The sequence below is a fragment of the Peromyscus californicus genome, unplaced genomic scaffold (assembly GCF_007827085.1).
Source record: "Peromyscus californicus insignis strain IS unplaced genomic scaffold, ASM782708v3 Scaffold_14__1_contigs__length_90479793_seg_2, whole genome shotgun sequence".
NCBI lineage: Eukaryota > Metazoa > Chordata > Mammalia > Rodentia > Cricetidae > Peromyscus > Peromyscus californicus.
Window position 1 is genome coordinate 18,819,555 of NW_026294436.1, and position 71,302 is coordinate 18,890,856.

A 71,302-nucleotide genomic window follows, 5' to 3' on the forward strand; every position below is an offset into this window, starting at 1 on the left:
CTCATCCCCGCTCACTGCTACCTGACCTCCTCCAGACAGCTTCCTAATCACCCTGAGCCGTAATCAGGGGCGATTTGGCTCTCCGTCTAAGTGTATGTGAGCATGCACTCAGGGTGGAGCTGAGGACCTCAGAGAGGAAGCTTTTCCATCGAGCTATGTCCCCAGCCCATGAACTTTGACTTTTTACTTACATTTTTCCTTGTTTATTTGAACTAAAAAAAAGAAAGAAAGAAAGAAAGAAAGAAAGAAAGAAAGAAAGAAAGAAAGAAAGAAAGGAAGGAAGAAAGAAAGGAAGGAAGGAAGGAAGGAAGGAAGAAAGAAAGAAAGAAAGAAAGAAAGAAAGAAAGAAAGAAAGAGAAAGAAGGCCAGGCAGTGGTGGCGCACGCCTTTAATCCCAGCACATGGGAGGCAGAGCCAGGTGGATCTCTGTGAGTTCGAGGCCAGCCTGGGCTATAGAGCGAGATCCAGGACAGGCACCAAAGCTACACAGAGAAAAACAAAAACAAAACAAAACAAGAAGATCTAGAGTGTAATTTCTTTGGGGTCTAGAGCCCCATTGTAGATGGCCTTCTAATCACAGCTTCTCTAAAACGTCTTGCATGTGGCTTTGTGCCAAAAATCTCTGGCTGTGGGCTGTGAACCCCCAAGACAATCACTTATCAGCATTAGAGTCTTGTCTCATTTGACTTTCAACAGGCCAGGAGGCCAGAACCATTTCACTGTTAAGGAGTGGCTTGGAAAGCAGGGTAGATGGGTAGCTTCCTATCTCTCTGTGGCAGGGAAATCTTTCCTCAGAGTGCACTATTTTCAGAGTTTCCCATAAACTCTCCAAGCATAGGATATTGCCATTGCTCTTGGCTGTCCACTAAAACTTGATGGAAAGACCCTATTGCTGAAGACATCATCCACTGTGGTCACAGGATGTGAAGAAATCAAGCTGGTATTGTCTAGGATGCTTTCTCCCTTTGGGCTAGTTTCCGTAGTACTGGAAGGGGCTAGGCAGGTTGCTGGGAGGATGGTAATCATGAACCTTACTCAACTGTGCGTCCTGTGAGCTACAATAACAACAAGAAGCCTGGCAAGATAGGGCCGTGGGTGCAATAGTGGTGTGTTAGGGGAATAACCAGCTGCCTTCTGATTGGATTTGAGGGCCACTCCACAAGAGGACACTCACACTTGGTCCTGTAAACCTGACAGAGGATCAAGAGCTTGGGAGCGCGTTGGCCTCAGTTATTCTTTTCCTAAACGGACATGGTATCAAACTGCCCTCCACATTCCCCTCTCTCGACCCGTAGGTTAGTGCAGCCCTCAGACATCATCAGAGACGTTGCTTCTGTGTGCAGCGGAAGATGGTTAATGCAGAGACTCACAACGGAGCGAAGTGTAGAAGGTGTCTATGGAGTCCAAGGCCACAAGCGGGACATCCAAATCATGCTCCCTTCTCCCAAAGCTCAGGGTCCCTTGTGGAAGAGGGGACAGAAAGATCCTAAGAGAGGATGGGGAAGATCAGAAAAAAAACAAAACAACAAAATCAAACAAACAAAAAACAGTGTGTTCTAGACAGGATGGGACCGTTGTCCTCATGAACGCAGCAGCTGTATTGCCTGTATAAGACTAAGTGGATCAACATGGAGGTGGGAAAGGCTCACAAGCTCCACCCCTAGCTGAAGAGCTGTTGACACTGGATGACTTCTGGAGGAGGGGTCAGTGTTCTTTAAGAATGTGGCCCCTGATAGGTCAACCATGTCTAGTGGATGGCCCCACCCCATGAATATAAGGGCAGCATTCTTTAGACTCAGTGGGAGAGAGAGAGAGAGAGGAGAGAGAGGAGAGAGAGGAGAGAGAGGAGAGAGGGGAGAGAGAGGAGAGAGGGGAGAGGGGAGAGGGGAGAGGGGAGAGGGGAGAGGGGAGAGAGGAGAGAGGAGAGAGGAGAGCGGGGGGGGGGGGGGGGAGAGAGAGAGAGAGAGAGAGGATAGGAAGGAACGGGTGGATCTGGGAGGAGTTAGGGGAGCATGTGATCAAAATCCATTGTATGCTCATATGACATTCTCAAAGAATTAATGAAATACACCCAAAAGACACAATTTTTGTGGAGTCCAACAAGCAAAGCATTGACTGGAGTTGCTGGGGCTGGCTGCCTTTCTGTGTCCCGACTGCCGACTAATCAACTCTGAGGACTCCTTGCGTTAATGAACCCTTGTTTGAAAGCACTAGGAAAAAGCCGGGTGGTGGTGGCACACCCTTGTAATCCCAGCACTCTGGAGGCAGAAGCAGGCGGATCTCTGAGTTCCAGGACAGCCTGGTCTACAGAGTGAGATCCAGGACAGCCCGGGCTACACAGAAAAACTCCGTCTCAACAACAACAACAAAATATCTAAATAAGGAAGCTCACATGCTTAAAAAAAAAAGATTAATTTTTATTGTTATTTTATGTCTAATGTGTTTTGCCTGGTGCCCTCAGAGGTGAGAAGAGAATATCGAATCCTCTGGGACTGGAGTTACCGATGTTTGTAAGTCTCCATGTTGGTGCTGGGGGACAACCCGGTCCTCTGTAAGAGCAACAAGTGCTCTTTGCCGGTGAGCCGGCCCTGCAGCTCCAGCACATGCTTTGTTAAAAGCACCTTTGCTTTTGCGTTTATACAGCGGCCATGATGTGACTTTCTCTTTCGTTTCACATATATTTGTTGGGAATTTTCCCTCCTCTCTCCATGTCTCTTAACAGGAAGTCCTCTCCTGGCCCTCACCGTCCTGGTCAGCCATTTTTTTGTTCCCTTTCCCTGGTACAGGTAGCTCCCTGGGAGCAGACACTCCACCTTACTCCCCTTCTCCCCTTCAGCCACACCCTGATGCCAGACGCTTCGGCTGCCTGGGGGCAGGAGTCTGGAACCTTAGAGACCCCTGCCAGCACACAGTCCCCAGCAGGCCTCCTGGGTTGATCCAAGGTGAATTTCAGTGGCATCAATCTCACCTTCTGCCCTCCTCTGCCCCTCTCCCCTGCCCAGTTGGCAGGGGCTCCAAGACTATGAGTTAATTTTAATATTAGCCTAAGAAAGATTAATTAGGAAGGCAAATTTTTAAAAGGTGTAATTCATCCCAGAGCCAAACAAAAGGGAACGTGGATTATCTGCGCCGCTGCAGCCTTCAAGTAGGGTGTAGCCAAGGTTGAGTAGACTTATGCAGATTCACTTTGGAAGTGTATGACGGTGTAGACCACACTGGGTATGGTCTCTTCTGAGACAAGGGACAGGGACAGGTGGAGCCTCTCTGAGAGAGCAGAAGAGACGTCTACTCGGGTGTCCTGTCCAGGATCGTCCTTTCCAGGTGCCTGTGGTAGCCCCTCAAATAGCTTCCAGACTGTTTTACCCACGCGCCCTTCCTTCACTTACCGTCATCCTGCTTAATCTAAATAGGACTTCAGAGCCACATCCCACTTAGAAACTTCTAAATGCACCGAACGGCCAAGCCCCTTCACTGTAGCCCACGAGATCCCCCACAGTTGGACCCCACACGGCCTGACTGTTTTTCCTTCTCACTCACGCCCCTCCTGGCTGTCCTCCAGGCTCCTTGTCCCAGAGCACTCTGTGTCTGGAAGTCTCTGCCTGAATGACACTTTGGGGGCTCTCCTGTTGACGCTTATCTTATTTTCTTTTAATGGTCTGTATTCTTTTCTCTTAACAGAGATGCAGAGCTCTTCAATGATACTTTGATTTTTTTTTTTTTTTGTCTCCTTTCCCTTTCCTTGACTTAAGCCAAGCATCATGCGGGCTCTGCTATAAGAGAAGGTCGATACTTGTTGAGAGAAATTCGTCGGTTTCGTCGGTTCTGGCTTTCAAAGGGGATGGCAGTGGGCTTTGCTCCTGGAAACCCACGCTCACCCAGCCTTCCCGGAGGAGCGGCAAATTCAGTTTGGAATACCTGAGTCATGGCGGCTCTAGCCCTTTGCCTTGTAGCTGAGGCTCTGAGGCAGGTGGCTTCAGAACGGAGCTCAGAGCCGGTGAATGACTCAACCTGAGACTGACAGCTGCTGGTCTTCGCTTGGGCTGATTTCCCCCTTTGCAAACGGTTATTGGCCATTGAAACTGTGAATCTACTAGCTGCTCCCCTATGTAAATTTCATTTACATTTAAATTGTGTATTCTTCCGAAGGATGGGGTTAGTAAATAACTGGCAGATTAGGCTTGAGGAGAGGAAATTGTGCCCCGTATCAAATCTGAGACTGAAGAGACATCTGGCTTTTACTATTTCCATTATTTTGGTTTAATAACAGCATGTGGCATTAAGGGAAGAGAAAATTGGATCTACATTTTAATGAAAGGAGGAAACTCAGGATTTAGATACCTTATCATATTGAATACCTAGTCGATTGGCAATTAAACTCACCTCAAAAAAAAAAAAAATGGGATAAAATGTCTTCACAGCTATGGAGAGAATAAAAACAAAACAAGCCAGTGCCCAGAACCTCACGGGTAAGACTGACAGAAGGCTGTGCACACTGACGCCAACGATTTCAGGCTTTCACAGGGCACAGGAATTCTCCAATGGAACAGTGTCGACAATAGCAACATGCATATGCATGAGCCCGGTCTGTCTGAAGACGAACTACAGAACTGGAGCTCAACCCAGAGATGCTGCTTGAAGTCGGCGGAGTTTAACCCTACTGGCTTCAGATTCCAGGGGTTTGACCAAGAGAATAACTCAGAAATGCCTGTCTCATTCCAACAGTCTCACTGTTTAAAATGGAAGCGATTCCACCTGCTGGCTGATTTTTGCTGAAAGCAATTCTGGGCCATGTAAACAAAATGCTTCCGCATTCTAATAAGGCAAGCCTATCATTTATTTGCTTTGATTGAAACGAATGTGTCAATTTTCTAAGTCTTTGTCTGGCGAATTCAGTGTTTGGATGTTGATAAATGATCACATCCTGTGTTTGGAAACTGGTGCTCTATTCAAAACTTTGGAGTCACAGTCTGGGAGCACTGAGACAGCTTTCCTAGCCCTCCACCCCAAGATGCTCCACTCTTTCCCAGGGCCTGGAAAAGGCTGAAGTCGCAGGACTACATGAGAAGAGTAAAAGGATGGGCCCTCCAGGTGGAGGAGACTGGATATGGAAACTCTGAGGCCAGGGCTCACAAATAATTAAAATCATGGAAATACTTAGGCTTTACTGGGTGCCAAGTACTTCATGCGTTTTTTAATTCATGGAGGCCTCATGTCAGTCTCATGAGGAGAGTTCCAGCTGTCATCACCTCTGCAGATAAAGGGGGAACTCAGTCGTCTGCAGATGGTTAGGGATGGAGCTGGGGTTCGACTCTGGGCAGGCTGGCTCCTCTGTTTCCTCTAGACCCTCTCAGACGGTTTCCTTTTCCCTGGTGTTTAATGAACACACTGTGTTTTCTCACAGTTACATTTTGTCTTGCATAATTGTTTTGAAAACCACAGCAGTTTTTCTTGAAAGGCTCCAGCTACTAGTATGACGGCTCTTTCCCTAAAATAAAGCAACAAGAAGATCTCCGCTTTGCCATGTGATGGTGATATATGTCTCAGCTGTCTTGCGGGTATCCAGAGAATGGAATGAGACATGAACGTGTTTTAAAGAGGCGCAAACTATGAGACTTCGGTGTGGTCAGAACATGCCCTCCATCTCAATTCTTTTCTTTCTTTTAATTAAAAAGACAAATTTGAGGCCAGCCTGGTCTACAAAAACAAAAACAACAAAAAACCCAAACAATATCACATTTATCTATTGCATATGTATGTGTTGTGCATTTGGACACTTGCATGCCACTCTGTGTGTGTGTGTGTGTGTGTGTGTGTGTGTGTGTGTGTGTGTGTGTGTGTATAGGTTGGAGGACAGACAACTTTCAGGCATCAGTTCTTTCCATGTGAGTCCTAGGAATGGAACTCAAGCCATTCCTAGTGGCAAGGGTCTTTACCCAGTGAGCCAGCTTGCCAGCCCCTGATTCTTCTCTTCTTTTTCTGTTTTTTTTTTTAAATTTTATTTATGTATTTTTTATGTATGAGTGCTCTGTCTGCATGTACACCTGCATGCCAGAAGAGGGCACCAGATCTCATTACAGATGGTTGTGAGCCACCATGTGGTTGCTGGGAATTGAACTCAGGACCTCTGGAAGAGCAGTCATTGTTCTTAACCACTGAGCCATCTCTCCAGCCCTCCAGCCCCGCCCCCTCCTCCTCTTCCTCTTCCTTCTTTTTCATTTTTTTTTGGGGGGGGGGAGGTGGGGGTTCGAGACAGAGTTTTTCTATGTAATAGCCATGGCCTGGCTGTCCTGGAACTCACTTTGTAGACCCTCAAACTCACAGAGATCCACCTGCCTCTGCCTCCCCGGTGCTGGGATTAAAGGCGTGCGCCACCACACCTGGCTCTTAGTTTCTTAATTGAAAAATCCTTCACGTGGACCCGTGTCTCTTCCACTCTCCTATCTTCCTGCCAGTCTGCCGATGGCGGCCTGGCTGCTGGCATTCATTTGACTTCCCATTTCTCCTCCACATTTCTTGGCACCGTATAGCCGTGTGCTGCTCCTTACGCCCTGTGCACGATGGTGACTTGTAGCCTCTTCCAATTTTCGCCGCCGCACCCCACCCCTGAAGCTGGCCAGTGCCTCCTTCTGTTTGAACTTAGCTTAAGTTCGTCATCTAATTTCCCCATCAATGTTGCGGGGGTGGAGGTATGCTGCTGATGTCACACTGTCATTGTGATTACCACCATCTCTAACAGGCAAAGAAGGAACAGTTGTTCATGGCAACCCCTGGGTGAGACTCACCCAGCTTAGGAAACCAGCTTGACTGCATAGACTTCAGACAACCATGTGAAGGGGTGAGTGGATTAACCATCCAGTTGGATTCCATTTGAATATTTGTCTTCCATATGTGTGTTCCCTCTGGGCGATTGTCTAATGTCACTTGAAATTGATGAGAGCTCTTTGGAAGGTTATTTTTGGGAAGCCAGGGAAACAGCAGACAGCTGTTTTCTGGAACAAATGTCACCAGATCTGCCTAAGTGTGCCTCCAGTACCAAATAAATAAATAAATGATAAAAAAATAAATAAAAATCTGAGCTGCTGAGCCACAGTGCCCTTTTCCTTTCCAACATTAGAGTGATTTCTGGAAAGGTTCATCCAGCTTCCCAAACACACGGAGAAGGCAGAAACTAATGTTAACCAAGACCGTGTTTGCAAAAAGAAACATAGTTTGACGCACAAAATTACCCAAGCAAGCCTTCCTGAGCACTCTGTCATAGGTCACAAGTCCCCGGCTTTTTCTAGCTTGTTTACGATGTGCTTCCTAATTGGACATTGACTGAGCACCAATAAAAGCAAAGTCATTTCTTTTTTTTTTTTTTTTTTTTTTTTTTTTTTTTTTTTTTTGGTTTTTCGAGACAGGGTTTCTCTGTGTAGCTTTGCGCCTTTCCTGGAACTCACTTGGTAGTCCAGGCTGGCCTTGAACTCACCGAGATCCGCCTGGCTCTGCCTCCCGAGTGCTGGGATTAAAGGCGTGCGCCACCACCGCCCGGCTGCAAAGTCATTTCTTAAAATGGGACTCTATCTTCCCGTGCTGAGCGCTAAGCTTGCTATCACGGCAATATTAAAATCCTTGAGACCTGTTAGAAATGAGGTGCAATAAATAAGTCCTGCATGGCAAGCCTCTGAGAGGGCTCCACAGATGAGTGACTCTACCTTTCTCCACCTCATTCGGTGGGTGATGGGGTCAGTTTGGCGGTTGGAATCAAAAGATAAAGGGGATAAAACTAATTGACTTGAGGCTGTACAGGTTTAGACAGATCAAGACTTCACAAACTTATATAACTCAATCTGTACAAAGAACTAAGCGTTGACTTTTTCCAAATGCCAGTCCATCAACCACAGTGTTTTCTAGTGGCTAATTTAAAAACAAAAAACAGAAAACACCATTAGGCTGACAACGTAGGTCACTAGGTCACTAGGTCTTTGCCTGTCGATCCACGTGGTGGAGAAAGAGGTGATCCCCAAGTTGTCCTCTGACCTCCATATGTGCCCTGTGGTACCCACCCCTCTACACAAGTGCATGTGCACAAAATACATGTAAGTAAAAAATCTTAATCCTTTGAAAACTGCATCTCGTTGTGCTCAGTGTTAAACAGCACACACGAAAACCACCACAGCTTGCAATCCTGGACTTCTCTGAGCACCTGGTAGTCTCAGGAAAAGAAGGGCAGCGATAAATAACTTTTCTAGCTCACTGAAAACAAATCCCTCTCACCTCTTTCGTATTTAATTAAAGGCTTATCTTGGGGGGCGCTGGAGTCCTGAGCAGAATTCCAGAGCATCATGGAAATATTTTGCTCATTTTTACCCACGTAAATTTTCTTACATTAGTTGAGTAGTAAAGTCAGAAATCACTGATCCTTAAGAACCTTGGGTAGAGTAGAAGAAGCCTCCCAAGCTCTGCCTCAAGACTGCCAGTCCCAGCCGGACTCTCTGGGGGAGAGCAGAAGGGGTAAGGCGGTTCGCGCCTGTGCTGAAGTATTTATTTGTGAAATTGTCTCAATGAGTCTAATATTTTCCTGCTTCAAGGAGTCAGAGGCCACATTTCTGTCACCATGGTGGATGTGCAGTGTCTGAGTGACTATGAGTTACATAAGCAACTGAAGAAGCTTGGATTTTCATCTGGCCCAATACTACGTATGTCTACAGTTCCTATCGGGGGGATTCATTTGTGGCTTACAAACCACTTCCAAAGTTTAAATCGGAAGAGGAAAAGTAGGAGCAACATATGCAGTGAAATTCACTAAAAATACAAAAAGGAAAACAGCCATATGGAAGCAAGATGTCACAGACAGCCCCAGGTCCTTACAGATTGGGAAATACAAGGCCAGGGGCCAGGGCGGGGGGAGATTGTTTGTTTGTGTTGTTGTTGTTGTTGTTTTGTTTTTATTTTGTTTTGTTTCAATGCTGGAAATCCAATTATTCAATTAGTCGCCTTGGGTTTTTAGATGTGCCTTGTATTTTCATTATCTCTGTTCTCACAGACAACCATGTCCCTCCTGTTTGCCCTCAGATGTATCCAGTACCTGGTTATTGATAATCTGTAGACATTACCTGTTTGTATAATGGTAAAAGTGACTCTGAATGGCTGTGGGGGTTCATTTCACTGCTAAAAGCCATGATTAGCCAGTAATGTCCAGTCCTAGAAGAAAGGTCTGGGTTATAAGATAACTTCTGAACCCTGTGCATACAACACGGAACGGTTTAATTCTCCTTGTTGTTTCTCAGCTTCCACCAGAAAAATGTATGAAAAAAAGTTAGTACAATTGTTGGTCTCACCTCCCTGTGAATTACCTGTCATGAAGAGACCCCAAAAGCCTCCCTGTGAACTACCTGTCATGAAGAGACCCAAAAAGCCTCCCTGTGAACTACCTGTCATGAAGAGACCCAAAAAGCTGCATGGATTTGAGGACAGCGATGACAGTGAAGGTACCAATGTCTGTTGTGCTGCCAGATGGCAGCTTCCCATTTATTAATACCCTGTCCAGCATGACTTACACACTGTCGATGATGTGCATGCTGACCTGTGAAATAGCCGTGTGGCCTCTTTTTTCTCACAGAGCTTGCACAGAGCCTACAAAATAAGCCCTTGGGCGGCAGAAGAATCTGAACAGCAATGTTGTATTCACACAGAAGACAGGGCTGGATAAGAGGTTGGGGGAAGGACTGGCCAGTGTGCACGTCCTTTACCTAACTAGAATTGGCTTATGTGTGTACATTCCTTAAAATTAGCTCCTACAGGCAGGGTTCCAGCCTCCTGTGAGATCTCAAGACCTGCTTTGTCTTAAACTGATACATTTCACTGTGATTTTCTTTGGATTAGGTGATTTCACACCCAGAAAGAAGGATGAATCAGCTTGCACTTCTCTGAACTTCTTACATACAAATTGCTGACAGGAGTTTTGGAGATGAGTGAGTGGGTGGGAGGCTGTGGTCCCTGGTATCCCTTGGCTTTGCTTCCGGTGGCCTTGGCCCCAGCAGGCACACTGTGTAAAGCAACATAAATCATATGCCCACAGCAGTTTCTGTCCCCAGGGCTCTCAGGGGATGGCCTTGGAGGTCCTCACTGTATATCCCACATATATTTCCTAAGAGTCCCCGTTAGCCCAAGGAAACAGCACCTAGTGTGGGCCACCCACGTCTTCTGGACTGGATGTACATTAAGCCCTTTAACTCTCACAGTGCTTAGCTGAAGTCAGAAAGCTGGAGTGATGTGGTGGTTTGAAGGAAAATGGCCCCCAAAGGGAGTGGCACTATTAGAAGGTGTGGCCTTGTTGGAGGAAGTGTGTCACTGGGAGTGGGCTTTGAGGTCTTCTATGCTCAAGCTACACTCAGTGACACAGTTCACTTCCTGTTGCCTTTGGATCAAGATGTAGAACTCTCAGCTCCTTCTTCAGCACCGTGTCTGCCTGCAGGGCAGCATGTTCCACCATGATGATAATGAACTAAACCTCTGAACTGTAACCCAGCCCCAATGAAATGTTTTCCTTGATAAGAATTGCCATAGTCATGGTGTCTCTTCATAGCAATAGAAACGTTAACTAAGCCAAGGCAATGGTGATGCTCGCTTTTAATCCCAGCACTCATGAGGCAGAGGCAGGCAGATCTCTATGAGTCTGAGGCCAGCCTGGTCTACAGAGCCAGTTCCAGGATAGTTAGAACTGTTACACAGAGAAACCCTGTCTTGAAAAAGAAAAAGAAAAAAGAAAAGAAACCCTAACTAAGACAAGAGACTAGCTCCAAATCTTATCACTAAGAAGTGGCCCTAGGAGATGAGCACACATTGGGATATGACGTGAAGAGTCAGACCATTTAACTTCACTACCACTCTCTGTCCAGCCTCACATAGCAGGGATTCAATGTATGTTTGAGGGTAAAAGGCAGAACAGGCTGTGCTGGAGGTATAGCTCAATATAGGGCACTTGCCTAGTGTGCACAGGGCCTTGAGGACCACCCGGGCTCACAAGCACATGTACACACACACACACACACACACACACACACACATAGTGACAGAACTGAGACTTGAACTCAGGACTGCCTCTTAAAATTGTGCTTTCTACCTCATAGCCTATACTTGATGGACATATTGCATTTTGGAGCATGTGAGATTAATACAAAAGGACAATTTCCCACACTTATTAGCAGTTCAATTAAACAGTGCAAGTGCTTTCTGGGAAAAAAAAAATCTTGATATTGGATGGACACAGAGATTTCTCCAATGGGCACAGCCAGCTCGTTTGGAAAGGACAACAGGATTTAGGGATAGACCCCACAGGCCAGTAGGTAGACCAGTGTACAAGAAACTGTGGGACAAGTGACTGTCCCAGACAGGGGGGTCTTCTCTGTTTCCTGCCCTCCAAAGAAGCTTAGGGAACTAGTCCTTCCACAGAAACTGTCCAGGGCTGCCCATGAAGTCAAAGCTGTAGAACTAATCTGCGGCCAGCTCAAGCTACTTTGAGCCAAGGGTCCCCTACCCCTTGGCCCTGCAGTTCCCAGGACATAGCCTCCACAGACGGGTTTCTGCTGGGACCGAAGAAAATTGCTTTCCATTGGGGAGCTTGACTATTTTCGGCTGGGTCAACTTCCAGGTCAGAGGTGGAGACTCCACTTGTCATGAAGTCCTGGGTTATCAGCCACCAGTGCTTGCCCCAGTCACAAAACTGTCCTCCATGGGAAGCCTGAATTGGGTATTTCAGGTCACGTTTGTCACTAGAAGCCTTCTAGTGCCATTGGAATGATCCCGAGTTTATGCGGGATCATCCTGTCTCAGCCTGGACCCAGAAGGTCACAAAAGCCCCTGCTGGGGTTGGGGGTGGGACTGGGGAGGAGAGCAAGGATAGGAAGTTCATTAGGTCACACAAACAACCAGTGACTAGATTTTTCTCCTTATCATTCATTGTTTTGGGCAATGGGTGGATGTAGTTTTAATTGTCCAACCTCTTTTGTTTTTTGAGAGGGTGGGTGGGAGATAGGTTTTCACTATGTAGTACAAGGTCTGGAATTCACCATATAGACCAGGATGGTCTTGGACTTACAGTGATCCTCCTGCTTCAGTCTCAACTAGTGATGGAATCACAGGTGTGTGACAACACACCTGGCCACCAACCTCTTCTTGAAACTTCTCAGATATCTCACTTGAAATGCCCATATTAGCCTGACGTGGTGGAGCCCGTCTGTAATCCCATCACTGGAGAGGCTGAGACAGGAGGGCCTCAGCTGCGAGGTGGAGCCTGGAATAAGTAGTGAAACCTTGCCTCAAAAGAGCCAAAGAAAAAGAAAGTGCCTCTGTGAATAGCTAGGCTGAACTGCGCATCAGCACACGGCTTCCCTGCATCCCAAAGTGTCACTATGGGTTGCCTTCTGCTGCTGGCTGTCCCTCTATCAGAAAGCCACTGGCTTCCCCTTCTTCAGGGTGCTGTTCTAGAGAGGAGGCAGAAAGTCTTTCTGTCCTGACACACAGGGACACACAGGGCTCACAGTATGCAGGGACGATGCTGGGCTGAAGACAGCCGCCCAGAGAGCAGCCTGCTGGCTTCTGTCTCTCCGAGGCACACCAACATGACAGCCAGCCACGTCCCCAGGAGGCCTGGGCTCGTCCCACTCCGCTCCTGCAGCTCTGGAAGGGAGGCTCTTTTCTCAATAAAGGGCACTGTGAATTTTCTCCCCCTCGTGAAAGCGCCCCACAGCTGAGAAAAATAAAATAAAAAAAAAAAAATCACTTAGTGTTTATTTCTTCTGCTATCTTGAAGGTTCTCATGGCCTATTTTCCTTTGTTTCCCCAGATCCAGCGGTAAATATCGTTTTGAAAGGAAATATCAAATTCTCCAAAGACAAAGGCAAGGGATGTAAAAAAGTATGTACAATTCTAACGCACAAATACTTCTACACATATGTTAAACAGAGGAATTTGCATTTGCAGATCTATAAAGAAGCTCACTGCATTGTGTTAGAGTCCTGAAGTCCTTGTCTAAAGCCGATCTTTTAACGAAAAACTTCTGCCTTTCGAAATGATTTTTTTGTTCTAGCCAAGAACCCAGAGTATCAATGTTCCTCTTACCCCGTAGTGAAAGACTCACCACGGGCTCTGCCAGCCTCAGGCTTCACCTGCACGATGATTTCCTCAACATTTACATACTGAACGTGGGTCTGGGCCCACTGTGAACACAGGATAAATGTGAGTCTCTAGTCTCCTCTTCTTGCCAGCCAGACACTGAGGTGTGGCCGAACCCCCACCCCAGCGAGGCTGGAGGCCACGCATGTGAGGGGCTCCCTCAGGAGAGACCGGGCTGGTTCAGGGGCCCTGCCCACTGCTTGGCATGCCTTGGGGAAACCAGTTAGTTGCATCCAACAGACTCTGCCTGCTGGGGCTTGTCAAGCAAGCAGTGGGCAGGCCTGTGCTATCAGCACCTCACAGCGCGGCATTGGCACTGACTGAGGGGTTCTCACGCTCTGACTCTCCTGGCTTCTTTTTCTGCCCTCCGAGGGTTTCTCTGTGTAGTTTTGGTTCCTGTCCCGGAGCTCATTCTGTAGACCAGGCTGGTCTCGAACTCACAGAGATCTGCCTGGCTCTGCCTCTCAAGCGCTGGGATTAAAGGTGTGCACCACCACCGCCTGGCTGTCCCTTAGTATTTTGAGGTCTGCCTGGGGCCTCTGCTTTTTCGATTCTCAGTTTTGCCCCTCCAAGGGTTTCCTTCCTGACAATCGTGTTGCTCTCTAAATGCCCTTATGCCCGAGACCTCTGGCTCCAGCCCTCTCTTCTATCTTTATGGGCTTCCCTGTCACTTCCTGCCGTGATGACTCCACCAAGACCCTCCTCAGGCACTGGCCTGTGTCAGGTTGATTTATTTATTTATTTATTTTATTTATTCAGTCTCTAAACTTCCTTCCTCCCTGCATCCGCTCAACAAATGATCCCTCACAATCATGAGTATTTGCAGGTGGGAGGGATGTGTTGATACCTTGCCACATGGCCGTTCCCCTGCTATTGGACAGGATAGGCGCGAGGAGCAAACACATTCCCACTCCCATCCAGCCACACAGGAGGCCTCTGCTTACCGCTCACCATCACTGTCCAGGCTTAAGGCCCAGACCTCTGGTGGAATAGCCTCTCCTCATAGTTCCTTACATATAGCCGTTTCCAAATTCCAGAGATTGGAATCAGGGTTTTTTAAAAACCTTATTCCAGGCAGGGCCAGGTGGTTCATACCTTTAATCTCAGTACTCAGGAGGCTGAAGCAGGAGGATAGTAAGCTCCATGCTAGCCTGGGCTACACAGCAAGACCTTATCTCAAAAAAATACCAACTAACCAACCAACCAATTAACCAACCAAGAAACCCAGGGCTGCTGATGTAAGTCAGCTGTAACCACTGACATATACAAGCCCTGGGCTCCATCCCCAACCTCCGCCCTACAGAAACCTCTCTCCCTCTTCTTACCTCTTACTTCCCACCTCCCCTGGTATTGTTAGGTTTTTATTTGAACAAACCTCCCTAAAAGGTTCCTGCCCCTGACTTTCCCCAGTCCCAATCTACCCTCTGAGGCTCAGTCACAACACCACGCACTGGTTCAACCCCATGGAAACACTTGGGTGCTTCCTGTAGCTTTCATCCCTCCTCACCCAGCAGATGCACCTGGTGTACTTGCTACAGCAGCTCCTGGGCCTCCATGCCAGCTGGTCCTCGTGCCTGGAGTTCTTTTTCACTCTTCTCATGGCCTGCTCCTTTTCTCCCCTGTTAAAATCCTGTGATTTTGTAAGAGATGCTTCAAAGGCCACTCGTGTGGATCCCTTTGAAATGGCACTTTACCCCATTCATTAGCTGAGCCATCCCAGGGTCCTACACCTGCCAGGGGCCTAAAGTGTACTCGCTAAGCCTATCACACAGTCTTAGCAACAAATAGGTTAGTTGCGATTGGATTCTGGTATTTAAACTACCTGCTGAATTTGAATAAGTGAAAAGAAACCCCAGGTAAACAGGGCTGCAGCGGCAGCCTCCCATTCAGAAACTGTTCGGATTTGATGAAGGGATTTTGAGCGAGCACGGTATTTTCTAAAAGGGTTTTCAAAAGTCTACTAAATGGCTCTCTAAAGGAATCCTTCCTATTCACTAATCCCCAGTTCCTCAGAAAACCCTTTTGTCTAGATCTTACAAAGATGGAAACGGCACAAAAAGCAACCTTCTTACTTGAAACACCTAAAAGTGGAAGCAGCGGTCCGCGGTCTTCGCTTTACATAAACCCGAGACAAAGCCGCATCGATATTTTCAACTGGCAATAGAATCACAGAGAAAGCTGGTGATGCACAGAAGCTTTCACTGCGAAGGATTTATATAAGGCATTTTGATTGTTCAGAAGGCCCCCACGACATCTGTTCCACTTTATATCTGGAAGGAAATGTAAATAAGCATTTGGGTTTCCTCGAAAAGGTGATAGAAAGTGTGTTTATGTAGACACTTGTATACACTATTTGGAGCAGTGGTCTGCACCAAATAATCTTGTCAGCGCCTAAGAAGGGAGGCTTTGTGTTTGTTCAATACGCTCTTCTTTCATTTTCGTAGGTCCCTAGTGAAGAACAGCCATCTTGAGACTTGGACTTTGACAGTGGCAACACCCCACTTAGCAGAGTGAATATGTATTTTGTCAAACCACTTACACAGCCTGCAGATTTGGTCATTAAGACCACTCACAAAGCCAGCTCAGTAGTAAAGCACATGCCTAGCAAAGAAGACAAGCTAACCAGGTCTCCGTGTAGAAGTCCCTAGCACTTTTCATCAGACAGGGACTGGACACGGCTCATCTTTCCAGTGTTGGGGTGAGAGCTAGGTTTGCGTGTATAACTCAGCTGCCCCCCCCCCCCCCCCGCCACCGTCTCCTCCTTCAAAGGGATTTACAGTTCATTGTAACAGCGCTGACAGCCTCCACTGGCGACAGCCTCCACTGGCAGCTTGTATAAAGTGGGACTTGAGTAAGGTGCCTGTGTGATTTATCACCTCTAACAGGATGAAGAAAGAATATAGGTTCCTAGTCCGGGAGACTGGAACGAGAGGAAGGCAGGACTGTCTTGGTCAGAACAGGCACGTGGTCATCTGGGGTCAGTCCCAAGGATTGAAGTATTTGTGTGTGTACACCTCACCTTGAGAGGGGTGCTATAGCCAAAAGCCAGAGGGCAGCTGGCAAGCTGGTAGGGAGTGGGTCTGTTTGTCTGTCTGTCTGTCTCTCTCTCTCTCTAGTGTGTGTGTGTGTGTGTGAGAGAGAGAGAGAGAGACAGAGAGAGAGAGAGAGACAGAGAGAAGAGAGAGAGACAGAGACAGAGACAGAGACAGAGAGACAGAGAGAGAGACAGAGCTGTGCTGCCCCTTCAAAGACTTCCCTTCTTCTGTCCAGAGATAACCTGTCTTTGTGGCCAGAACCCCAGTGTCTCTGGCCTTCAGCCCGGGTGGTTTCCTCTCATTTGCCACTTTCCTACACATCCCACCCCAAGCTTCTCACACACACCCCGTGCCTAGGAATCCATTTTTCCCATCAGCCTCCCCCAACCCTTTGCCCAAGAGCTTTCTCTCTAGGTCATAAAATGTTGGAGGTAGAAAGGTTCGTCTTTGCTCTGAGTTCAGTTCAACTCCAGGAATATGAAGAGGGTCTTCCTGGTCCCTACTGGCCTCTTTGGAAGGAACCTTGGTCCTACACTGAAGTATGGCCTCTTTCTCTCATTTCCTATTCCACGCTGTTATTTTGCCCCTTAGACAGACAGTACAACTTTGAGAGACAGTGCTTATGTCTAGGGAATAGACAACATTTCAGAAGACAGACAGAGCTTCCGGCCAGGCTCAGCTTATCAGCTGAGGGTCACTTCTGGGCACAGGACATTATCTTAGATCTGCTTGAAGAAGAACATGGGCACAGAGAGAGGCATAGTTTCTATGCTGAAGAAACCTTTTTGTTTTTGAGACAGCATCTCACTATAACAGCCCTGGCTGGCCTGGAATTAACTGTGTGGATTAGGCTGGCCTTGAACTCACAGAGATCCCCTTGCCTTTGCCTCCTGGGTGCAGGGATTAAAGGTGTATGCCACCATGCCCAGCTATGAAAAAACTTTAAAATGTGCTCTAGATACAAAAAGACATATCAAAAAGTATGGGCGCTAGAGACAGACTGCCAGGGCTCAGTCCCAGCTCTGCCTCTCACTTGGCTAGGTCCCACCCTTGCTGTGTGTGAGCTCCCCACCTGTAAGAAGGCTAATAGCGGTTTCTGCCTTGTAGTGAGGTGTGGAGGTGGAGTTCAAACATGTAAGTCAGGCTGGGGATATAGCTCAGAGCAGAGTAGTTATGCCATCTAATAAAAGATACTTAGCTACAAATGAGGGCTATTGTTTTTGTTAGCGGGATTGTTCCATAAAAAGCACAGTATTTAATTAGCTACAATACACAGTAACACAGTGAAAAACTAAAGTAATGGAAACAAGATCTTCAGCGCTGAGCGCAGAGTGCTGCAGAATATGACTTACCAGAGCACCCAGAGGAATATTTATATAAGTAAATACTCAGGCATAATTAGAGACTGCTTTCTGTATGCAACGGAGGCAGGCCAAACTTTTAAAAGTCTAGTGTGTATAAGCAGGGCATGGTGGCACACATCTGTAAACCTACCACCCAGGAGGTTGAATCAGAAGCACTCCAAGTTCAAGGCCAGCCTGAGCTACATAATGAGATACTGACTCAAAAAAATTAGAACAACAAAAGAAAGCTTTTGTGCCCCCTCGTAATGAGGACTCCTCTTCAATCTTCTACCTATATCCTCTTCCATTTCTTTGAACATTTTAAAATTAAGTTACTTGGCAATAATTTTACAGCTACAGAGTGGCGAGAGTTGTAGAAAGTATTCTGCCTTCTTTCACCAGACTCCATTGTTACATTGTTACATTGTTACCATGTATCATTTTTGCTGTGTGGTGGCTTATGTCTCTGAACCCTCTTTCTTTTTTGTTTTTGTTTGTTTGTTTGTTTGTTTGTTTTTTGAGACAGGGTTTCTCTGTGTAGCTTTGCGCCTTTCCTGGAACTCACTCTGTAGTCCAGGCTGGCCTTGAACTCACAGAGATCCGCCTGCCTCTGCCTCCCGAGTGCTGGGATTAAAGGCGCGTGCGCCGCCACCACCACCCGGCTCTCTGAACCCTCTTGAGAACACACTGTAGACAAGAAGCCTCCAGCCCTGAACCCTCTTGAGAACACACTGTAGACAAGAAGCCTCCAGCCCTTGGGCAGGCACTCTGCTGATCTCAAGGGAAATCACCCTCTAACACTCCAGAGATCCACCTGGGGCCAAGCTCACCTCCAATGCACAGACCCTGCTGGGCTGCAACTACTGTCTCAGCAGCATCCTTTGCTTTCTGGTCTACTGTCCCATCCCAGAAACACCTCTCACATCTAGTTGTCTTGCTTCAGTGTCCTTCATCCTGGCACAACAATGCCTCAGTCTCTCCCTATAACTCATGCCCGGGCCAGTTTTGGAGATCAGTGCTTTCATTCCGCTGGGTTAGTATGCTCTACTTTAATTGCGGACTATTCCTGACACCAAATGTGTGTGTGTGTGTGTGTGTGTGTGTGTGTGAGAGAGAGAGAGAGAGAGAGAGAGAGAGAGAGAGAGAGAGAGAGAGAGAGAGAGACGAGACAGAGACAGAGAGATACAAGCCCATATTCCAATTCTTCTTACAGAAATGGACAATTCAGTTTGACAGCTACCTGGAGTTAGCATCAGGTCCCACAGGTTGAGAGCTCAGTCTCCCAAACTGCTTTCATTGAAGGTTCCAAATCCCACTCCTTGGCTCTCCTGTGCTTTTGATGAACCAACTTTAAGTCTGGGTTTCTATGACCCCTTTCTCGGGCCTGATAATTTGTGACAATGCCTCACAGAACCCAGGGATAGTGTGCTGGGTAGTTTTATGTCAACTTGGCACAAGCTAAAGTCATCTAGGGAGGTGAACCCCAAACAGGAAAAGGCCTCCGTAAGACTGAGCTGTAGGCAAAGCCTATGGGGCATTTTTTAAATTAGCGGTTGATCGATGAGGACCCAGTCCATTGCAGATGGCGCTGTCCCTGGGCTGGTGGTCCTGGGTTCTGTAAGAAAGCAGGCTGAGGGCTGGAGAGATGGCTCAGAGGTTAAGAGCACTGACTGCTCTTCCAGAGGTCCTGAGTTCAATTCCCAGCAACCACATGGTGGCTCACAACCATCTGTAACGAGATCTGGTGCCCTCTTCTGGCCTGCAGGCACACATGCTGTATACATAATAAATAAATCTTTAAAAAAAAAAAAAGAAAGCAGGCTGAGCAAGCCATGGGGAGCAAGCCAGCTGGCTGCCCCTCCATGGCCTCTGCATCAGCTCCTGCCTCCAGGCCCCTGCCCTGTGTGAGTTCCTGCCCTGACTTCCCTAGAAGTGTGAGCCAACTAAACCCTTTCCTTGCCAACTTGCTTTTGGTCATGATGTTTCATTGCAGTAACAGAAACCCTAAGACAGGTAGTTTACTTGCTGTGTGTGCAAATACACACAAGTCCCTGCTAGGGATCGACCCTCCAGCATGTTAAGCACACACCTCACCATGGAGCTGCATCTGAAACCTTCTTAGTAGCTTGTTTTTCAAGACAGGGTCTCTCTGTGTTGCCCTGGCTGTCTTAGAACTCTCTGTAGTCCAGGCTGGCATCAAACTCACAGATATCCACCTGCCTCTGCCATCTTAGTATCATTTTAATGCTTGACTTACCCCAGATTTGGCCAGAGGTAGCCTTGTGAAGATGGATGTGGTATGCTTTCTGACAAGTCTGTATCATTTCTTAGTTTCCAGCTCAGAAGACACTTCAGACTTACCTTGCTCTTCCCCTGTCCCAGAAATCCCTTTACCTCAGGCCTTGTAGGCCAGCAGGGTGGTACTTAGAAACCAAGACTGAGGTAGCATCCCTACTGGCCTGTTCAGAACGCACAAATGTATTGTCCTGGATATAATGCCTGTGTTTATGTACAGATGCATTGGTCTCTGACTATTTACGAAGGTGTGTCTGAAATTAACGTTGGTCTCCAACTGCAACCAACACTTCAGTGGTCTGTTCTTTCTAGCAATTTCTCTTTGTGGGTCACTTCTCTAACCTGAATTCCATTAGCCTCTGATTGTGGATTCTATTATCATCAATGTATTTATATTTTTGCTCAATTGTCCATTTTCCTCACGTGTAGATAACTGCCTCGTCGCAGTAGCTACCTCCTCTGCATCACTCCCTTGCCGCCTTCTTGGCCTCTGCATGTAGCAACACTTCTGTGTCCCTCCTCTCACTGCCCCCCTTTCTTGGCTCCAGAGCACATGCCACCCCAGTTCCTCTGCTCTGTTATCTCAACCTCTAGACAACTCAGAACCCCCTACAGCCTTGCTGTTCCATTCTTCTGCTCACACACCTGTGTCCCTGTCCCCTCTGTCCACTTCCTTGGTATACAGGGTACATTGGTACTCGGGAGAAAAACCTTCAAATTCTTAGGTTATTCCAAGATTAAAATGGAATAGGATCTTTAATAGGATTTTTATTCTCTGTGCCTTAATGTCTATTTAGCCTTGTAGATACCTAAGAGACCTTGTAGGCCTACAATTAGCATGTGTAGGGTTAAATGTTGCTATCAGAAGGCCTACTGAGACAAGGGAATGTAAATGGCTTCCGTTAAGTGTGTGGATCAAGTAGTGTGTTCTAGAAGGCCCGATGTTAAACATCACTATAATAGTTTGTTAATTAACTGAAAAACATTCTTATTCCCAATAGGAGCTGTATACTCCTCTAGCTGGGCTCAAGTGAAGTGTAAATTTGCACATTCTATAACTACTTAATAAGCCTTCTCTTCTCCCCTTTGACATACACTAATGGGAGCTAGCTGCCATCTTGGCAAGGAACGTTATTTCACCTCAACATCCTACCTTAAAAACGCTGGTCTCCCAGGAGAGGGGGTTTCATGGGACCGTGGTGTGTCGTGAGTTGCCTGCTAACCTGTGGATTTCTTTCTATGTAAAAAGAAACCGGTCAGTGAGACGACATGGCAGCAGGCAGACACAGGAAGGCCGAGCTCTGACTGTAAAAACTGGAAGATGCTAATCAAGGTAAATCCATCCATGCTCCTAAAACTGAACAAATCATGGGGTCTTCGGCCACTAGGCGCACACGGCCTAGTGTGTCTTTCCTGTCCCTTCCTTCCAGGAATATAGCCACACTGACTTTACTATCATTTCCCTTCTGAGAACATACATCTATCTTCATTTTATCGGAAGGAATTTCCTGCTGTCCCCCACATAGGGCACTCACGGGGACAGCTTCATGGGCACTAGACACCTTTCATCATAACTCGTGAGCCCAGATGTGATTTATTGAAGATAATTATTGATGGTGGAATTTCCTCCCTGGCAAGCTTCTTGGCTCTCTTTACAGATGAGGAAATGTACAGGAAGGAGATGATGTGCCCAAGAATACATAGAAAGCTAAAAGAAAAACTGGAAATAGAATTTCTAGTCCCTATTTCCACCCAGTTCTCTTTAAGTGACCAAGAGGGAAGAAAGGTGGCCTTAGTGATGAAATCGCGCCCCCTGGTGTCTGTTTTTAGGCATTGACAGAGGATTTGTGCCGGGGAGCAAAGGCCTTTTCCAGAGGATTGATTCCTTTGATTGGTACACCAATGGTACACCATGGTACACAGGTCCACACAGCTAATATATACAAATAAATGGATGGAATTTGCCTCAAAAAGCTGAATCTGAGTACCTTTTGATACTCGCTTATAAAATGTCTTATGATTTGAGAAGGGATCCTCCATCTGTGGTCCTAGTAGCCATGCATTAAATTCTGCTAAGCTGGGTGTGGTGGCACACACTTGAGACCCAGCTCTTAGGAGAGAGAGAAGGCCTGGTCCATGCAGGTTGTTTGAGGACAGCCCAGGGCTGCATAGTGAGGCCTTGTCTCAAAACAAATCAACAATACTATTCTAAATCTTCAAACTTCAGCATTGCTAGATTTTATTTTTAGGCTTTCGAGACAGGGTTTCTCTGTACAGCCCTGGCTGTCCTGGAACTGACTCAGTAGACCAGGCTGGCCTCGAATTCACAGAGATCTGCCTGCCTCTGCCTCCTGAGTGATGGGATTAAAGTTGTGCGCCACCACCTGACTGCTAGACTTAACTTTTATCAGATGTGGTGGTGGGGTGTGTTATTCATGATTGCAAATGTGATTTCTCTTATTACTAATATTTTCTCATATTAATTGGTCATTTGTATTTTCCCATTTATAAAATGCCTGTTCATGTTTTTTGCCCATTTTTATTAGATTGTTTACTTTATTGGTTTATAGGCATGATTCAGACATTGTGGATACTGGTCGTTTGTCAGTGATGGATGTAGCACTTACCTTCTACTTACTTTGGTCTGTCTTTTCGCTCTTTTAAAAATGTTTTTTGTGCTGTGCAGTGGTGGCACACGCCTTTAATCCCAGCACTCAGGAGGCAGAGGCAGGTGGATCTCTGTGAATTTGAGGCCAGCCTGGTCTACTGAGTCAGTTCCAGGAGAGCTAGGACTACACAGAGAAACCCTGTCTTGGAACCTGCCTCCCCCGCAAAAAGGTTTTGTTTTGAAATTACTTCAAATTTACAGAAAGTCCCCGAAAAGAAAGCCTATATGATTCTCATCCAGATTTATCCATTGTTTGTTTTTTTTATGGTGTGTGTGTGTGTGTGTGTGTGTGTGTGTGTGTGTGTGTATAATGGGTGGGGGTACCAGTTTTGGGGGGCAGTGAGCATGGGCCAGCCAGAAGTTGATGTTGAGTGTCTTCCTCAGTTGTTCTGGGCCCTGATTTTTTGAAACAGGGTCTCGCTGAACCTGGTGCTCACCATTTGTCTGCAGTAGCTGCCCCAGAGCTCCAGGGATCTGCTTGTCTCTCTGCTCGCTTCAAGTGTTGGGGTTAAAGATGGGCCATAGCTTTTTATATGAGTGCTGGGGATCTGAACTCAGGTCCTCATGCTTGTCTGGCAAGCGCTTTACCCACTGTGGTGGTCTGAATGAGGCTCCCCATAGGTTCATATATTTGAATACTTGTTCCCGGTTGGCAAACCTGCTTGGAAAGGATCAGGAGGTGTGGCCTCATTGAGGGGGAAGCCTGTCATTGGAGACAGGTTTTGGGGTTTCCAAAGCTCATGCCATTGCTGGTCTTTCTCTCTGCCTTGTGCTTGTAGATGAAGGGGTAGCCCTCAGCTGCTGCTCCACTTCCGTGCCTACCGGCCGCTGCCACGCTTCCCGCCATGATGGCCACGAGTTCTAACCTTTGAAACTGTGAGTCCCAAATAAAGGCTTCTATAAGCTGCCTCAGTCATGGTGCAATAGAAAAGCCACCAAGACACCCACTGAGCATCTCCCCAGCCCCCAACAGGAAGTGATTGATGGTGAGGGAACCCAAACACCATGGTGCACAGTCACAGGCAGTGAGTGTGTTCAAAGGTGGAACCACCACCTCGGTATGAAATAAAGCTCCCTTGTGCAGCAAAGCCTGCACTCCCCAGTCTCCCCTGCACTCCCCAGTCTCCCCTGCACTCCCCAGTCTCCCCTGCACTCCCCAGTCTCCCCTGCACTCCCCAGTCTTTTAACCTTACATGGGATTTCTGTAATCCATCCACACTGCTGCAAGCATTTCCCTTAGCACCTCCTTGCTTGGAATATTCTGTTCCGTGTCTAAGCCACAATTTACTATTCGGCACTTATGTGGGGACCTTTAGGTGACTTGGAGTTTGGGGTGTTGCAAATTGCGCTGCTGTGAACATTCTTGCCCACCCGTTTGAGCACCTGGCTGCAGTGCTTTGGGACCAGGCAGGGGCCTTGCTGGGTCACATGGTAGTTGGGTGTTTAAAGGAGTCACCAGGCTCCCTTCTCTGGCTGCTGCTCTAGTTACATTCCCAGCAGCTACAGGTGAGCTACCGACAACCCCATCGTCTTCGCTAACACTTGTTCTTTTCCCTGCTGTCGTTCATGTTGTAAAGACGTTATAATTGCCAGTGTATGTTAATTGTTCGCTTTCCTGGCTTTATTGCAGCATTTCCACACATGTGTACATCGTACGTTGACACTATCCATCTCCTTTTCTTCTGCCTTTTCCTCTCTTCCCCTTTGAGTGCCTTGTGGCTTTTGGTTTGGGTTGTTTTTTGGGGTTTTTTTTTGTTTTTTTTTTTTGAGACAGGGTCTCATACTGTAATCCAGGCTGGCCTTGAACTCATGAAAGCTTCCTGCCTCAGCCTTTCAAGTGTTGGTATTGCAGGTGTGTGCCACCACACCCAATTCCTCTTCTCTTCTTGTCTTGTTTTCAGTTTGTTTGCTTTTAAAGACAGAGTACACCCAATCCCTCTTCTCTTCTTGTCTTGTTTTCAGTTTGCTTTTAAAGACAGAGTCTCAAGTATCTAAGTCTGGCCTTTTACTGGCTGAGGATGGCCTTGAACTTCTGATCCTCCTATCTCCATTCCTGTGTGCTGGCAGATAGATGTGTGCCAATGTGCCTGGCTTTGGATTGAACCTGACTTTGTGTATGCTGGGTAAGCATTTTACACTCCTCCCCCATACACACACACACACACACACACACACACACACACACACACATGTATTCTGGTGGTGAGGTCATTTGGTTTGAATTTCCCTTATGACTAATGATACTGAGTGCATTTTCATGGGTTTATTATCTGTTTCAGTATCTTCCTCCAGAGAAAGAAAGTCTTTCCAAATCCTTTGCTCATCTTTTTTTTTTTTGTTTTGTTTTGTTTGTTTGTTTTTGTTTTTTCAAGACAGGGTTTCTCTGTGTAGCCCTGCCTGGCCTGCAACTTACTGTGTAGAACAGGCTGGCCATGAACTTAGGCTGCCTCTGCCTCCCAAGTGCTGGGATCAAAGGTATGCGCCGCCATCACCACCATCCAGCTTCCTTTGCTCATCTTTAAAAGGGGATTTTATTCTTGTGTTTGTTGGGATGTAAAAACTCTTCACATATTGTGAGTTTTTATCAGAATACGACTTAAGTATTCTTTCTTACCCTGCAGTCTTCCACCTCACCTTCTCCATGATGCCCTGTGCAGAAGTCTGCAGAAATCACATGATGGTTCTTGACTGGATTTCTCCAGGCATTTCCCCTCTGTGATTCCCTTGGCCTCTCAAATCTCAATGTCTTTTTATCGAGTTTGGGTCATGTTCAGCCGTTATTCACTTGACTCCCCCTTCCAGACTCACCCCGCCCTTCTCTCTCAGGGATTCTGTTGAGACGAGTGTTAGATATTTTCTTAAGGCCCCCCATGACTCTGAGACCCAGCTCATGAGTCTTGGTCTGTTCTGTCTGTTATTTGGTGATTTTTCTCTCTGTCTTGGAATTCATTGATTCATCTATCGAGGCTTTCTTTTCTTTTAATTCATTTCTAAAATTCACACTTGGCTATTTTCCATACATTCTGTTTCTCCGAAGAGAATCTTTTTCCATTTGTCTCAGATATGTTCAGCAAAGCATGTTATGGTGGCTGCTTTAAATCCCTAGGGAGATAATGGCAGTGTCTGTACCATCTCGTTGCTGATGGCTATTTAGTCCATGTTTACAGGCTTCTGGAGCCCAGGCCAGGAAATCTGAGTTCTCCCGCTGAGCCACCTGCCTGGCTGACTCAGAATCTCCTATAAACCTTCTGCTTGGTGGACCTTTCTGACTCTTGGAGGTGGCTGGGCTGGCAGATGTGGGTAAAAGTCCAGATTCACCTCTGGGGATCCCTGGTGTGTGTGTGTGTGTGTGTGTGTGTGTGTGTGTGTGTGTGTGTGTGTGTGTAGGAGGTCCCACACACAGGTTGAAGTTCCGTACTCTATTCGAATGACTGACGGACTGTTCTGTCTCAGTGGGGCAATTACTAGCAGAATGTTTTCTGTCTTACTAGACTGTCTCTTCAAGGCTTTTCTGGGGGTTCCTTGGGAGGATTGCATCAATTGCCATTTCTTTTTTTTTTTTTTTTGGTTTTTCGAGACAGGGTTTCTCTGTGTAGCTTTGCGCCTTTCCTGGAACTCGCTTTGGAGACCAGGCTGGCCTCGAACTCACAGAGATCCGCCTGGCTCTGCCTCCCGAGTGCTGGGATTAAAGGCGTGCGCCACCACTGCCCGGCCAATTGCCATTTCTAAGGCTACAACTTCTCCGGCACACTATCCTGAATATGTGAGGTAAAGAAGCCCACAGATCCGCCAGCGCTCTGCTCCTGCCATCTGCCTTCCAACAGCTTTTCTCCACAAAGACTTCTGCAGGCCTGTTTCATGTGTATCTGAGGGTGTGGCCTGGACCTGGCCCGGACATCCATCTACCCCACCATGGAACAGTCCATCCCTGTCCATCTGTAGTGTTGTGCCTGTCACATGTCAGTCTTCCATAGATATACTTGTTTGTTTGATTGCTTTTTTAAAAAGATTTATTTATTTATTATGTATACAATGTTCTGCCTGCATGTATGTCTGCACACCAGAAGAGGGCACCAGATCTCGTTACAGATGGTTGTGAGGCACCATGTGGGTGCTGGGAATGGAACTCAGGACCTCTAGAAGAGCAGCCAGTGCTCTTAACGGTTGAACCATCTCTTCAGCCCTGTTTGACGGCTTTGACAGATTTGTATTGACAGCCACTGTTCTCATTCACACTGATTACAGATTTTTTTTTAACCATGGTAGCAGGTTACCACAGTGTAGAGCTTTTGTGTTGAATCCTCATCCTCATGGTTTTTTTTGGACAAATAAACACAGATATGATACGATATGGGACATTCTTTGTTTCTTTGTCCCAGACAGCTTTGTTGAGCCTAGTATAAATGCACACATTTATATTTATTGGAAACCCTGTATGTTTCATGGAAAATTACTGGATTTCTTCTGTGCCTGAGGGGCACACTTCTGGAAGCTCACTCCATGGGATATTTCGGGTCACCATCTCCTTGATGGCAGAACGGCCCTATGTTCCTGGCTCAATCCTGACTTCAGCACAGATGAAATGACAGCCTTGTGTCACTAGGCCTTGCTGAGAAGAATGGTTTGGAAAAAGAGGATTTAAATTGCTCTGTGCTGATGCATAGAAGTGAAGCTTATTGCTCTTGTAAAGCTGAGTTGTAATTTTAATTTTTTTCAATTTTGTTTTATTGTTTTATGGGTACGAGTGTTTGGCTACATGCTGACTGGTTTTATGTCAACTTGACACAAGCTGAAAATGCCTCAGTGAGATCTGGCTGTAGGCAAGGCTATAGGGTATTTTCTTAGTTAGTGATTGGTGGGGGAGGGCCCAGACCATGGTGGGTGATGCCATCCATGGGCAGGTAGACCTAGGTTTGATAAGGAAGCAGGGTGAACAAACCATGAGGAGCAAGCCAGTAAGCAACACCCCTCCGTGGCCTCTGCATCAGCTCCCAACTCATAGGTTTCTGCCCTGTTTGAGTTCCTGCCCTGACTTCCTCAGCGAGGGACTGTTAACTGGCAGTGTAAACTGAGATGAATCCTTTCCCCCTCAAGTTGATTTTGGTCCTATTATTTTATCAGAGCAATGAAGACCCCTGACTAAAGCAGCCTGCGTGTGTGTGTGTGTGTGTGTGTGTGTGTGTGTGTGTGTGTGTGTGTGTTTGCACCATATAAGTTCTTGATACCTGCAGAGGCCAGAAGAGGCTTTGGATTCCCCCAACTGGGAGGTTTTGTGTGGGCACTGGGAATCGAACCCGGGTCCTCTGGAAGAACAGCCAGTGCTCTTAGCTGCTAAGCCACCTCTCTGACCTCCATACTTGTAATTTTTTTCTGTAGATTCTTCTGTAATCTAGTTCTGCACCTTGGATTTCTGTTTCTCTTTGTTGCACTGCACTGGCTAAGACCTCTTTATTACAATATTGACTAGAAATGAGAGCCATGAGCACTTTTCCCTTGGTCCTGATAATCGTGATAGTTCACCTTGGAGCATGAGTTCTCATGTAGGTTTTAGGAGACACCTTTGGTCAAGGTTAGGCAGTCCTCATCAAAATCACTTTGAATGGTGATGTCATCAGGATTTCATGCTGGGGCACTGCAGTTATTTTTAAAGCTTTTAAAGTCATTCAGAAACCACTGCTTGGGGGCTGGAGAGATGGCTCAGTGGTTAAGAGCACTGGCTGTCCTTCCAGAGGACCTGGGTTCAATTCCCAGCACCCACATGGCCACTCACAACTGTCTATAACTCTTGTTCTAGGGGATCTGACACCCTCACACAGACATACATTCAGGCAAAACACCAATGTACATAAAATACAAATAAATAATTTAAGACATCACTGTTTAAATTAAAAGAATACAGTATGGGTGTTTTATTTTGATTTTAATTTTTTAAATTTATGTGTTTGTGTATATGGATGCTCATGGAGGCCAGAGGAGAAATCCCCTGGAGCTGGAATTGCGGGTGGTTGTGAGCTGCCCAGCATGGGTGCTGAGACCTGAGCTTGTGTCCTGTGAAAGAGCACTACGTGCTCTTAACTGCTAAGTCATCTCTCCAGCCACGTTCTGCTTTTGTTTTTATTATGTGTATGGATGTTTTGTCTGCATGTATGTCTGTGTACCATGTGCATATACCTGGTGCCTGCAGAGGCCAGAAAAAGGTATCAGATCTCCTGAAACTGGAGTTTCACGACTGTAGATGGTTGTGAGCATCTACGTGGTTGCTGATGTGGGTGCTGGAATCAAACTGGGTGCTCTTAACCACTGAGCCTTTCTCCAGCCCCTGTCTTGGTTTTTTGATAGAAGAGTCTCATGTGGCCCTGAGTGATGTCATCCTTGCTGTGCAGCCCACCTTGGCTTTGAACTCCTGATCCTCTTGCCTCTACCTCCCAAATGCTGCCAGTACAAGCGTAGCTTTATCTTCTAAATGAAACTTGATTTTAAAAAGATTCAGGTAAAACCAGTAAAGTAAAAGTGGAATGTTATTATGAGAACTTTGGCTATAATCATTTTAGTGAATAAGGGATTTGGGATTAATCCAAATCTGTTTTTTGTTTTTTGTTTTTTTTTTTTTTGTTTTTTGAGACAGAGTCTCATGACGTAGTTCTCGCTGTGCCGCAACTCTCTGTGGGCCAGGCTGGCCTCAGACTCACAAAGATCCTCCTGCCTCTGCTCCTGGGTGCTAGGATTAAAGGTGTGGGCCACCAGCGCCTGGTTTGGGATTAACCCAACTTTAGGGTGCTCTAAGTCAGATGAATTTTTTGTTGTTGTTGTACTTCCTGAGAGCTGGTCATAACTTCAGATTTGCTACATCATCTATGTAAATGTCCAGTTCTACATATAAACCATGTACAGACATAGCATTAACAAACTAGGGTGGCTAGGGACTCTGTCATGTTGGAGAGACTGCCGTGTCCAAGCTCTAGAGCATCCTGACTCTACCAAGTGCAAGGGCAAGACGTCCCTAGAAGAACAGGAACAAGGAAGAGCAGAAATTTGTCCAGCCCCTTTCTTCACTTCTGTAACTGGAGGTGTCGGTCCACGAAATTTTGACTAGCTTTACATCCAAGGTATAAAAAGCATTTCAAAATGCAACCTTGTGCTTCCCTGTGGACAATTAGTGGTGGCTTTTGTCAAGTTAGGCCATTTTCAGGCAGATCTCTGTGAGTTCGAGGCCAGCCTGGTCTACAGAGCGAGTTTCAGGACAGCCAGGGCTACACAGAGAAACCCTGTCTCAACAAAACAAAACAAAGCAAGTGTACTTCTTAAGAGTTACTTTATTTTAATTATGTGCTCGGGGGTGAGGGGATTGTGTGTGTGGAGCCCATGGAGGCCAGAGACTTTGGCTCTGGAGTTACTGATAGCTGGGACATGGGTGCTGGAAGCCAAACTCCGGCCCTCTGGGAGAGCAGTTCCTACTCATAATCACTAAGCCATCTCTCAGCCCCAAACATGAGTCAGGGCAGAAGGCCTTAATGGGAATACAGGCTGATTATTGTTCACGCTGGCCCTAGACTGTAAGCCAGTGTTTTGTAGTTAATTAGAATATACCACAGGGTGATTCAGTATCTCATATACAATCCACTTTCAGAGTCAAAATGATGTGCTTAAGTAGGCCAGAATTAGTGTGAGATAGTCCACCCGAAAAGTCTTCAGAAAAAGGCTGTTTCTCAGAAATTCCAGAAATGCTCAGGAACAGAACGAATGGCTGCCAACATTGCTTCCACTGGGAAATAATGATTTGATAATTTATTAATTAATGGAAAGTTTAAAGAGATGTTTTGGTGTGTTTTCAATGACAAATTTTCTAATAGGGGAAAAAAATCTTCAAAGGTTTGAAGGCATAATATCTGAGTTTAAGATGTGAGTATCAGAGCAGCTGCTGAGTTCAGTCAGTTTTTCCCAGCATGCTTGAGGCTATGGCTTCTAGCCTTAGTGCTGCAGAAGGCAAAAACAAAAAAAAAGAAAGAACAAAACCAAGCTTTAAAATCTACCTATTCTTTTATTGATTGAGTTCGGGCAAATCATTGAACGTCTTGAGTTTCTATTTCTTCATCTACAAAATAGTGCCCATAATTACTTCCTGGGATCTTAGAGGGAGTAAGGGACTCCAAGGTACACCGAATCCCGAAGATAATAGATGTTCAGAACATACTGTTTCCAACTGCCTAATGGAGCCGCACTGTCACACTGTCTGGTCCGGTGACGCTGAGTGAGGACTCAGCTGTGCAGCTGGGGCGGCCTCCTGGCACCAGCCCCTCACCAGCCCCGGAGCCAGAGCGAGCTGCTGACATGCTCCCTTCTTCCCTTTGTCTCCTCATCTGTGGACGAGCTTCACAGAAGCCCCTTCCTCACAGGCTAGCTTTGAAATTGAGCTCATTTCCGTAGTAGCTAGTATTATAGAAAGAATGTACAGCTCATTGCATTGGCAAATCTCTGATGTCTTGTGTTTTTCATGACGGCCATGGCCAGCACTGGGCTTCTGATAAGCAAGATTCTCTGACTTGCTTTCAGGGGTGTAGTGAAGAGAGTCAAGGAGCAAAGGAGAACACACCTTCCCCCTGCTCTACAATTCTTTTATGCTTGCTTCACTCAATCTCCAGCAAGATAGATGATCACAATCACACCTTTAATCACAGCACTTCAGAGACAGAGGCAGGTGGATATCTGTGAGTTCTAGGCCAGCCTGGAATTCATAGAGCAAGTCCCAGGACAGCCAGGGCTATAAAAAGAGACCAAAAAAAAAAAAAAGTTCTCTGTCTGTAGTCCAGTATGGTCTTACACTTGAAGGGATCCTCCTGCCTCAGCCTCCCGTATACTACCATTCCAGGCATGTACCACCATGCCCAGGCCAGCACTGGGCTCTGAATGTTTTATAGATTCCAGCTCTGGACCCGGGTGTAGCTGGAGTTTTCTCCAGTCCTGCCCAGCACCACGGACCCCACAATCACTTACAAAATATTCACTCAGAAACTTAGATTAATTAAACTGCTGGGCCATTAGCTCAGGCCTACCACTGACTAGCTCTTACACTTAACTCAGCCCATTTCTGTTCATCTATATGTCGCCATGTGTTCCGTGGCTTTACCTGTTGCCTTTACATGTTGTTCCCTGGGCGGCAGGCTGGCGTCTCCCCTAGACTTCCACCTCCCAGCCTCTCTTCTCTGTTTGTCCCGCCTATCCTACACTTCCTGCCTGGCTACTGGCCAATCAGTGTTTTATTTATCAATCTATCATAGCAACATATATTCACAACATACAGGACATCCCACAGCACATGGGGAAAAAGAAGCATAGATATGCTGGGCAGGGTGGTGCATGCCTTTAACTGCAGCACTCTCTGAGTTTGAAGACAGCATAGTGTGTTCCAGACCAACCAAGGATATGTCTCAAATATGGGACCACATCTCTGCTTATCAGGATCCTGCTTATCAGGAGCCCAGTGCTGGCCATGGCTGTCGTGATAAATACAAGACGTCAGAGATGTGCTGATACAATAAGCCATGCATTCTCTTTGTAATACTAGCTATAGAAATAAGCTCAATCTCAAAGCTAGCTTATGAGGAAGGGGCTTCTATTAAGCTCGTCCACACATGTGGAAATGGAAGCAGAGACATATGGGACCTTGTCTCAAACAAAAATAAAAATTGCAAAGGAAGCAAGGACATTCCATCTTGCCAGGGTGTCTATCCTGGCTCAGTCATTATTATAATGAACTCCAGTATGTTTTTGTTCCATTGTAAATGGTGTTTATAGAGGAGATCAAATTATAACATTAAAGGAATTTTTAAAAAGATGAAATATAAAGCTGGGTGGTGGTGGTGCATGTCTTTAATCCCAGCACTCAGGAGGCAGAGGCAGGTGGATCTCTGAGTTCCAGGACAGTCTGGTCAACAGAGTAAGTTCCAGAACAGCCAGAGTTATACAAAGAAACCTTGTCTCAGGGAGAAAAGAAAAGATATAAATCATCCACAGATACCATTTGTTGCAAAACCTGGTTTGGCTTTGTTTTTGTTGTTCCTTCTAGATTTATTTGTGTGCAGATCCATTGTATGGACAGCTGATGTTGCTGTGTGTATAAGATTTTCTACTGTTTGCCAGTTGACATATTGGTAACCCTTTTCCTGAGATACAGTCTTTATAACATTATTGGTATTTTAGTAGTTCTGATGATACACATTCAAGTGGACAGGCCATAATTACTCTATATTGGAAAAAAAGTGTACCCTTTACATATTACACAAGAACTCTACATGTGAATGAGGTACATATATATACACACATGTATCTGTATAAACAATTTATTTAAAAATAGGGTAGACCAGTACTCAGGAGGCAGAGGCAGGAGGATCTCTGTGAATTCAAGGACATGGTGAGTTTCAGGATAGCCAGGGCTACATAAAGGGGCCCTGTCTCAAAACAAACAAAAACTAGGGTAGACAAGTGCATGTTCCACACCTGTGGCCCAGCTTGTCAGATATTAAGGCCCAAGAATGGCTCAAGTCCAGGGATTCAGCCATCCTGGCCAACATTGCAAGATGTCGTCTCAACAAAAAGGGGGGAAAAAAGGAATAAAGCAGCTAAAACTACTTAGGACAGGAAGAAAGAGGAGGGAGTATTTGATTGCCCGAGAGCCGTGAAATCCTGTAATTTTATTTTGCAATAGACTTCTATCTTAAGTGCTTTATTTAACATTCCTATTTCTATCTTCAAGAAAAAAAGCGGTGTGCGGCAGACGTGCGGCGGCTCGCTACGCTATTGTCTACTTTTGTGTATGTTTAAATTTTTCTCTAAGTCAAAGGCTTTTAAAAATGGAATTCGCTCAACAAAAAGATCTTCCAGCACCCTTGAGAACAGCACAAAATGCTCTTGCTGAGCAGACGTGGCTGTGGGGACCTTGGAGGAGGACTGTGCCTGAGAACCTATGTTTAGGAGCTGGCTGGGACCAGCAGGCCCGTGAGCAGAGAGGGGCACAGTTGCAGGCCCTGTTTGGGCCCCTGGGCCCCTGGGCCCCTGGTGAGAGATCCTCTCTAGGAAGGACAGAGAAGGCAGGGACAGACAGACCGCAGCCTTCCCATGGCTCTGGTCAGAAATAGGTAGGTGGTCATACCTGTTTGCTCTTCCAGGCCAAATCCCTTGGATCTGCCGATGGGTCCGTGACAGTCCAGTCACCAGGTTTGGTGTTCCAGTGAGCATCAGGAGAGCATTCAGAGACCGGAGTTTTGCTCTGGAAACCTCAAGATGCCACTGTCGTCTGTGTCGTCCCACGTGCCCCACATGCCCAGGTCCAGCCTCTCTGGTGTTATGGTCAGATGTCCCCTGGGTCAGCCTTGGCTATTGTTTTACTGAGGCAGCCAGTCCTCTCTGCAGTGATTGGCTGGTTGCCCTGTTTTCTTGTCAAGTCCCAGGATTCCAGGAGGACAAGAGAAACAGGACATAATGCTGTGAGAGCCAATTGACCAAGATCCAATTAATGGGAGTGCTTACAGAGTGACTTTCCATGCTTAGCTGTCTGTGGCTTGGCGAGTGTGTGGTCTCAGTATCCACAGACCTCCTGACATGTCAGCAAAACAGAACAGATAGGTGGTGAAGAGCACTTGCTTCTCTTCCGGGAGACCTGGGTTCAGTTCCAAGCACCCACATGGTGGCTGACAACCGTCTCTAGTTCCAGAGGATCCAACACCTTCTTCTGGCCTCCTTGGGCAAGGCACAAACATGGTGTGTATTCACACACTCAGGAATGTATATATACACATTAAATGAATGGGAAGATAAAGAAATAAATCTTCTTAAAAACACAGCAAATGTTTTCTGAGTAGATAAATAAAATGTCCAGTTAAGTACACTATAATGTATATAGGTTAGGGCCACAAAACACAGAGTCAAGGAGGGTTGTGCATGCGTGAGAGTGATTAAGATTCCTACAGAAATTCGTTTTAGAAAGCGAGAGGTACAGAGGAGGCTGCTGCAGGGTTTGAACACAGGATTCTCCGTTGATGAGACTGTGTGGCTCCAGTCAAGGTTCTTAACCTTTCTGTGTCTCAATCTCCAAAATGGACCAACAGCCTTACCAGGAAAAGTGGACGTGGTCCTTCTACTAGACCTCTGTGAGTCAGTGGTGTCTGGGGCCTAGAGCTTGGCGAATGGTAGTTAACGAGAGACCTGGACATCCTCTGAGGGTTGGATAATAAGTATGAATGGACAACTGAGGAAAAACTAGAGTTTGATCCCCAGCACCACATGGGGAGGGAAAAGAAAAAGAAAAAAAAAAAAAACCAGTAACATGAAATTATTACAGTGAAAACGGATGTTAAGGTTTAAAAAATCAGTTTGAAAACAGTAAGGGCCAGGTAGTGGTGGCGCACACCTTTAATCTCAGCACTCGGGAGGTAGAGCCAGGCGGATCTCTGTGAGTTCGAGGCCAGCCTGGTCTACAGAGCGAGATCCAGGACAGGCACCAAAACTACACAGAGAAACCCTGTCTCGAAAAACAAACAAAAAGAAAGAAAGAGAGAGAGAGAGAGAGAGAGAGAGAGAGAGAGAGAGAGAGAGAGAGAGAGAAAGAAAGAAAGAAAGAAAGAAAGAAAGAAAGAAGAAAGAAAGAAAGAAAGAAAGAAAGAAAGAAAGAAAGAAAGAAAGAAAGAAAGAAAGAAAGAAAGAAAACAGTAAGGATAACAAATAAAAGGGTTTGCAGCTGAGTGGGAGGTAACTTAGATGACAAGTAGGAGGAAGCCAGAACTCAGACCAAACAAAGCCAGTGTCTGCAGGCCACCAGCCCTCACGATGTCCCACAAGGAACAGGTGGAGGAGTCTGCTGCCTTTTCACGTATTCTTAACTGTAGGTGAAACGGCTTGGAGAAAGTCTCCAACTATTATTGCAGGAAGGAGGCTGCCCCAGACCCCTAGAAAAGGAGCCAAATATGAGCTCACCAAGAAGAGCCGCAGCTACATCTCAGTGAGCTGATGGCTGGCAGACCCTGGCAAGGGCAGGGACCGGCAATGCTGGCCAAGGCTAGCGGCTAGCAGGCCAGCCAAGGTCAATGCCGACTGAGCAGGGACCTCAAAGTGTGACCACTCTCCTGTGGTGAGCAGTGTGTGAGTCACTTGTGATCACCTTGCCGATTGGGTGAGGGAGCTGCGCACCGAGGGAAAGCCCCTGCACAGCTCAGTGACAGCTCCGTTCAGGGCCCCTCCCGTAGGGGGCTCATCTGACTTTGCTGGCTTCCTTTCTTGAGTTCCTCTTTCTGCAGCAAACTCTTCCCTTAAAATTTGACTTTTTAAATTAAAATATAATGACGGTTCTTTTCTCCTTCCCTTTCCTTCCTCCGGTCCCTCCCACGTCCTTTCTCTCCAACCCTTCCGTGTCTCCCCACCACTTTCAAATCGATAGCCTCTTCTTCCCTAATTATTACTGTTACAAATATACCTATATGTATATGTGTGGGAAAATATATATAAATACAACCTGCTAAGTCCATTTTTGTTGTTTGTGTGTACATGGTTTTGGGGCTTACTTTGATTGGATAACCAGTTGGGGTGCTCACCATGAGCTAGGCTAAGTCTTCCTTCCTCAGGCCCCAGCCATTGTCTGTAGCTCCTCGTCCAGGGGTGGGACCCGTAGGATTTTTCCTCCTCCTCGTGCTAGTGTGCCCTGTTAATGTCCCTATGTTCCGGTCTTGTTTTTGTGGCCATTTCTATGAGAGACTGTTTCACGGCAGACTTCCTGGTATTCTGGCCCTTACCAGCTTTCCACCCATCTCTTCTGAGATGTTCCTTCGGCCATCGATGCAGCAACTGTGGTACAGGTGTATCTGATGAGGTTGGGCTCCCCACAGCCTGTTGATCTCTGCGTCGCGGCCGGCTAGGTTTTCTGTGATGTCTCCATTTGCCGTAAGAGAACTTTTGATGAGGGAGGTAGCGACACTTACCTGTGGGTATAAGGATACGATTTAGGATGTAGTAAGGAATGATGCTGGTCTTTAAGCTCTCTCTATAATCAAAGATTTTAGAAATTCACCCTTTGTTGTACTGTATTTCACTCTTCGAATTTTCTCAACAAGGACCTGGAACCTGCCTCAGTGGAGGCTTTAGTGAACATCCAGAAACTTCAGTCCCTGAGTTATGCACACCTAAGATGAGACCATCTCTGTTGCTCTCAAGGACCTCTGTGTATTTCTGTTTCAGAATTAATAATAACTAGCACAATCGTTACTATTAATACTTACTGAATGTTTTCTCCATGCCCGGAGGGGTTTTAGTCATCTGTGTATGCTAACACCTCCTTCATCTTGACAACTCTGTCTCACAGACAAGAAACCAAAGGCTACGGCTTTTCATTTTATTGAACAATATGGGCTGAAAAGATGGCTTAGTGGGTAATGCATTTGCAATAAAAGTGTGAGGAGCAGAGGTCGGATCTCCAGCACCCACATAAATAGTGAACACTGGGAGGGTGTGCTGGCATATACCTGAAACCTCAGCTCCTAGGAAGGAGAGACCGTGATCCCTGGAGTAAACTGGCTGGCCAGACAGCTGAATCAGTGAGCTGTGGCTTCAAGTGAGAGACCAGACCTCAATACACAAGGTAGAGAGCAGTTGAGGAAGGCAGCTGATGTCAGCTCCAGGCAGCATCAACCTCTAACACGCGTTTGCATGTGCATCTCCACACAGGCATCCAAATATGCAAATACAGGAATTTACACCACACAGACAGACACCCAAAAGTACAATACCATAAAAGATGTATTTTTAATTTTGAAAACGATTTACTTTTTGCTTATTTTTATTTACATGTATGTGTGTGTGCCTATGTAAGTTTATGGGCACCTCATGTGAGTGCTAGGAACCTAACTCAGGTCCTCTGCAAGAGCAGTAACTGCTCCTAACTGCTGAGCTAGCTCTCCAGTCCCCAAAGTTTTGTTTTATTATTATTATTATTATTTTATTAAAAGAAAAGACAGGGGCTGGAAAGATGGCTCAGCATTTAAGAGTGCATCTTGATCTTACAGAGAACCTGAGTTCAATACCCAGAGCCCTATGTCTGGCAGCTTACAACCACCTGTAACTCCAGCTCCAGGGCATCTGTCACCCTCTTCAAGCCTCCCTGGGCACCTGTACAAACAAGACAGACAGACATACAGATAGACAGACACACACACACAAATAAAAATAAAATAAGTCTTTGAAAAAAGAAAACAGTTGTTCCAAGTTATGTTCTCATAAAGAGAAATGGTTCATTTCCTACGTTTTCTAGTACTTGTTCACAGACAACATTTATTTCAACAACTATTATTTACATGGCAATGACACGTTTATTTTTTAAGTGGAAGAAAGAAAGAGAAAACAATTTCCAAGTAAAAAATTAGTTAAAAAAAAAAGACAAAACGGAGTTCATGCTTAGTAACAGAACGCTGTTTTCACCACGTGACCCCAGCCATCCAGGTGTCTGTTGACCCCCTGCCAGTCACTGGAGTAAAATATCACTTCGTGGCACTGGGTGCTTTTGCTGACCACTGAGGAAAGACAAACTCAAGTATTAAACTACCCGGTGTGCCTCAAACTTGGATCAGTTTTCAGGTTGATTTTTTTTTTCAGAACAAAAACCAAGTTATAAGACATTGCAAATAAATTGTTGTTGGCATTTTCTTTTTATAACAGAAACCCGAGGCTTCTCCTAGTAAAAGAGGGACCTTAGACATCTACCTGAGCCAGAAACCCACCAAGGGAGTCAGGTAAAGCCTGATATTCCTGTGTCCTAGGGTCTTGGGCATGCTAGCCAAGAGCTCTACCCTGAACTGCACTCCCAACCTCAGGTAAAACCTTTGGTAGCATAAAAAGACCTAGATATCACTGGAGGGTGGGATTCATTATTCAGAGGTCTGTGAAGGGTTTGAACTTGAAGAGAACCTTCCGAGAGAGAAGACAGACTTGAGACTGCATAATTTCAAAGCCAAAGTCTATTATCTCATCATCATTTGTATTTGGAGATAAGAAAACAGGTGTTGGAAGGGGAAGGGTGTTGATGGGATGTCAAAAGTCTCAAGGAACCCAGACCAGAACCCAAGGCCTCATTTGTGCTCATCTGGAGAGATTTGTTGCTGGTTGTGTTTTGGAAACTGGATAAGAGCTCATATTTTAAAAGGGCCATGGCTGTGATAAAAGTTAGACCACAGGTGAGTTTATTACTCAGAAGTGGGGTCTTAGGTGTGGTTCAGTGGGAGAGCATGAAGCCCTGGGTTCAATCTCCAAATACTAACCAATGACTCAACCACACAACTCCCCTAATGTACTACAAAATTCCATAACTATTTTATGGGGGGCTAGGGGGTGTTTAAGACATGGTCATATTATCACAGACTGCTTTGAATTTGCTCTTTAGCAAAGGATGACTTTTGACTTCTGACCTTTCTGCCTTCCCTGGCTGACGTTCTCTAACTCCTGAGAAAACATTAGCTGGTCTTGTAGGACTAGAGTAGCCGGAACGTAAGGTCAAAGGTCACACAGGTGGTCCAGCAGGTACTTAGTGCTAAACCCTCTCGCTGCTTTAAATGTCGAGTTTAAGGAAGATTGAAAAGCACTTCCATGTGCACCCTGGGAGGTGGTGCTGAGTCTGTGCAGAGAGGAGGTCAGGGCCTGTTATGACTCCCTGTCATGTGTACAGCTTCCCAATGGGGGATTCGGAGTCGCTAAGTTCCTGGAGACAGACTTTGCCAGCACGGAGTAGTTCAAAGGCCAATGAAAGTGGAAGGAAATGCACTGAGAGCCCTCCTCTGGGGTGACATGGGTTGACAGATGCGGACATTAGCACAGGTTTTCCGTGGGTCGAGGGCTGTTCCCATGGGCCACCGGGTTGCACACATTTATTTACCCTAAAAGACGATCAAGAAGCAGCTGATTACAATCCTAGGAGCCTCTGAAATGTTTCCACAGGTGTGCTGCAAGACTAATTCCGAGGATCCAGCATGGGTGCTTTACCAAAGAGGACTCCTGCCAAGGGAACCAGAGCCCAGGGACCAGGTTCCCGTGCCGGAACCCTGGGAACAGCATCCCGTGCCGGAACCCTGGGGACAGCATCCCATGGAGCTTGAAGCTGGCCATCCTTGGCATATTCATCATTGTGTTGTTCGTCTATATAACCGTGGAAAAGAAGCCACTCTTGCGTTAAAACCCTTTCGGGGCAAAGCAGAAGGGCCATGGCTACAGCCAGGCAGCCCCCCAGCCCTCTGCCCCGTGTGCTCCCTGCCCTGTACTGGCTCTCCAGGCCACATCTGGGTTCAGCTAGGTGGAGGAGCAAGGGCTGTGTGCATGATGGTCTGTAAGTCAAGTAAGCCATCATTAAATGTGCTAACACATCAGAGCAGAGAGCTCTTCTGTAAAGTGCCTGGGCCTCCCTCCCTTCCTCTCTCCTTACCCTGTTTCCTCCCTGCAAACCCCCCCCCCCCCCCGTTTTCCCCAAACAAAGAGGCTTCACATTCTTGTATCAGATCACTTGCTAGTACAGAACATAGAAACAAAGAGAAAATTATATTCTCAATAAAATGTGTCCAACTCTCCAGTCAGTGGTGACATTTCCAGTTTGGCATGGTCATGACAGTGGCCTTGAGGCACAAGTCTGCCCCTCCTCGACTGCAGTCCCTCAGACTCAGACAGGTTCTTGCTCCATGACAGCACCTGACTTTATCTCTGGTTTTCATCCTTTGGGGAAGAGGATGAATTTTCCAATTTCTGTTGGTACTCTGTGACTTTTCCTGGGAAGATGTAAACAAGTGTCTGTTTGCCCCAGATAGGACACTGAAGACAGACTGAAAAGAAAAAAAAATGTAGGACTCCAGTCCAGCTTGGTGAACCTCTGGGTTTATTGTGATAATTTCTGGGTGCATGAGTGAAGCTGTCCTTTCCGGAGCATGGGGGAGGGCTGGGGAAAGCTGTGCTTCTGGGCTTCCTGTAGAGCATGCAGGCAGCGCCACCAGAGAGGCTCCCCTCTCCAGCGATTGTTTCTTCTGTGAGCTCAGAGAGGAGCCTCATGAGCCTGTTGGGGAATATTATTTTAAAGTGTGTTGCTTTTGTTTATGTTGCACTCTGTGAAGCTGTGTTACTGTGCCTGTCTAAAACACCTGATGGTCTAATAAAGAGCTGAACAGCCAATAGCGAGGCTGGAGAAAGGATAGGCGGGGCTGGCCATCTCTCTTTTGAAAATATGGTTTTCAAAGGCTATACTAACCAGGTGTGTGGGGTGTGCATGCAGTCTCAGCTCCTGGGCCAACCTGGGCAACATAGTGAGATACTGTCCCCCACTCCCTTAGCTGGCTTTCTATTGCTGTGGTAAAACACCGACCAAAGCCAACCTGGGGAGGAGAGAGTTAATTTGGCTCACATTTCCCCCCATCACAATCCATCACTGAGGGAAGTCAGGGCAGGAACTCAAGCAGGAACCTGGAGGCAGGAACTGCAGCAGAGGCCATGGAGGAGTGCTGTTCACTGGCTTGCTCAGTCTGCTTTCTTATTTAACCCAGGGCCAACTGCACAGGGGTGGTCCTGGCCACACTGTGCTGAGCCCTCTCACATCAATCATAAAGCAAGAAAATGTCCCACAGATATGCCCACGGGCCAATCTGATGGAGGCGGTTCCTCCGCTGAGGGTCCTGCTTCACAGGTGATTCTAGTTGGTGGGTCAAGTTGACAAAAACTAACTGGTACATGCCCCAATGTGTGTGTGTATAGTTTATTTGTTTGTTTTCCAAGACAAGGTTTCTCTGTGTAGCTTTGGAGCCCATCCTGGAACTCTGTAAATCAGTCTGGCCTCAAACTCACAGAGATCCACCTGCCTCTGCCTCCCTAGTGCTGGGATCAAAGGCATGCGCCACCACAGCCCCGCCCACAAAAATATTACATACTGTATATACTGTGCAAATTGCAAGGAACACCAAACTCTACTAAGGCTTGCTTAAACAGCTTTATTCTTATCCTAAAAAGTCTAGAGTTTAAAATACGTAAGATTATGGGAAACAAGTAAATAGGATCTTATTCAAATGAATCCATCGTCGAAAATGTTGTCATCCACTAGCTAGCAACGTCTGCTCTGCCTGGAGAGAAATCTTGGGTAGATGGGAGGAAAGCCGTTCAGATGCTGGCTGCTGGAAGCTTCTGCCTCCTCCAGCAGCAGGTGGAAGCAGGCGCTGATGTGCTAGCCTCGGGTATCAGGTCCCTGGCTCTGGGCAGCAGCCAGTGTTACAGCTTAGTCTAAGACTCTTATCGCGGAAGATTTCACAGCTCTCTGGAACTCATTCTGTAGGTGGGGCCTGCAGGTTCTCCTGCCCGGTTCCTTCACAGCTTTCATCATCTGCCACCCTCCTATAATCTCTCTTCCACTCCCCCTTTCTTTTCTTTTCCTTTCTTCTCTTCTCTTCTCTTCTCTTCTCTTCTCTTCTCTTCTCTTCTCTTCTCTTCTCTTTTCTTTTCTTGGTCACTGTTGAACTTTCAGCTGCTCCCTTCAGTTGTCCATGGCTGCCAGCAGGATGGCTAACTCAGTACTTGCCTTTGTTAGGGCAGCATTTGGGAGCCAAATACCTAGAGGGTCATTCAGTAGCTGGGCCTTGGTGTAGCTAGGATCCCTCAGACCTGGACATCACAGATGTGGGTGCCTACTAGCAGATGGGCTCTCTGGGCGGATCAGCAGGTGGCCCCAACCACATTGCCATACCAGCACCGCCTGATGGGTCCCAGGCTCCTGCAGGCAAACACCTCTTCAGCTGTCAGGTGGTCCTGTCAAGGCCTCCCCAACCCTTCTTACACAATCAAATGGGCATTTGGGACTGTGGAACCAAGGCCCAGAGCTCCAGAATCAGGTTCTCATGGTAGCAGGTTGTTTCCAAGCCTAGTGGCCAATATCAGAAACAGCTGCTAGCGGCTGTGGCTGCCCCTGAGGCTACCAGACTTTGTTAGGCTGTTCAGCAGCTGTGCCTGAAGTCTGGGACTCAGGGGCAGTGCTAGGAGAGGTTGGCTCACAAGGCACTGGGCAGTGTCCGAGTCCCCTTGTGGATCTTCAGCGGTTTTTTTTTTTTTCTTCCTAATTTAACTTTTGATTCTTTGCGGATTTCACATCATGCATCCTGATCCCATTCCTCTCCCTGTCCCTTCATATCCACCCTCTGCCCTTGCAACCTCCCCACCAAGATAAAGTAAAATAAATTTTTTTAAAGATTTATGTATTTATTATGTATACAGAAGAGGGCGCCAGATCTCATTACAGATGGTTGTGAGGCACCATGTGGTTGCTGGGAATTGAACTCAGGACCTCTGGAAGAGCAGTCGGTGCTCTTAACCTCCGAGCCATCTCTCCAGCCCTGTAAAATAAAATTTAAAAGAAAATAAAAAAAAAAGAGAGAAATCTCATCATGGAAGCTGTAGTGTGTCACAGTGTGTCACACGGTATACCCTTTAGTCCATACATTTTTGCATGCAAGTGTTCATTGCAATGAGTCATTGGTCTGGTTCAAGGCCTCTGGCTTCTGCTACACTCTTAGTGTGGGGCCCTCACTGGGACTCCTTTTGGATATCCTGTTGTCTTGTGTCATGGAGATCCTGCAGCGTTGGGTCTTCAAGACCAGCTCCTTCATGTGCTCCAATAGATCATAGATGGGGTTGGTGGATGTTGGGATGGTCCAACACATAGCCCTGGTTCTGGGCCTGGGTGGTTGCTGGGTTGGTCAGCCCACCAGCTCTCCTTTGTCCTCACGACAGGGTGAGCTCTCCTGTATTGCCCCCGGCTAGTTCACCCCTTGCAGTAGCGGATGAGCAAGGGGCAGGACCAGTTGGGTCGGCTCTCCCACACCTACACCATCAGGGCCAGCTCTATTGTGTTGCCAGTCGAGGTACAGGGGCCGCCCTCCCAAGTGCTGCAGCTCATGAGGGGCAGGGGACGGGGGGAGGGCGCCTCTCCCTCGCCCACACCACCACCACTATATGGCAGATAAGGGGCGGGGCCAGATCTTCCATGCTCATGTTCTCAGGACAGGCTCTCCCTCGCCTGTGTCAACAGGGACTGCTTCACTGTGCTGCCCAGGAGAGGTGCAGATCTTTACCTTTTAAGCCATGGGGTGGTGATTATGACCCAAAAAGATCCAGCTGGTGCAAGGCCTTTGAGATCAAGCCACTGTCCAAGGGTGGGTGTGGCTGGTGCTCCTTAACGTCACACTGCCTCCAGCATTGTCACACTGCCGCCACCATGTTCTGCTGCTTCCTCATATCCAGTGTGGCCTGCACTTTTGAAAGTAGGCAAGGAAAGACCACTTGGGATTAGTCTCTGTTTCATCCATAATGCAATACCAGGTGTTGTGTGAGACTTAGGTAAGGGCCGATGCCAGACCAAAGTAATGACGACACCCAAATCCAGCTTGGTAAGCCAATACGTCTATGGGGGTCGTTTACGGGAAGAGGGTGACTCAAAGGCAGCTGCACCATTGAAAAGCCCAGCCCATCAGGAGAGAGCTCATGAAGGCTGCAACCCTGAAGAGCTCTGAGGACAGCACAGACAGCTTGAGTCAATGTCTTCAGGCAGCTCCACTTCCTCTCTCCACCCATAGTCTTCTTCCTCCTCCTCTTCCTCCTCTTCCTCTTCCTCTTCTTCCTGTTCTTCTTCCTCTTCTTCTTCCTCCTCCTCCTCCCCTTCCCCTTCTCCTTCCCCTTCCTCCTCTTTTCTTCTCCTCTCTCTTCTTTGCCTTCCTCTTCTTCTCCTCTTTCTTAACTTTTCTTCACCATCATCAACTTCCTTCCTTCCTTCCTTCCTTCCTTCCTTCCTTCCTTCCTTCCTTCCTTCCTTTTCTTTTCCAAAACAAGGTTTCTCTGTGTAGCCTTGGCTGTCCCGGAACTCACTCTGTAGATCAGGCTGTCCTCGAACTCACAGAGATCTTCCCAGGTGCTGAGATTAAAGGCATGGACCTCCACCTCCCAGCTCGCTTTACTGCTTCTATATCTTGAACCTTGTGAGTTTTAGTTTTCCCAGACAGTGAAGTCTGTATACTTCCTGAGTCTCATATGAGTCTCCCTGTTCCTTCCTGAAGGGACCTTTCAACTTGGGACTTTCTGAATCTTAAGAGCCTCCTCCAGGGTAACATTTTATTTCCAGGAAACTGTTATGTCAGGATGGGAATGTGTCTGCCAGTCCGTGCACCAGGAGAGCTTAAGGAGTCTGCTTACATAGCCAGGGATGGATTGTTTAGACCAGTCACAGCCAGCTTGGTGTGCAGCACTAATCAGTCTTCAAGGCTTCCCATCGGTCATCGCAGTCCCTCCACTGGATAAGCGTGCCCCCTGTGGCCAAGTTAGAAATAGGTCTTCCTGACTGGTGAGTGCACAGTCTGACACAAACTGAGGCCCCGCCTCTCAGCTGCTGTCTTTTGCATAGTTGTCCCAAGGCATCTACGGAGTGTTCAAGATGGCTGACGCTGGCTTCAGGGTAGTCTAGGTAGCTGTTAGACGGACAGTCCTGTTGCTCAAGGCAGTTTGGGCAGTAAGTTCAGCTGCTGATTAGTGAGTCACGTAGCCCCATCCCCAACAACTTTGCTTACTTACAAGAAAGTGAACATAAAAGAGATCACAAAATAAAGCTTTAGAACATATCACTAATGATCACAGCAATTTTAACAATGTTCCAACAATCCTTTATACCCACCCAATGCCCAGGGACACATCTTATTGTGATTAAGAAACTTTGAGGGGCTGGAGAGATGGCTTAGTGGTTAGGAGAACTTACTGCTCTTCCAGAGGACCAAGGTTCAATTCCCCAGTCCCAGGGAGATCCAACACCCTCTTCTGGCCTCTGCAGGCACTGCACACACAGTACAAAGACATTCATGTAGGCAAAACACCCATACACATACAAATAAATCTCAAAAAAATATAAAAAGTTCATTTGAAAATAACTACATTATTGGAAATATTGAGAGATGCTCACAGCAACTAATCTAACCATGAAGTGAGAAATATAAAAGGGGGGTTGAGGAGTTGACTCAGTGGTTAAGAACACAGGCTGTTCTTCCAGAGGACCTAGGTCTGACTTCCAGCACCCACGTGGTGGCTCACAACAGTCTGCAACTCCAGTTTCAGATATGACACCTTTCTCTGGTCTCCATGGGCACTGCATGCATATGATGCACAGATATACATGCTTGCAAAACACCTGTACACACACATACATACACACACAATTAAAAAAGAAGTATAAGCCAGGTGTGGTGGCACATACCTTTAATGCCAGCAGAGGCAGGAGAATCTCTGAGTTTGAACAGGCCATCCTGTTCCACTGAGTGTAGTCCAGGACAGCCAGGACTACACAAAGAAACCCTGTCTTGGAAAAAGAAAAGAAAAGGAGGAGGAGGAAGAGGAGGAGGAGGAGAAGGAGGGAAGAGGAGGAGGAGAAGGAGGAAGGAGGAGGAGGAGGAGGAGGAGGAGGAGGAGGAGGAGGAGGAAAACCAACTCACAGACATTGGCCTGGTACCTTACTACTGCTGCAACAAGCTCTGCTCAGGCCATCAGACCAGCATTTAAGGCAGGGCATAAAGGATTAGCTGGAGCTCCTCACCAGCTCCGTGTCATATATTTAATCCAGAGCAGTGAGGAGAATTGGGGGAAAGAACTTCTGACTTTAACACCCTCTATATTACAGACCAGGGGGAAGAGCACTGGACAAGGAATGAACCAAATGAATAAAACACCCCAAGAAGCTGCCAGAGCGCATGCGTGCCTGTGTGTACGTGTGGGCGCTTGCGCCCGTGCATTTGCGCATGCACCAGTCGGTTCTTACAGATCAGAATCCTGGAATCAGTTGAAAGAAAGTGCACATGACCTAGTTTCATGATTTGTCACTCTAGGGCTTCTCCACTGGCCAGCAGCAGCTCAGACCTCCACCTCACCTCAACCTGCTTGCTGTTTGTTTTGAGACAGTATCACACTCTGATGCCCAGCTGGCCCGAGGATACCAAAAAAAAAAAAAAAATTAGGTTCAGCCACTTGCCTAAAAGCCAAATAATTGGTGCACATAACAAGTTCCAAGCAAGTCATGGCCACAGAGTGAAATCCTATCCTAAAAAAACAACAACAGGGGCTGGAGAGGTGGCTCAGTGGTTAAGAGCACTGCATGCTCCCCTAGAGGTCCTGAGTTCAATTCCCAGCCACCACATGGTGGCTTAGAACCATCTATAATAGGATCTGATGCCCTCTTCTGTCATGCAGGCATACATGCAAATAGGGCACTCATCTACACACAAACAAACAAGTAAGTAAAAGAAAACAACGAAACAAAAAACAAACAAACACAAAAACAAATGGGAAGTGATGGTGAAGAACAGCAAGGACTTGAATCAGCACAGAGGGACGAGGCGGAATCAGGGACAAAAGACATAAATGGCTCATTAGCCTCAGTCAGAGTGCAGCCGGTTGATTATTATCTCAGAATTGGTCAAGTGAGCCTTATTGAAAGAAGACAGCCCTGGCTGCCTGGGGGTAGATTCCACTCCAGGTCCACTCCAGGCACAAGATGTTTCTTGGTCAGACCGTTATTCCTGGAATCTATGGTGAACAGAAATACCCCGAGCAAAGAAGACAGGTGCAAAATGGAGGCGGAGAAGCCAAATTCTTAATCTGCTTTTGGTTCCCCATAGGCCACCTGCAGGCCCAAGTGAGGAGGAGTCAGCAGAAGCAGCCGTGAGTCCTTGCCACGGAGCCCAGCTGGGCAGAGGCACAGGTTGTACAACCCGATGTCTGGAGAGGCTGGATTGGGACTGAGCTGTCACCTGTGGAATCTTTCCCTCTCCCCAGGGAGATAGTGTCAGAACTGAGTCAGGACAATCAGCTGGTGTGTGCTGGGGAGTGTGGCATCCAAACGGCTTGGCCTGTGGGCAGGGAACTCATTTATCAGGTGTCAGGAGAGCTTTGATTTGTGACCGTGGGAGACACCTTGGGTTTTGCCATCTCTAATAGACACTGACAGGACTCGGGATAGAGGGAACGGAGGGATAAGTCTCTCAGGAGCCTGAGTGTGCCGAGACTAGCTTCCAGAGAGGCACGAGCCTGTCTGTGGAAGACACTCAAGAGGTACAAATTCAATAATTGATTTGCAGCCCTGTGTGCTTGTGATAAGGTGACATAAAATTAACAGAAGACACATTTCCTGCTCTCAAGGAGCACAGTGCGGTGCTGGGATAGAGAAGTCAAGAGGCCGTTACAGGCGTTGAATAACGTCCTTTGACGATGGTGCAGACCGTCCTGGGGGGTCATCATCACAGACACCACGTGTGAGAACTTCTGGAAGAAAATGATGGCATGGCTAGGAAGGAAGGATGAGTAAGAGTCGGTCGGAAGAAAGGGGTGGAAGTGGGCGAGGCTAACAGTCAGCCCAGCAGAGAGACGCTGGAGACTGAGGGACGGGAAAGAGCAAAGGAACGGTAAGGCACGTGGCCACCAAGGAAGGAACGATTCCGATAATGGAGTCTTGAAGGTCAGCATGGTCTACATCAGGGTAAACTGGTGCTTGCCAAAGAACTTTCTAGAATCAATAGTACTAGGTGCAGTAGCACCCAGCTATATTCTGAGAACCCAGGAACTCTTGCTGTGAACTCAAGGCCACCTAGGTTGACACTGTCTCCCTCTCTCTGGCTGCTTTCACGCCAGTTTCCATCACCACCCCTGAGACAGCTGGGGGGAGGGGCTCTAAAAAGGGGCAACCCCAGGAGCTGTAGCTGAAGGACTGAGAGATGTGAGGAGCGCTCCCCAGTTCTTAGAGTGTGGCACCCTGGCGATGCCAGGATCCAGGAGCTGCTCATCCAGCACACATGTGAGGGGGGCCGCTTCCACCACGTGCAGAGATGGCCTCAAGGGATCTACCCAGAGGCTGGGACAACTGCTGGTGAGTGGGTAGAAGGCAGCTCCAGGGGACCCTGGAGTCATCGGGAAGCTTTGCTGCAATTGAGGGGTATGAATAGGGAGGTGGGGAGGAGACATCTTTAACTCCTCAAGTGAGGGAACTCTAAGAACGTCCCTGACACCGTGTCTTGGCTGTTTACTAAGTGTCCACATCTTTACATCCCTCTTTTTCAGGCTCTGTTTTCCCCAGTGACTGGGAGAACTATGCAGGCCTAGCGCTGACTTAATACCCCAGAATCCACGTTCTCCATCCTGGCCGCCACCTGGCTGATGCAGGGCACCCCACTTTCTCTGCTGCTGTCCTGTCTAGAAACTGGACACACTACAACAATATCAGCTATATATATATATGCAGGTTGCTCATGTGTTTGACATTTTGAAAGGAAGAGAAAATTCGAATGTGGGAGGGAGGAAGATCCATACACTAGATGCTTTATAAGTCATGCCCAGAATCCTGGGCAGACGAAAAGTCTAACCCCAGCCAAAAGGGTCCTCTCCCAGATGCATAGCAGCCCCCAGCCTCACTTTCCTGTCTTGGGGATCTTTTGGAGGACATTACCTTCAGAGTGAGTCTGCACAGTCATACCCACCTCTTCCGAGGGCACACAGTGTCTCAGACTCCTGGTGGAGCCCTATAAGAAAGAGGCATTTGCCTCGTCTCAAATAACACAGTACACTAAGCCTCCCCCTGCTTCCGACCTGGACAGTATGTGTTTTTAACTCTGTGCCCTTCCTTCCCTGCTGACCACCTGGAGTCCAGGTGAGTGAGAAACAGGACATCAGTGTCATGCTTCCAGAGAGCCATGAACCACCCCCCATTTCACCTTCAGCTGTTCAAGGACTCTGAAGAAGCCATCACATTGAGATTTTGAGCTTTGGCCAAATCAAATACCGAGGCGGGGCTTCTCCCTGGCTGTTCCCAGGATTAGGAGGAAGTCAACGTGGGTTTTCTCCTCTTTTTGTTTTGAGTAAACTCCCAGGTGGGGGTTGGGGGGTGGTATTTTTCCAGCTCTTACTGACCCACTGTCTGCTTGCAGACTGTGGAGCTCCTGGGTGGAGAACTGTGTCTCAACAGTCTCTCGATCTCTTGTCAAGCAGAGCTCCACACTCACTCCAGAAAGAGCTTGTTTCCTTTTGAGCGCTTTCCAATCCAAACAAGACATTTGAAACCACAAGACTATGACCCAGATCTTGCCTCTTATTTGTTCCCTGGAAGAGAAGCCCTTAAAATGAACAAAGGGCTTGCGAGACATTCTGGTGGCCTCCACCCTGCAGCCTCAGCTTGGAACAGGCTGTCACCCCAGGGCCTTGGTGGTGCTCATGTCTGTAAAGGTCACTGCTACTGCTTATCTCAGGGCCAGACCCGCCACCCAGTTAGAGCGATTTCCTTGATGGTGAACAGGTGTGGGGAACACGGGCTAACGTGGCAGAATCCAGTTCACCGCACGTCACACAGGAGCCCTGGCCTGTGTTCTCCATCTAGGGCAGCGAAGCCTATGCCGCCAGTCTGTGCTGTTTACGTCTCTGTTCAGCCAGTGTGCAGGCTGGCAGATGGAAGACATTCTTAAAGGCTCTATTTTTGTTGTCTTGTTTTTTTGACATTCACAGCAATGCTGTGCTACCTTTTAAAATAATTGGTTAAGAACCAATTTCTTCTCATCGCCAGTCATAAATAGAGGGGTGTCAGACCACATTGTCCAGATCTATAGAGGCTGCCCGTGAGTCTCCGCATCAGAAGGAAGGGTTATTTGTGTTTGTGGTGCTGTCTTTATTTTAATCTTCTCTTCTTCCTTCCCCGCCACCCCCACAGCCCTCTAAGGGGAATTCTTGTTGAGCTGCTGGGGATGTGGTTCAGTGGTAGGGTGTTGCCTAGCATGCGTAAGGCCTAGCTTCCATCCCAGCAACTCTAAGAAAAGAAAATACACCTAAAAATGGAAAGTCTTGTTGATTCGAGGAACTGAAGTAAAATTAAACTTTACTCTTTCTTAAAGCCAGAACTTACCCCAAGACTAAATTAAGAAAGTGCTGGGGTGGGGGAGATGGCTTGGGGGTGGGGGAGATGGCTTGGGGGTGGGGGAGATGGCTTGGGGGTGGGGGAGATGACTTAGGGGGTGGGGGAGATGGTTTGGGGGTAGAAGATGGCTTGGGGGTGGGAGATGGTTTGGGGGTGGGAGATGGTTTGGGGGTGGGAGATGGTTTGGGGGGTGGGGTATAAAGTACTCCCTGTGCAAGCGTGAGGACCTGTGTTCCCACTGCCCGCATCCACATAAGAAGCTGAGGGTCGTGGAGCACACCTGTAACTCCAGGACTGAGGGCAGGAGGAGACAGGAGGATCCCGGGAGCTCAGTGGTCAGTCAATTTAGCCTAAACAGGTCCAGGTTCAGTAGAGACCCTACTCAAAAACCTGAGATTGAGAAGAGATACAAAAATATACCAAGGCCAACCTCTGGCATCTTCATGCACGTGCCACACACACACACACACACACACACACACACACACACACACACACACGACACACACATACACACACGTGACACATACACACGTGACACACACACGCGCCGCGCACACACACCAAGAAAGTGCCTAGCTGACTAGGTGATTGACTGGGAGGAAATGTCCCTACAGACACTCAGGTGAAAGAAAAACCATCAGTTTGTGTGAAGCAGCGTCGCCTGAACAAGAAAAGCACCTGTGAAGAAGGTCATCTCGGGGGTCCCAGCTGCTGTTCACACAGCACAAGGCTGCTTCCTACTTGGTCCTTTGGGCAAAGAGGTGAGCATGCGCAGGAAGTGAAGAGGCTGGGGCAGGGCTGCCCCTCCACGGAGGAAGACAGAGAGACAGCTCCCGAGACTGCTCCTGCGCGCACCAGGTCACCTAAACGCAGCCCAAGCCAATGCATCAATGTCAGGAGAGCCACGGGGAAGTATTTTCGGCAGAGGCGTGCATGAGGACATTGCTCTCCATTGCCTGGCAACAAGGGTTAGCGTGATAGCTTCAGTTCCTCGAGAGCAGTTCTTAAAATTCTCTCTGGAGTTAAGGGTTACCTAGCGCTGTGGGGAGGGCACTGGAGGAATGCGGCGTAGGAATGGTTTATTCATATCCGTTACTCTTCTAACTAGAGGATAGCTCCTTCTCCTTCCCCAAGAAGGATGTTGAGCAGCCCCTCAAAAGAGCACAGAGAGAGAAGGGCACTTGGCACCTTTGTGAGCGAGGACGGTATTGTTGCTAGGGAGAGCACCCTGCTCCTACTCACACTACTGAAGAGGGAAGACTTTCTATGGAGTCAGAGGAGGGCAGGGAGGGGAATCTGTGGACCCAGATTCCAATCCTCACTGCACCCGCTCCTTGTGGGAAGGAAGGGTTTCTTCGTGTGTTCGAGCACCAGGTTCTCCGAGTTGACACTGGGCTCACGATAAACTCAGGGGATGTTATGATGAGTGAAATGTGCCAGTCACAAAAGGACCCACACTATGTGAGTCTGTAACTGAGATCTAACCTGAGTCAAATTCATGGGAAGGGTGTGTGTGGGTGTGTCTGTGGGTGTGAGTGTGTGTATGGGTGTGTGTGTGAGGGGGTGTGGGTGTGGGTGTTTGTGTGTGTCTGTGTGGGGAAGGTGGGGGTGTTGGGTCAGGGAATTACTGTTGGGCAGGAACAGAGTTTCAGTTTGAGGATGAACAGTCCTGTGGTGTGCTCAGCTTACTGAAATAAACTCTTAAATGGATAAAACAGTAAATTGTATATTATAGACTTTTTACCATAATATAAAAAAGAAACTAAACAATTGTTCATAGCATTTTCATGTATTATTGAGACCCGAACACCCACAGGAGCTAGGCAAGCTGTATGAATGAATGAGTGAGCCCAGTGACCAACTCTAGAGGAGGCAGCCAAGTCCAGCCCCAACAGTACGTAGGATGGAGCATAGGTTTTTCAAGAGAAAAAGAAATTTCTGGCCAGGTGTGGTGGCTCATGCCTTTAATCTCAGCACTCAGGTGGCAGAGGCAGGCGGATCTCTGTGAGTTCAAAGTCAGCCTGGTCTACAGAGAGAGTTCCAGGACAGCCAAGACTACACAGAGAAACCCTGTCTCGGAGAAAGAAAAGAAATGTCTGAGTATTTCTATAAAATGCTAATTCTCATAGAATTTTTTTAATTGACAATTAATTAATAATTCCAAAAGAAACTCTAGGCCTGGTAGTACCAGCCTGCAATCAGAGTTGCTTGGGAGGGTGAGACAGAAGAATCACAAGTTCAGGGCCATCCTGGGCAATTTAGTGAAATCCTGTCTCAAAATAAAAAGAAGGGTCTGGGGAGGTGGCTCAGAGGTTTAAAGCACTTGCTGCTCTTGCAGAGGACCCGGGTTTGGTTCCCAGCACCCACGTGATGGCTCAAAACCATTATGGTTTCAAGGGATCTGATGCTCTCTTCTGAACTCTGTGGGCACCAGGCATGCATGTGGTGCGCATACATATGCCTAGGCAAGACACTCATACACATAAAATAGCAATAAATCTTTTTTTTGTAAGTAAAAAGAAAGCTAGGGTTATTTATGACCCAGCAGAGTGCTCTTCTAGTATACACAAAGCCCTGGGTTTGACCCTCAGCACCGCCTACAATGGGGTGTGGGGTCAAGCAAGATAGCTCAGCGGGTAAAGACACTTGCTGCCACGCCTGACCAACTGAGTTCAGTTCCCAGGACCCACACTACGGAAGGAGAGGACCAACTCCCACAAGTGGTCTTCTGACTTCTTTCTGTGATAATGACACACATACCCCCATACACACAAACAAACCTAAAATAATTTTTACAACAAAAACATGTGGTTGTACGCTAGTGATCTCTGTACTTGGGAGGTGGAGGCAGGAGGATCAGAAATTCCAGGCCACTCTCAGCTACATAGCAAGTATGGAGGCAGCCTGGGTTATAAGAGACCATAAGTTTAAAAAGAAACAAAGAAACAGAAAGAGTGTGTGTGTGTGTGTGTGTGTGTGTGTGTGTGTGTGTGTGAGAGAGAGAGAGAGAGAGAGAGAGAGAGAGAGAGAGAGAGAGAGAGAGAGAGAGAGGAGTGTAAAAGGAGAGCTGGATATAGTTCATAGGCAGAGTACTTACTCCACATTCATCGTTCGTAAAGCCATGGGTTTTGGGTCTCATCCTCAGCACCTAACTACTAACTAACAACTAACTAACTAACTAACCAAGTGAGTAAATAAATAAAACTGGGTAAACAAGATGCACCTGCAGTTTAGAGGTTATTTATAGAACCCAAGTTGTACCTCTGTGTAGATAGCAAGTCAGATTTCTTCCTCCTCTGCCAGCACCTCACTCCGTACCTCTCCCTAAAAGCATGTTGTAGCCAAGACAAACTGTGCCTGGATAAATCCCTCACCCCTATTTTCCACACTGTCCAACCAGAACATGCCAGAAGAGTCAGGGTTGACTGACTTGGCTCTGTGGCCTCAGCACTGTATGTTCTGGCAGAGCCCATCAGAGGCTTGTGAGTTGCTTGTATGCACTTTTTTTTAGCCCCCAACTCATTTTCACAGGAATTCTACTAATAGCATTCTTCTCTAGGATTTCTTCATGGGAACCCATGGAAATCCTTGGCTGTCTGTCCGTCACATTTAGTGCCTCTGATTGCTGGCATTCCTCGCTGTGTCCCCTGTCTGTCCTCACTACCAAATTCAGAAGTCAGACACGATCTCTTTCTTGATTGTGACAAGTGTGATAAATACATCTCAGTGGGTGAGCTCACAGGGGAGGGGATTCCCCTTTATTTGAGGGGTGGCAGCCCTGCAGATTCCAGAGGTTTCCTCTATTGTATTTCCCTCGTAAGCCTGATACTGCAGCTTGGTGAAAGGACATGGGTAGCATTCTGCAGCTGCTAGCAGCTTTCTTGAAAGGGGACGTTGCTTGGGAAAGTGGGCCATTTGGAACAGTGTTGGGAACACATCTTTAATCATCTATCACTCAGCTGTTGGCTTTCCCGAACCCGGGAGCAGAAAGAAGAAACCTGGACTTCCCCTAGGTTAGGCTTCTGTTTAATCCTCAGTGACAGCACATGACTCCTGAACATAAGAAGCCATCAGAAGGTTCCTTTTATGTTATGCACTCCCAAAATGGGGACAAGCTACTTATATGTACAGATCTGCCTTTTTGGTAACCTCTTGTATAAGGGTTCCTGTTGCTGAGAAGAGACACCATGACCACGACAACTCTTATAAAGGAAAACATTTCACTGGGGTTGGCTTACAGTTCAGAGCTTTAGTTCATTATGGTCATGGCAGGAAGCATGGCAGCATGCAGGCAGACATGGTGCTGGAGAAGGAGCTGAGATTTACATCTTGATCCACAGGGAGTAGGAAGAAAACGTGACACACTTCCTCCAACAAGGCCTCTCCCTCTGGGCCTAGGGGGGCAATTTTCACGCCAACTGCCCCATCCCTGCAGTGGAGGGAAGGCTGTAGCCTGCTTCACCGACTCCTAACTTACACCTCTGTGGTCCAGTATGGCCATTTACCTCATGATACCTCATGCAACTGGCAATTTCTTTTTGATAGCTAGTTTATTGCTTTAGAAGCTTTAGCGATTTTCCTCAATTGTATTGCATCCTATTGCAACTGATGGAGGACTTGCTGTACCAGATGCTGCTAGGAGATGGGGTATGATGACCAGTTATGGCTTCTTCCAGGGGCTCAGGAAATGGTGGAGTGAACAGAGACACAAACATTATTGGTTATTGTGACTGAAAACTTGGCAAGCGCTGACTTAGAGCAGCAGGATTGACTTGGATTCAAGCATGGTTAAGGAGACATGGTCCAACATGGTACTGGGAACGTGTAAGCAGGGCTCTTCTCCTTCTCACATCTCAGGGGTACAGGAAGTAGGGGTGAGACAAAGGACAGGAAGTGAGGTTAAGCTATAAGCCTCAAGGTCCACCCTGTCTATTGATGTACTTCCTCCAGAGAGGCCTCACTTCCTACAGGTGTCAGAACTTCCCACATCAGAGCCACCAGCTAGGGACCCACACAGGCACCTGTGGGGAACATTTTGCACCCAAACCATAACCAAAGTTCATTATAACTTGTCCAGAGTGTTTGAATGTATCCTGTTTGGTGATCTGCCTGAATCTCCATCCAGGGTCAATACCCCCGCCCCTGCTATGGGGACAGGCAGATAAAGGCTCAGGGACATTCCTCTCCTGAGAGTGGACCTCAGTTGTTGGCAGCTGCATCTTTCTCCTGGTCAGCTATATCCACCCCGTCCAGCTCACAGCTTGATACTGGAAAACAAAACAAAACAAACAAAACAAAACAAAACAAAACAAAACAAAAACAAAAACAAAACAAACAAAACAAAACACCAGGCCAGGCTGGTAGCCTCGAGCTGGAGGGAAGACAATTCTGCATTATTCCCGAGGCTCCTGAGAAGCCAGCATGCCCACACTGCTCTTAGGCCAGACCACAGCTCTCCTTTCTTCCCCTGCTCTAGACATTGAGAGCCTTGTTCTGGGGAACTCACCCTATGGCAACATTGTGGGGCAATACTGGGTAAAAACCGTCCTGCATCTTTACCATTTCTTTGCCTTTTTAGCTTCATTTTTATTGTGTGTGTGTTCGTGTGTGCATGCTCATGCCTACTCTGTGATGCTGAGATATCTCTCCAGCCCCCTTCTTTGCCTTTTTAAACAAAAGATTTCAAATACTGTTTTTAGTTGAGGAAGGAAAGAAATACAGGGGAAAAGAAGGAGACACAGAAAAGTATAGGAGCCCTTCACTCCACAGTTTGGTTGGGAGCCAGAAAATTTTACACCATGGATAAGGTCAGAATTGCCAGCTGGGCGGTGGTGGCGCACGCCTTTAATCCCAGCACTCGGGAGGCAAAGCCAGGCAGATCTCTGTGAGTTTTGAGGCCAGCCTGGTCTACAGAGTGAGATCCAGGACAGCCAAGGTTACACAAAGAAATCCTGTCTCAAAAAACCAAAAAAGACAAGGAAACAAAACAAAACAGAATTGACTCCAAAGACAGTATTTGTCTTCCTAAAGACATCTCCAACAAGGGTGTTAAAGACAATAAGCTATGGGCCAGCAAGATGTCTCAGTGAGAAATAGTACTAAGATCTTTGACCCGAATTCACATACACAAACACTCAGACACACAGGCACACAGACATACAGACACACAGACACACACATAGACACACATAGACACACATAGACACACACACACACACACACACACACACACACACACACACACACACACCATCCATGGTAAAGGAGAAAGGCTTAATTAAATAAAGGTAAAGATGGCAGCCTTGCCCTTTCCTTGCTTCCCTCGTGGGCCCAAATGAGGAGTTGATGCTTCCCAGCAAAAGCAGCTCCTGAGTACATCTCAGTGTCTGTGTGCTGGGGCTCTTGTGAGGAAGACTGCTTACCCAGAGCATCACATAAAGTGCCCAGCCCGGAGCATCACATAAAGTGCCCAGCCTGGAGCATCACATAAAGTACCTAGCCTGGAGCATCACATAAAGTACCCAGTCTGGAGCATCAAATAAAGTACTCAGCCCAGAGCATCACATAAAGTACCCAGCCTGGAGCATCACATAAAGTGCCCAGTCTGGAGCATCAAATAAAGTACTCAGCCCAGAGCATCACATAAAGTGCCCAGCCTGGAGCATCACATAAAGTACCCAGCCTGGAGCATCACATAAAGTACCCAGCCTGGAGCATCACATAAAGTACCCAGCCTGGAGCATCACATAAAGTACCCAGCCTGGAGCATCACATAAAGTACCCAGCCTGGAGCATCACATAAAGTGCCCAGCCTGGAGCATCACATAAAGTGCCCAGCCTGGAGCATCACATAAAGTACCCAGCCAAGAGCATCACATAAAGTACCCAGCCTGGAGCATCACATAAAGTGCCCAGCCTGGAGCATCACATAAAGTACCCAGCCTGGAGCATCACATAAAGTGCCCAGCAATTGCAGTAGCTGGTACAATACCAAGAGTTTTCGGACAAAAGTCCCGGTTCTGACAAGGAAGATTAAAAAGAGGAAAAAGGAGGACTAATGCATAGGTGGGAGGAGGGACAAATAAAGGAATCCAGGGACTCCAGAGGTAATCCTCGGCGCTTCAGGCTTAAATGGAGGGAAACTGAGGTGAGGGGTAACGGCATGCACAAGGAATCTGTCTTGGTCAAGGTGTTCAGCAAAGCACCTCCTGGCTGCCTGTTCACCACTGTTACAAATGTTGTTTTCTTATCATATTAAAGATGCCTGCCAGGGACTACAGCCGTGGTCCTCGGCCCTCCGAAAGCTGTGACCCGTTGATTTGGTTCCTCATAACTGTAATTTTGCTACTACTGTGAATCATAATGTAAATATCTGTGTTTTCTGATGGTCTTCGGCCACCCCTGCAAAAGGGGTCATGACCCACAGGTTGAGAACCACTGGACTAACAGCTATCCCTACAGTGGACTCCCAGACCAGTGTGCCTTCTGAGTCTGTGGCTGTGGTGGTTTGAAAGAAAATGGCCCCCACAGACTCATAAGGCGTGGCACTATTAGGAGGTGTGGCCTTGTGGGAGGACATGTGTCACTGGGGGCGGGCTTTGAGGTTTCAGATGTGTAAGCTAGACCCAGTGTCTCACAGTTTCTTCCTGCTGCCTTCAGATCTGGATGTAGAACTCTCAACTACCTCTCCAGCACCATGTCTGCCTGCATGCACCCGCTTCCCACCACGATGACAGTGGACTGAACCTCTGAACTGTAAGCCAGCCCCAATTAAATGCTTTCCTTCCTTTATAAGAGTTGCTGTGGTCATGGCGTCTCTTCACAGCAATAGACTAAGACAGGGGCCTTGCTTGCTTCGTTCCTCGCTTTCAGGAAGTCAGCTGTCCTGAGCAGTGTTTCCCACCACTTGAATTTTCTGACTCTAACCTGCTGTAGGTTGGAAGAAACCAGAACTACTAGGACCATTAGTTTTATGGTGAGCACATCATTCACTCTTTTGATCTAACCTGACTTAGCACTGGTAGGTTGTAGGTGTGAAGCTGTCATCTGGGTTGTAAGTAAAGACAGTGTCTTCATCACTTGCCTTGAACGTCCAGCCCTGGTAATCCCAGCACGCAGAAGGTCCACTGTGGGTGCACGGCCAGACTGGGTTACAAATGAGACACTATCTCAAAAAACAAAATTCCTACAGACAGATGTTACTAGGCATGGTGGTACATTCTTGTAATCCCAGCATTTAGGAAATTGAGGCAGGATGATTGAGAGTTTGTGTCCAGTTTATGCTATATAGCAAATTCCAATGCATTCTTGGGTATATAGTCAGACCCTGTCTCAAAACAGAACAAGAACCATAGTAACATACTGTCATGGTCAAGGGGAAAAATAGGGTTTAGGCTTGAATTTTATTTTATTTTGTGTTATTATTTTATTTTTGGTTTTCTGAGATAGGGTTTCTCTATGTAAGAGTTCTGACTGTTCTGGAACTTGCTTTGTAGACCAGGTTGCCTCAGACTCACAGAGATCCACCTGCCTCTGCCTCCTGAGTGCTAGGACTAAAGGCACGCACCACCATGCCCGGCTCTTGAATTTTATTAATTTGGGGACTAACACAGTGTATTAAAATTCTGCTCTCTTAGATCTGTAGAGGTGGGCCAGTGGCTAAGAGTACCGGCTGATCTTCCAGAGCATCTGGGTTAGATTCCCAGCACCCACACTGTGGCTCACAACTATCTGCAACTCCAGTTCCAGGACATCCAATGCCCCCTTTTGGCCTTTGGCCTTTGATGGGCACCAGCTACACACCTGCTGCACAGACATACATGTAGGCAACACACACACACATATATAATAAAGTAATATTTTTACAATTCTGCTTTCTCTCTACATAATCTAATGGGCAAGATAATTTAATAACATGAAGTTTAAGGACAATAAGAATCAGGAAATCCCAAGGAAAAGTCACATGGATGCTTGTCTCTGTAGCTCCTACCTGTCACTGTCCTGTGATATTTTTCTCTCTTGCCCCGTGGGCTCAGTTGTCCTTTTTTCTTAAAGGCCAGACAGAAGCCAGATGAGGGCACTGCCATGCTTAATCAGCTGCCCAGTGTTCAGGCCATGAGGCAGGGATCAGAACTTTGATCCCTATGAGTTTGGATTCTAGAAACTGATAGATACACTAACAACATGTTGTTCACAAGCAAACTGGTCAAACAACTGGGTGGCCCTGGGATGGCTGGCTTAGAGTCCAGATTTGTCCACTACATCCATCTAGCGTGCAAGAGGCTCTCCTACCTCAGGGCTCTAGGAGGAGTCTTCCCTTCTGTGACCTCAAGGTCCAGCTCCTGAGCAAATCTGCTCTGGCCCAAGCCCGCTGGAAGCAGTCGCTTCTCTGGGTCCTTCCTGGCACTGCTTTGAACAGAAAGTGCCAGTGCGTTGCCACACTGTCCTTATCCCAGTGGGCCACAGCCTTGATGCCTGTGAGGGTCACCTGGAGCCCTTTGATGTCCCTCCCCTCTGATGCCCAGGCCGCACCCCAGGCTGATTGCATCAGTATATCTGGGGGAAGGACACCGGCATCCGTGTGCGCCAAGGTCAGCAATGACTTCCACTTTAACGAGGATTAGAGGATTTCAAAGACCGCGCTCAGAGAACAGGAGAGACCATGACCTCAAGGTCCTTTTTCATTGGCGAGCCGGACCAGAAATAACTGTGGCCCTGAGATAAGGAAGGTTTCTATCTGATTCCAGCTCCGGCTCTGGTGCTGCTGATTTTTACCTCTGTGATTTTGAGGAAGTAACTGTGGTCTTCCATTTTCTCTTCTATACAATGGGGATTAAAGTATCTCCCTGCCCTGGGTTTTGTGCATAGATATGTCTATAGTAGATATTCAAATGCTGACATTAATAATAAATAATTATTCTTTAATTTTTAAAAAGACTATGTATTTTTTTTATGTGTATGGTTGTTTGTCTGAAGCATGTCTGTATACTACATTCATACAGTGCCTACAGAGGCCAGAAGAGAGCATGAAGGATTCCCTGGGACCGGAGTTAGAGATGGTTGTGACCCACCATATGGGTTCAGGGAATTGAACCCAGGTCCTCTGGAAGAGCAGCCAGTGCTCTTAACCGCTCTCCATCTCTCCAGCCATATTGTTGTTGTTGTTGTTGTTGTTGTTGTTGTTGTTGTTATTATTTTATGAGACAGGGCCTCACTATGTAGCTCTAGCTGTCCTGAACTCAACTCACTCTGTAGACCAGACTGGCCTTGAGCTCAGAGATCCACCTGCCTCTGCCTCCCAAGCGCTGGGACTAAAGGTCCCCTGCAATTATTCTTAACACTGAGGCACGCCCCATCTCTGAGATTCAGACTCCTTTGCCTGTTTATCTTCCTTCATTTAAACTGGTAAAAAGATTCAGAGGGCGAGGCGTGGACGTGCCTGTCATCCCAGCACTGGGACAGCTGGGGCAACTGAGTCACAAGTTGAGGCTAGCCTAAGCTACGCAGTATGGCCCCATCTTGAGAAATAAAAATGGGGACCAACAGAAGGAACAGAAACCGAATGCTGTTCCTTGTGATTTCCTCTTCTGCTGTTAGCTTTCTACATTAATGTCCAGTCTAACCAGGCAGCACGTCCTCTCACAGGTTCACAGGGACCTGTGCTTGCTCAGCCGACCCTGCCTACGTAAATGTAAGTATTGTGCGTCCGTGGTCACATTTAAATAGAAGAAGAATAAACAAAGTGAAAGCTGTGGAAATCCTGACATCTCCTGGCTGTTCTGGTCCAGATTATGAAGCCTGAAGTGAGTCACACTCCTACCTGAAACAGCTTTGTGGACGTTTACCAGAAAGATAGATACGCTCTTTGTACATACACCTACCCGTAGTGAACATATCCCAAAACTCCCACAGTATTAAACCCTGGCTGTCTCCTGGCTGGGGTTTGTAACTGAAGTGTGTGTTTGTACAGCTGATAGGTGTACAGGTATTTCTGGGAACACTACGCATTGGAACATTTACAACTTCAGAGGCTAGCTACCCTGTCTGACTGAAGGTGCTGGGAATCAGGGTGATCTGTGATCACATGCAGAAGCTGGAACTCGTCCAACCTCAGTAGAATAAGCAACCTCAATAAAGAGCTTGCAGTATGCCTGGAGTTGTGCTAAGTACTTTACATGAATTATTTCATTTCCTCCTCTCAGCAAATTTGTGAAATAGGTGTTATAATAATGCTGATTTTCTATATGAGGAAATTAGTATCAGAAGACTGGTTTGTGACCAAGAGAGGATACAAGCCTCTGTCTAGCTAATGCTAAAATCCTTTGTTCTTTGAAAAAAAACCAACTATTTATTTATTTACTTATTTGTGTTAAGGTAGATCCTCATTGTATAGCCCTGGCTAGCTTGGAGCTCACAATGTAGACCAGGTTGGCCTTGAAACACACAGATCTGCTTGCCTCTGCCTTCCAAGTGCTGGGATTGAAGGCATCATTTGCTATGTTGCCCAGGCTGGCCCAGCTGTGACTGCACAACATTGCAGCTGGCTTCCTTTTCTTTTAAAGACAACTTTAATGGGGTAGCTGATCCATATGCCATACGATTTGACCACTTAAAGTGTACAATTCTTCACTTTCAGAGGGCAGAGTTGTCATCCAAAGAGAAAGCCCGTCTATCAACTGATGACTGGCTAAATGAAATGGGAATATCCACAGACTGAAACATTATCAGACAATAAAATGAAGTAAAGCCGTGAGACGTGTGAAAGTTAATTATTCAAAGATGAAATCATTCTTGTGATATCCCAGCAAAATCAGAGTATGGAAGTTACGTAACTCAGAAAATATTTCTTTGTACTCACATGCTCCGTGCTCACATGTATGCACAGATTTCTGAAATGAAGCACAGATTTCTGAAACGAAGCACGTCTTTAATGTTCTCCAGAAGTGCAATAATTCCCACAGCATGCTCTTGACAGAGCAGGAGAACAGCCCCACACCCCGGAGGAGCTGAGCCAACTTCTGCCTCTGGATTCCTGGGCCAGTGCCCTTCCCATCCAGGCAGCGTTTTCATCTTTGGCTCTAAACGCTTCTTGCCTCACAGTCCTAGATTATGCCCGTAGTTTACCATGGCCATACATTCCCACTGCGATTCTTTGTCATTTGCAAATAAATATCATTGCCTTTTACGAATCCCTCTCTAGTTATTATTCGGGCTGACACGTTCAACAGCATATTTAATTTCTCTCTTGTTGCTTGTGCGTCGAGATCATAACTAAGAAACCATCGCCTAACCCAAAGTCAGGAAGATGTGAGCCTGTTCCCTCCTAAGGGTTTTATATTTTTAGCACTTGCCTTGAAATCTGCAAAGCTTTTTCTCTTAACTATGATGCTTTGCTGTTTTGTCTATGACTAGATAAACATACAGATGTGTCCACAACCTATGGGATGAGAGAAGAACATTGTCTTAGTTATTGCTGTGATGAAACACCATGACCAAAAGGCAAGTTACGGGGGAAAGAGTTTATTCTGCTTATACTTCCACAGCACTGTTTATCATTGAAGGAAGTCAGGACAGGAACTCAAACAGATCAGGATCTTGGGGGCAGAAGCTGATACAGAGGCCATGGAGGGGTGCTGCTTACTGGCTTGTTCCTTATGGCTTGCTCAGTCTGCTTTTTTCTTTTCTTCTCTTTCTTTCTTTCTTTTTTTTTTTGTTTTTGTTTTTTTGGGACAGGGTTTCTCCGTGTAGTTTTGGTGCCTGTCCTAGATCTCACTCTGTAGACCAGGCTGGCCTCGAACTCACAGAGATCTGCCTGGCTCTGCCTCCCGAGTGCTGGGATTAAAGGCGTGTGTCACCACCGCCCGGCTCTCAACCTGCCTTCTTATAGAACCCAGGATCACCAGTCCAGGGATAGCATCACCCACAATGGGCTGGGCCCTCCCTCACCAATCACTAATGAACAAAATGCCTTACAGTAGGATCTTATGGAAGCATTTTCTCAATCGAGGTTTCCTCTTTTCAGGTAACTCTGGTTTATGTGTCAAGTTGACATAAGATTAGCCATCACAAACATGGAATGCATGAGCAACCAAATTTGGGATCTATCCGGATTTTAATGGTCTGTGTATCTCCTGTTCCAACGCTCCTTGTAATTAAGAGTTGGATCATGGGACTGGGAAGATGGCTCAGTGGTTAAGAGCACAGACTGCTCTTCCAGAAGACCCGGGTTCAATTTCCAGCACTCATGTTAACAGTCCACAACCATCTGGAACTCCAGTTCCAGGTGATCTGACACCCTCTTCTGGCCCTCAAGGGCACTGCATGCATGTGGGAACAAACTTTCAAGTAGGCAAAACACTCACCACACGCAGAATAAAAACGAAGCAGAGGGTCCAGCTTCTGAATTTGGGTGGCCTCCATCTTCATAGAAGGAAAAACCTGGTAGTGTCCTCATTGCCAGACTCCTTGACATTGTACAGTCTGTGGTCACACTAATCCTCCAAATACTGCTCTAGCCCTTCCATTGGCCTGTTCAAGAACCTTCAAAGACTTCAAGACCACCCAAGAAACCTAATTTTTTGTTGTTTGTTTGCTTGTTTTTTAATTATTTTTACTGGTAGTTGTGAGCCACAGAATATAGATTCTGGGACCTGGACTGGGTCCTTTGGAAGAACAGGAAACCCTGTACCACTGAGCCATCTCTTCGGCTTGAGACCTGCGTCTGTCTCAACCTGCCATCCAAGCAAGGGCTCTCTTGAGCCCTCTCCTTCACCCGACTTTTCAGTCTGCATTTGGGAGTTGATCAGACCTAGGGTAGATCTCATCCTGCCTCTGATTCTCTGTTTGACTCCGCATCACAGTTACTTGAACCCTCCAACCCTAGCTCCCTCAGCCGTCTGTCTGTGAAGCAGATTTGCTCACTTCACAGAGACGCCTGCAGACGTTAGAGAAGTCGTGGGTAAGCCCTTTGGACAGTGCTGGGACTTGACGGGTTAGGGCAGTTGTTTCTTTTCGATATAAAATCTACAGGTTAGTAAATAAAGATAAAGAGCACCCACTTAAATCTGAATTTCCGTCTATAAATAATTTCTTAGTCGACCCCAACTGTTCCCACTTCACTGGGTTTTCTAGAATTTAACTGGCAATCCTCACTGGGCACCTGTTTACAAAGGTGGACGACGAAGGACTCGAGTGGCATCCACTCTCTGAAGATGGATGCCCTGCACCTTGGGGGCCCCTGGGCCCCGACTGTCCCGAAATAGGGTGACTTATGTTATCCCCCCGACCCCACCCCTGGGGTTAGGAGCATATGGCAATCTCAGGCAAATGACTCGGCTTTTCAGAGTCTTGATCTTAAATCTTCCAATTTAGGAGAAAGGGAAGGAACCTTAATCTCTCCTTGGACAAGAAAATGAGTTTATTCAAATGAAAAAGTGAAAGAAAGTCTTGGCCTTGGCAAGTACCGTATGCAAAATTAAACAACTATTAGCTAGTTAAATAATAATTAGCTTTGAAGGGAAACATGCCTATGTGACCCTACCTCACAATCGGATATATTTCCCTATCAGTTCGAGTAGCTTTACACAGAAAACAGACTGCAACCTCCCAGCACTGCCTGCAGAGGGTCACTCCCTTCTCTGTGTGTTCCAATTCATTCCCAACCCCCCAGCTCCCGAGTGGCTGAAAGCTGCCCATTTGTCTCTGGGTTCAAGCAAAAGGGAGAAATCTCTTCCAAAATAGTCCACAAGATGGCCTGGCCCCCTGGGACAGGATCTGAGAGAGCCAAGGAACTGGGTGGACATTTTATGGAGGGTGTCTGGCTTGGGTGCCCTGTTATATGGAAGGCATCTGCTAGCCTCTGTCATCTGCACATCTCACGGTAGTAATCCTCTATTGATCTCTGCCTTACACCTCCCTTGCTCCGTCCCTCCCCCGCTGTGCCCGGTCCCGCTCTGTTCCTCTTTTACTGTGCTAATTGAACGGTTTCTGATTGGAGCCTCTGCCCGGCTGATGGCTTCTGACCAACTGTAAGGGCTGACATTTACTTACTTGATGTCCGCCCCTCCTTCTGTTCTCGGGCCTCTCTGTGAGCAGAGTTTAAATTAGGCAAGATGTCAGCTCCAACTCTTTTCTTTATGTCTGCTCTGGCCCCTTGTCGTTTGGGTGGGGAGGGAGGAGCTGAGTGGATATGAACCCCGGGAACCTGCGCGGAGCTAATCAGTACCGACCCCCACAGCAGAGCCCACTGGGTTATCTGTTTCCCCGACATCCCACCTCCCTTTGTTCGTATTTTAGCCTGGCCCCAGCCTGCTGGTTTCTACTGGAACTGATTTTATTTTGTCCCCAAGTATCCAACCACTCAGTTCTTAATTATGGCAAAGGTTCTGAGCTGAGCATTAGACAGCTCGTCATGGCGATGTTACAGGGCAATCGTGGTTGGGGCTGCAGTTATCTTAGGTTTGTTTTATTTTCATCCCTCCCCGCCCCCCACCCCGCCGTGAGTGTGTGTGTGTGTGTGTATGTGCGCGCGCACAGATGCTTGAAGAGGTCAAAAGGGAGCCTCAGATCCCCTGGAGCTGGAGCTGCCAGATGTTGCGAACTGCCCACCATCTCTCCAGCCCCAAGTGGCTGTTGTCTGGTGGCCTGGTTGTCACAATCTCAGCCCATGACCTTCTCTTCCTTGTTCCTAGATGGGAGCATCTTTGGCGAAGTGAGGGAAGGACTCCTGAAGGAACGCCACACTGGAAACACCTTCACCTTTGAATTGGTCCCATATCTTATCAGCCTCTTCTTTTTTCCCCAGAGCTGGCTGGTCCGGCTCAGGGCTTTGTATGTAATAGTTGAGAGCCCCGCCCTGACCTCCATCCTCTGCCCCTCTGACCAAATCTTGTAAATCCAAATGAAGCGGAAAAGCTGGCACCCTGAACGATTGTCTTAGACTGGAGAGTCCCAAATTGAGTTCAAAATTACCCTCATACACGGTTTATTGAATTTATATTCATTACTCCGTAGAATGAGGCGAACAGCAAACCACGAGCTTTCCCAGGTTTGGGGGCTGCGCGGCAGCAAGGGTCCGATCTCTAACATCTCCCAAGCAGCTGCCATTCAGGCAAGATGTCAGCTTCTGGCCAATGCTCAGGGCACATTTTCCCTCGATTTACCTGATTCTCATACTCTACTCTCCAGCCTCCAGTGAGTGAGCACGCATGCACACCCCTCACGCAGGCACACACACACACACACACTTTTCTTTAATTGAGCTGTAACCCATCTTTGCCAGGCATTCCTAACATGCAGCTCACGGATCATCCCGGGGCTGCTGTGATAGACGATTGTCTCTCCGGGCCAACGCTTCATTAAGAGTGACAGCCTGCAGCCCCTAGTCACCATGCCACTCTGCTCAGGGACCAAAGAATAGCTCAGCAGGAAGGCTGGGAGACAAAGGGATAGTGGTGGTGGACATACAATAGTGATGGAGGGGCTTCCGGGACAAGAAGCAACTAGGCTGCAGGGCGGGGAATGACCCTGGGCTATGACGTCAGAACTAACGCAGCAACTCGATCACACAGGCACTTCCCCTGCAGCTGAGAGGCCCATGTTCAAGCCGCAAGAAGCATCCAGAACACCAGCGTCTCCCTGGGCGGTCATTGCTTGGGAAATCAGCACAGCTTGTGACAAACCCTCCCTGTGCAGTCCTGTTTCTAGAGGTGCCTTCTCTCCCCTCTCTTTCCAGGCAGAAGACCAGGGACTAAGAAAGGAACAAATACTTCCTATGCTGTGGGGCTGATTTACTTAGTTACGTAAACTCACATTAAAACAAAAAACAGGATATAGAGGGTCAGCGTTTTTCAGTGGCAGAGTGCTTGCCTGGCGCTCACGGGGCCTGGAGTTCCATCTGCCGCACGGCAAAAAAATTTATTGGACCATAATGTACATATAATAAATGCATGAATAAATATTGGATGGTTTTGACAAACATACACGCCCTGTGACTACCACCCTATCAAATACGATTGCTTAATGAAGCCTCAAATTCAGTCCCCTTGGGAGACTGGATCAGTTTATAGCTACAGAGATTGAGGGTTGGAAGGGTTCAGGACAATGGTCCTGAAGATGGCAAGCTCTCTAAGCCTCCTGGTCTGAGAACTTAGCTCTATCATTTCATTTACTCCTGAGCCCCAACCCAGTGGTCCCCTTTCCATGGCAGTTGGAGAGGGATTTCTGGTATGCAGTTTTTTTCTCCCTGACCCTGTTTTCTCCTCAGAGATTCACTCCAGAGAGAAAAATTCCCTGAAACAGCACTAAAAGTCCTCAGTGAAAGGTCAGTGAGCAGGAAACACAGACAAGGGAACAGGCGACTTCAGACAGTGCAGGATTTTCTTTGGGGGGTTCCCATAGAGGGGGCGCCTTGTGAGAATTAGCTGGCTGACCATGTACAAGCTAGGCAGTTACAGGCCAGAGAGGGATGGGATGGGGAAGAAGGCTGAGCATTTCCCCTTTCTGGCTTGGGGGTGATCAGTGAATAGTTAAAGGATGTCAGGTGATCCATAAACGTCTTTCCTGTGTGGACTTTACTTGAGGGTACAGGGTGGGTTATCAAGAATCTATAAACTAATTTATTTTTTAGAAACCCAGTAACTTGGGCTGGAGAGATGGCTCAGAGGTTAAGAGCACTGGCTGCTCTTCCAGAGGACCTGGGTTCAGTTCCCAGCACCCAACATGGCAGTTCACAACTGTCTGTAACTCCAGTCCCAGGGGACGTGACACCTTCACACCAGTGCACATAAAATAAATAAAAAAGCCCAAAAGAAAGAAACCAAGTAACTTTAGTTGCTGAAATTGTTGCAACTTGACCAAAATGGAGGCGCTATATCAAACAGTGTGGTTCAAATGGTGTGGTCCTGGCTCGCACTCAGAAAGCAGAGCTGTATGCCCCACATGCACGTTAGCTTATGTTCACTCACTCTAACTTCTATGATAGAAAAGGTAAGCTTAAGGAGCCTGTTGACGCTGGATGGTGGTGGCAGAGGCAGGCGGATCTCTGAGTTCAAGGCCAGCTTGGTCTACAGAGTGAGTTCCAGGACAGCTAGTGCTACACAGAAACCCTGTCTCAAAAACAAACAAACAAACAAAAAACCAAATCAAAACAAAAAGGAGCAGCCTATTGGTCACCCACTGAAAAACCAGCCCTTCTCTCTTTTCTGAATTCTCTTGTATCTGCTGAGAAGTCCTGCTCCCTGGCCTCTTTGTTGTTGGTATCCATGGCAGTTACTGTCTGTGTGAGGTGAGCATGTCCTCCCCCTCACCATCCTACAGAGCAGGCCCTGGAAGCTGGGCACATAGAGAGACACTCAGCCATTCAAATAGGGCTGAGCCTAAGGCTTTTCCTCCTGTCTTGATGGGCGTGTGTGGGTCCCACCTAGCTCCTTCTCCAGTCAATCAGATGGAAACTGCTGTGGCAGATCGTCCACTGGTAGAGAAACCCCAGGGGATCCTGCCTACACTACCGTAGGAACAAGACTGAGCCAGCTTGGGGGAGGCGGGGGGGGGGGGGGGGGACCCTCTGCAATTGCTCCCTCCTTTTCTCCTACAGTGGTCTCTGGGTGTCCTTTGCCTCTCGGGCAGGTAAATTTTCTTTTCATTCATTTGTGCAAAGGCATCCCCTGGCATGCTGAGGGCCTGCTGCTGGTAGAGATGGTTGGTGATATAAATGAGCAGTGGGTGTGTGTGTGTGTGTGCGCGCGCGCGTGCATGTGCGTGTGCTGGGGGTGATGGTGCCAGGGGATACCCAGGCCAGGTGACTGACATGAGGCAGCAAGGAATCTTTTGCAGGGTGGGGGTGGGGGGATTTCTACCAGATTGTCGTTTCTGCTCCATTGTGTATCCTCTCTGGCTTTGAAGTGGACTGTTTCTTGCAGCCTGGCTTTAACCCAGCGAACTGCATTCAAGGATCACTATGCAGACTCACCGGCATACAGCCAACACTCAAGAACGTCTGGCTTCTGGTCCACTTCAGCTGCGTCTTTGGATAACCAACTGTGTACGGGTGCTGGCCTGAGCTTCAAGAGGTGTACTTGATAAGGGTGGCAGACACAGCACGTGGTTCCTGCCTTCAGTGTGTCACAGCTGGTCATCCAGAAAATGGGTACACTGACCTGGGGCCAGACAAATGGGATTTCACACATCTCTCTAACTCTGTGGCCTTGGGGTAAGTTGTTTGCCCACTGGAAGACTCAGTTTTTGCATCAGTAGAATGGCAGACCTACAGGCTAAGTTGCTCACAGTACTCAGATCAGTTCTTTACATGTAATAAGTAATATGCACTTCTTAACCACCACCATAATTATTCTAGGGGTCTCATGAGTGGGAAGTTATATAGACTACATAAAAGATTTTTCATGGTGCCCTGAATGTCTATGGTAGTTACTACTGTGAGAGGCTATCATCATACATGCTTTCCAGTCACAGGGCACATGCCATGGAAACACAGGGAAGATGACTCTTGTCTGTAGGGATCACACCAGTCCCTCCAAGGTGGTGTTCAGGCTGAGCACTGACGGGTAAAGAGGTTTGAATAAGCAGGGACGAGCATGTGAGGCCCAGCACCTTTGGCCATCAGCTCAGCGACTGCCCTCAGGCTCTCAGTCTGGCAGGGAGCTCAGCTGCAGTCTGGGCTCCCCACGTCATTTGGGCACCCTGCACTTAAAGGCCAGGACCAGTCTCAGGACAGGATGCTGTGAAGAACCAGCCCAGGACAGGGACAAGGGGGAGTGGAACAATCAAGAGAGAGCCAGTGAGGGAGCCCAAGGCCAAGCTCACAGTGAACTGGGTGTCACCACAAGGCTCCTCTCTTCACCTCTGGAGTTTTGTTTTCCTACTTTTGAGTGGGGAATAACAAAACCTGACTCACCTTCCAGCTGTACTGCGATTATCAAATACACACACGAACCTGAAGTTAAGTCAGCGTGTTCAAGGCAAAGTACTCTTCTTCAAGACCAAGAGAAATGTTAATGTGGCATCTGCAAAGCTCCAGGGAAATGTAGAGGGCAAAAACCATTTAATGGGGAGGCTCAGATAAACTACTGGGACCAGCACACCTGACTCATCCCAGCAGTGAACCAATTACCCCTCCACCCCCACCCCCACCTTTGCGGCCCCCCCCCCCCCAGTAACATATTGACTCTCATTTATGCAACCAATACTCCTTGTGTGTCCACTGAGTGCCAGGCTAGGGGCTCCACACTGGGCAAGTAGTGAGAGAGATGGATGGGGACCTTGCTTTGGGTTGTCTTTAAGCAATTTGAAAAATTGGCAACCTGAAGACTTCTACCCCACTGGCCACCTTCCAGTTCCCAGGACTGTCGCTGTTCATTCTGAGTTGAGCCAGGCTACCAAGACACGTCCTCACGCCAGCATAGATCTTGTGAACACCCCTCTGACCTCTGCTGATGAGGAGCTCCAAAGACCTCACTCAGCCTTCCCCACGTCCCTGGTGCTTTCCCTGACCTCCCTCCCCCAAAACACTAACGGAAGTGCCTTCATATTTAAAGAGGAATGAATTTCTAATTAGCACCCAAACACTATAGTGTGGCCCTTCCTGGCCTTTCCTATTTAAATGCAAATTAGTCTTCCCAGAGGAAAGCTGATGAGTGGAGGAAGCCTCAAAGGGTGCTGATCAGAATTGTCACTTTTGTCACGGCTACAGACTTTGCTGCCTCTCACCTCAACGCCAGGCTCTGAGCCTGAGTCCTTGTCCCCAGCATCCAAACTCCTATTCTCTTGTCTGTTTGGGAGGATGGCTAGGCCTGTAGGAGGTCATCTTAGACCGATGGACTGG

General features: G+C 47.3%; 1 protein-coding gene and 1 long non-coding RNA gene across 2 annotated transcripts; both read left to right on the forward strand.

Annotated features, from left to right (window-relative positions):
• Window positions 1–6,169: 6,169 nt before the first annotated feature.
• Window positions 6,170–39,920, forward strand: Lemd1 (LEM domain containing 1). The gene is made up of 6 exons (XM_052736895.1): window positions 6,170–6,835; window positions 8,571–8,678; window positions 9,270–9,470; window positions 12,827–12,897; window positions 38,190–38,263; window positions 39,462–39,920. Exons 2-6 carry the CDS (start codon window positions 8,597–8,599, stop codon window positions 39,694–39,696), a joined length of 663 nt encoding a protein of 220 aa, XP_052592855.1. The 5' UTR covers window positions 6,170–6,835; window positions 8,571–8,596; the 3' UTR covers window positions 39,697–39,920.
• Window positions 39,921–65,128: 25,208 nt separating this feature from the next.
• On the forward strand, window positions 65,129–67,331 carry LOC128109380 (uncharacterized). The gene is made up of 3 exons (XR_008217805.1): window positions 65,129–65,344; window positions 66,156–66,294; window positions 67,035–67,331. It is a non-coding gene; the product is annotated as an uncharacterized LOC128109380 (long non-coding RNA).
• The last annotated feature ends 3,971 nt before the right edge of the window (window positions 67,332–71,302 follow it).

Coding starts and splice junctions, on each gene's coding strand:
- Lemd1 (XM_052736895.1), top strand. CDS start 8,597: ATGGTGGATGTGCAGTGTCTGAGTGACTATGAGTTACATAAGCAACTG. Junction 9,471..12,826: donor GGACAGCGATGACAGTGAAG/GTACCAATGTCT, acceptor TTGTTTCCCCAG/ATCCAGCGGTAAATATCGTT. Junction 38,264..39,461: donor AAACCCACCAAGGGAGTCAG/GTAAAGCCTGAT, acceptor ATGTTTCCACAG/GTGTGCTGCAAGACTAATTC.